We start from the raw sequence: 62,601 nt of genomic DNA on the forward strand, positions 1-62,601 counted from the left end.
AAACCAAAATGTTGGTATCGTGACAACACTACTCCTGACAGTTAAACCTGATATTTAGTAGGTCTGTTAAGTATTGAATGCTGACCATTCTGACGTAATTTGGCCGGTCAAAGTTGTTTGGGCTCGGATAAAATCGCTCCGTTACTTTCGTCCCGTGTTACTTTCGTCCCGGCTCTCCCTACGTGTGTATGTGTGGTGTCAGGTGTCATTATGAGAGGATGACAGCGCGTCTAATTTTGATGTGGCCCAAGAGCCAATCACAATAATACCTGGATGCAGAGAACCAATCCCCTTTGAGGGGGGGAAAACCTATCGTTGATTAAACACTATCCAGTGTTTCCCCTACCATTGTCTTGGAGGGGCGCCAACAGAGCCCCGCACCCCCCCTGAAATTCAAGGTGTTTAAAACATATATATAATTTTTTTTTTTTTAATATATATATATATATATATATATATATATATATAGCACCAAATTGCAAATAATCTATAACTACTGTCACTTTTCACATTGAACATGTGCTCTCTTATTAAATAAACTAAACGCTTTCATTTTAAGTTGTGAGTTTATTGTTTTTGACCCTAAGAAACACTGATGCATTAATCAATAACAATAATCCACAGCTCCTCTCTCTGCTCCAGAGGATTTAAAAAATATATATCCCAATGCCACAAAAATGCATCAGTGACGTGGTTGAAATCTTGTCTCCAGAAAACAAAAAACTGAAACAAGCGGTATCAGAAACTGTATGTTTGATGTGGCTCTTTGCAGTAACATAGAACAAATTTGGCTCTTAACCTCTGACTGGTTGGCCACCCCTGTGCTCGAGGATGCACTTCTCTTTCCACATGTTGAGATCGTTAAAAATCAACAATAAGTAACTTATTTCATCCAATAGTGCATGAGTGCTTATCTATCAGATGTGCCAGACATATTTACCGACCTGTGCAGAGCTCCACCACCAACCAGAGGTGGTTGCTTGTCTCATACCACTCATAGAAGCTAACTATGTTCGGATGATCCAGATCTTGGCTGAGACGTACCTAATGGAACAAAAAGAGGACATATTTATATTACTATAGTGCAATACTAAAATGTTAAATGATATCTAATTTTAAAAAATGTGATTGATAGATAGAAATGCAAAACCTTTTAAAAATGATAACAGTGCTCAACATTTTTAAATTGTAAGATAATTGTAAGATAGTAAGAAGAAATGTAAAAATTGCATTTATTGATGTCATGGCTCTTCCGGCTGGAAAAAAAAAAATACTATAAAACCTATGTACTAATTAAAAAACGAAATGAAATGTGACAGATGTCTACCACAATCCTACATGGTTAGTGATCACAGGTCTCTTGGATTTGTCGGCACAGATGATAGCGACATAGTTCAGGTTGCCCTTCCTTCTTCCTTTGTAGACAACAGAGCTACTTCCTGCCCCAAGCTCCTCATACAGGATGAAGTTCTCCATCCACTGTGGAAAATAATAGACATTTTTAGAAGTTAAGGTAAAAATAGAGAATGAGAATAGAGTTTTTAACCAATGGGGATTAGTACATATCAGATATAAAACCAAACCTACATCATTTTATGACATTAGCTCTATCATTAATGTAATTCATGTTATCCAATCTGTCAGAACGAAACGTGATATTTTAATTATTGTTAATAGTTACAGTCTCATGAATTATTCAAGTAGTATAACCCTTAACCTATTAAATGTGTCATGCATATGGTTTTTCACTATTTAAAGAGAAATAACAATGTCTGAGGACAAAATGGCACCTACAATATATTAATATTTATTATGGGTCAAATGAATATACTGTATGTAGGCAAGGCATGCATATATATATAAGGTAATATGTGGAATATCTTTGTTCTTGTTAACTTTACAAGATGAGGAATTTACATTTAGCATAGGCTTACAATTTTTCCACAACTAACGCCAGTTATTGTAAAATAAAATGGCTGACATACCTATAAAGAGTTACCAGCTGATTATAATTACGCATAATTAGTTACAGAACACATTACACCTGTTAGACTCCGAAGGTTTGATATGCACAGAAACAACTGTCGTAAAAGTTTTAGTTTCAGCCCTCTAGATCCTGAAGCAACTCAAATATATATATTAAATAGACATTATTTATTTCAGTATAATGTAACTTTAAGGAGGAGAATAGCTTATTTAACTGTCACGTTAGCGGCTAACGGTGGGACAGGTCCCACAACCGCTAACGTTGCCGTGTATTCGGAAGCACAGGCAGGTTTGTTCGCATAACAAGACAGCAGTCAAGAGTTAAAGTGACGTATTTACTTTAAAACTGCATGCAACTATACCTGGATATACAAAATACCTACATTCAAAATGTTTGCATTTGCTCAAACTAAATATAAAAGCTACCCTAAAACGTACCTCTTCATTCACCCGCTGTTGTTGGCGGAAGTGTAATGGGCCACGTAATTCCAGCTGGAAGAGGGAACTTTGGATTTCTTCAGATATAATTAAAGCTAAATCTACTCACTTAAGTCATTACATGAGTGTTAAGAATATTATTTATCTTTATTAAATATTTTTAGATACAGAAAATGTAAGGAAGATGTCAATTGCACAGTATATGTTTATTTTATGTTAACTTGATAGCCTTCAAATGGTATATTCCTGCGTCGCTAGGATACAGGAGTGCATACAACAGACATAGCGCATGGCCACAGCAATAATCACAATCAAAATGAATGTATGACATATTTAAAACCAGGGCCGGCCCTTCCTAACCATATTGAACATATGGATCTCAGTATGATTGAATTTACATTAAAGAGGCTTTTAGACTTTTCATATTTTCCAACATTTAACGGTATGCATATGAATAACTTATTCACTTAATGTTAGGTTACTACCTTTTGTAGTTAAAGCCTTCAAAAATGTTCAAATGTCCACTAAGTTTGATGGCTCCTTGTAAGTGTGGCCTGTGTGCAGCCTTCGTACTAAGATATATGTCCATACAGAATTATTTTGAGAAACATGCTTCAATCCTGCGTAGGGTCCCCAATGTTCCACTTATGGAAAACACTGTCCCAGATAATGTAGAAATACGTAGAATTGCATGTAAGCATAGAGCTTTGGGGGTTTCAGGATTAGTCACTGACCCCAATCCTCCTGTATCTGGTTCTCCATTGTCTTTAGATTAACAGCATCTTGGTCTGCTGTCCTGCAGTTTTCACCCTTGTTGGAAGTATAGTAACAGAAGCCACTTATGGAAAAAATGAAATATATATTTGTGTCATTTGCAGATAAACATATTGTATTGTGTTTTTAGTGTATTCATTTTCCTTTTACCCTTTTTAAAAAAAAAAATATTTGTTATAACAGTTAACGAATATTACATTACATTACATTACATTGCATTTAGCTGACACTTTTATCCAAAGCGACTTACAATAAGTGCATTCAACCAGGAAGATACAACCTTGAAGAAAACAGAATCATATAAGTACATCAGGTTTCATAGAGCCAAACATTTCAAGTGCTACTCAACTGGCTTTAGAAAACCAGCCCTTTATTAGTATATAAGTGCTTTGTTAGTAATTCTATCGCTCGAAGTGGAGTCGAAAGAGATGAGTTTTCAGTCTGCGCCGGAAGATGTGCAAGCTATCTGCTGTCATGATTTCAATGGGGAGCTCATTCCACCATTTTGGAGCCAGGATAGCAAACCCACAAGTTTTTGCTGATGGGAACTTGGGTCCCCCTCGCAGTGCGGGTGCAGCGAGCTGTTTGGCCGATGCAGAGCGGAGTGCACGTGCTGGTGTGTACGGTTTAACCATGTCCTGGATGTAGGAAGGGCCAGATCCATTCGCAGCATGGTACGCAAGTACCAGTGTCTTGAAGTGGATTCTAGCAGTTACCGGAAGCCAGTGAAGGGAGCGGAGGAGCGGCGTGGTGTGGGAGAATTTTGGAAGGTTGAAGACCAGACGAGCCGCTGCATTCTGGATGAGCTGCAGAGGTCGGATGGCACATGCAGGTAGACCAGCCAGGAGGGAGTTGCAGTAGTCTAGGCATGAGATGACGAGAGCCTGGACCAAAACCTGCGCTGATTTCTGGGTCAGCTGGGGACATATCCTCCTGATGTTGTAAAGCGTGTATCTGCAGCAGCGGGTTGTAGCAGCAATGTTTGCAGTGAAGGACAGTTTGTTATCTAGGGTCACACCCAGATTCCTTGCAGTCTGAGTCGGGGAAACAACAGAGGTGCCGATGTTGATTGTGAGGTCAAGAGTGGGACAATCTTTTCCCGGAAGGAAAAGCAGTTCAGTCTTGTCAAGGTTGAGCTTGAGGTGATGAGCAGACATCCACTGAGAGATGTCTGCTAGCTAGGCAAGCAGAGATGCGTGCAACGACCTGGGTCTCTGAGCGGGGAAAGGACAGAATTATTTGGGTGTCGTCAGCGTAGCAGTGGTATGAAAAACCATGCAGGCTAATGACAGACCCGAGCAAGTTTGTGTACAAGGAGAAGAGGAGGGGACCAAGAACAGAGCCCTGAGGGACCCCTGTAGTTAATTGACAAGGGTCGGACTCGGAACCTCTCCAAGTTACCCTGTAGGTGCGGTCTTTGAGGTATGAGGTGAGGAGGGAAAGTGCAGTGCCTGAAACTGCAAGTTCTTGGAGAGTGCGAAGGAGGATCTGATGGTTCACCGTGTCGAATGCAGCAGAGAGGTCCAGAAGGATGATGACAGAGGAGAGGGAGGCTGCTTTAGCAGTGTGCAGTTCCTCAGTGACAGCAAGGAGGTCAGTTTCTGTTGAGTGACCTGCCTTGAAACCAGACTGGTGCGGATCCAGAAGGTTGTTCTGATGGAGATAACAGGAGAGTTGTTTAAAGAGAGCGCGTTCAAGTGTTTTAGACAGGAACGGGAGGAGAGAGACAGGCCTGTAGTTTATAACATCAGACGGGTTGAGAGTGGGTTTCTTTAGGAGAGGGTTTACTCTTGCCTCCATGAGACTGTTTGGAAAGTGACCAGAAGTTAGAGGAGTGTTGATGAAATGGATGAGAAACGGTAGAATATCAGGAGCGATAGTCTGAAGGAGGTTTGAGGGGATAGGGTCCAGAGGACAGATGGTAGGACGGGCAGAGGTAACGAGGGTAAGAACCTCACTTGGAGAGAGAAGGGAGAAGGAGGTCAGTGTGTGAGTGAAGGGAGGGTCTGGTGACCCAGCGGTGAGTAAAGGTGAGTCAGAAAAAGAAGAGCGAATATCATCAACCTTCTTTTCAAAGAGGTTAACAAAGTCGCTTGACAGAAGGGAGGAGGGGCTTTGGGGGGGTCCAAGAGGGTGGAGAAGATAGAAAATAGTTTTTGGGGATTGGAATGGGAAGATTGGATCTTATCTTGAAAGTAAGCGCTTTTTGCCTGAGAGATCAAGCAGAGAAAGTGGAGAGGAGAGCTTGATAGGTTAGGACAGGGGTCTGCAACCTTTTTGACCAAAAGAGCCATTTTGCTCCTTTTTCCAAAAAAAAAAATTGTCTGGAGCCGCAAAACATATTTCATAGCTTGATAGCTAATAAAGTTGTATTTATTGTTATATCAGACAAAAACTACATTTTTTTTGCATTTATTAGGCTATTTATTACGTTATATAAAACTATTAAGTGTAAAACTGTTAACCTCTAATAAGAAACAAAGAACTCCTATAAGGAGAATTAAAAATAATACACAGGCCTACTTTAAAATAAATTAAACACAGCAGTTGGGGAGTCCTTTGCACATTTGAAGGAAACAAATATATAATTAAAATGTGCCCACTTTGAAATAAATAAAACGCTGCACCCTAAAAAGAGTTAACGGTGGGGTAGGTAAGAATGGAGAAACCACCGTGCGCTAGAATTTGAAAATACACAACCGGGAAAAATCTGCCTCTTCCTTCAGACTTCCTTACAGAGCCCCTCCTCCAACACACACGAACGCGCACATGGCCAATGAGGGCACGAGATAAGTTTGTGCACAGATGGAAGGCTGACAGGCAGGTAGGCCATCCAGTTATTCCGGGCCGGCTCCGATGATTGGTCGTGCTTTTTACAGCGCTACGGCTTCCAGAGATTAATTTGTGTATGTATTTATTGTCAAAGCATTTAATATATTCATTGCTATCGGGATGTTAAGAGCATTCCATGGAATATAACAAAAAGTGTTTTCTGAAATATATTACATACCCCATTGAATTATGACAGAAGATCGTCAGCTGTCTTCCTCTCCCGTGTTGTTCCTCGATACGCATAGCCGTGGGAACATGGTTCAAATGGGGGGTGCTGTGGGGATGACACCAGGGCCGGTTCTGACCAATTTGCTGCCCTAGGCAAGATTTTAGCTGGCGATGAAAAACCTCTACAAAAGACCAATACACTACAAACAGAGAAACTTATTGACATAGTGGACAGCTTATATAAAAAGGCTCCAAATGTATTTAGTATTGTATGAACATGTTTTAATTGGGGGGTAGTCGTCACATCCTCTAGGGAGGTCCCGGGTGTCCTCCCCGGAAAGATTTTTTTTTTAACATTTTAAAGTAAAATGCTTCAATCTGGTGCACTTTGAGCACCCAATTACTAGAGACTGATCTAGGGGTTACAACTCTAAACGCCCATATGAAAAAGATCGGTTTGCATTTTATTAATCAAATAAGTATGTGAACAGAACCAATAACCTACCATAGCCAATACAAAATAATTGTTAAAACTTATTTTATTTTTGGGGTTCATTCATATCTTATTTTACCTAGTTAACATTTATTTATTTATGCTTTTTTTTTTTCTCTCCAGTTTTAAACGATATTTTTGGTTTACTGTCCTATAGTATACATTGGAATGATTTCAAACCTGTTTTTATTTATCCTAATAATTATAAAGGTCTGCCTTGGAAATATTTGTTTACATAAATTGTGACCAAACCGTTTGAGACCCACTGAGACAACTTAGACTAAAGTGAACTATCTAAACCCTCAAGAGTCCTTTACCTCACTGAGCCTCTCAGTCTGACAGGACAGAACTCTCCCTCCACATTATTGTAGAAACAGCTTCTTATATCCGTTAGCGCAGCAGAAGCTAACAACAATCTCCGCCGGTACCGGTGCACCCCCTCTCTCTATCTCTCTCTCTCTCTGCCTCTCACTCTCACCGGGGTGAAAAGGGTGTTATCTTTACTTAATTATGAATGTTGTTACATCAAGGCTGAAAATTCGTTTTTTTTATATTATATTTGTATTTAATCTTGTGGAAGTGCAGATCCCCTGTCCTCCACCAGGGGGTGCTGCAGCACCCTCAGCGCCCCTACTTCCCACGGCCCTGTCGATACGTAAAGGCTGCAGCACCTTTGACAACGTCTCTCTACATATCAAACATACCGGTAAACCAGCATCGTTTGCTGTGAAAGCATATAACTCTGTCCAGGCAGAATTAAATCCTGTGTTCCTCCGGTACTTTTCTTTGATTTATCCATAGTTCGCTCATCGAGCCGGGGGTCAGGTTATTCACCCGCAGGAAAAGGCGCTGGCGCGGGACCGTAGCAGGATGTGACGCATATTTTAGTTGACCTAATTAAAACAGTTTTGATTCAAAATACAAGATACGAAACATTTTCAACCATGCAACAAAATATAAATAGTCCTACAAATACTTTTATTTTATTTCCTTCTTATTTTTGTCTAAGTTCAAGGGAGCCAGAGCAGAGGGCTTAAAGGGCCGCGGGTTGCCGACCCCTGGGTTAGGAGGTCGTCATGGTGTTTGGATTTCCACCATTTCCGCTCTGCTGCCCTAAGGATGGTTCTATTAGCACGCAGTGCGTCATTTAGCCAGGGAGCAGGAGGGGACTGACGAGCCTGCCGAGATGTGAGAGGACAGAGAGAGTCCAGAGAGGATGAGAGAGTAGAGAAGAGGGTTTCTGCAACAGAGCTTGGAGGCAGGTGTTGGAACGAATCAGAGGAAGGGAGGGCTGAGAGCACCGATGAGGCAATTGGTAGAGGGGGAGAGGGAACGAAGGTTGCGGCGGACAGGTGCAGAATTAGAAGAGATTAGGTTGTTATGTTTGGAAAGGGGTAGAGAGAATGAAATGAAGAAGTGATCTGATGTGTGGATGTGTATTAGCACTAGTTTGTTCTTTTTATTTTCTCTTACTGTGTTTATTCATCAAGACACCACTTCATTTGTACATTCACTTAATGTGTATTCATCTTAACACATTCCTAGTATTCTGATTCTGTTGGAACTTGAATCTGTCACAGGATCTGGTGTAAAAAGGCCTGATCTATATTTGATAACGTTATCCAGAGGACTCGGGCGGGCCTGTGTTGGAGAACATGTCCAGAAGCGTTTTAGCCAGTATAAATAGTGTGGATTCAGTTTTCAAGTAGTTTCATCTTAACCCAACACCACAGAGAGCAACGTAGTCTTACGTTTTTTGATCTATTTGAATATGTGTGTTGTCGTGACTTGTGAGTTTAACAGAACACTATTTATTTATTTTAAACTTCAATGCAATTTATTTTGAAATTACAAACACCGGATGTTGATATATATTTCGTCTGCCTTGATTCCTCTCTACTCAGCAGCGTTGTTTCTATCAAGTATATTCACCCCTGCAGAGGAAGCAAACAAACCAAATTAAGTTTAGAGAAAAGGCACGGGGCTGAGTGTGAATTCCTTTTTCTACACTTTTCTCCGTTCACTTAGTTTGTTGTTCTCCTGATAGGGATTTCACTTTCTGAGTCCGGTCTGTGTCGAAGTCTGTTTCCCGTGGGGTGGGGGTGCACTCCATGGTCTGAGTTGGGATTTAGTTAGGTTAGGCGTGTCAGCGATAACTGGGTAGAGGTTATGGTTAAAGTGGATGTCGGGTTAGACATTTCAAAAGACGACATGTTGTACTTGGGGGGACGGTTAGGTTCAGGTCAATGAAAGAGGAGCCTCATTTAATCTGGGAAACTGACTTCTACGCAACACCGGTCGCGTGGTAGCATTTTGGATGCATCACATTGTCACACGCGAGCAGAGCCTCGTTGAGTAGTCTGTCGCCAGACACGGAAAACGGGATTATTCTAACTCGGCAGGGAAGTCTGCGCGATGTACTATTGAGGTAAGAAACTTTATTTAAACCTCTTTGTTTCTCAGATTTATTTTTGTGTTACAATATGGGGGGGGTGGAGCAGGTGCAGCGCGCTACACGGTCTGTGACCTAATGTTACTTGTAACGGTTTCTCATGAACTTTGTAAAAGGCATGTTTTAACCAAACGTCCATAAAACTCATAACTGTCTTCATCGAATGTGTTTTACTCAGCGGTGTAGCCTAATAGATGACCAATGTTAGGCATTTGTTCCGTGACAACAATCAGTTTGTCTGATGTGACGGCCTTTCTCTGTTTTCTGCCCTCACTTTGACTCAGAAGTGAAAATGGCTCGGTGAGTTTGTCGCAGCTGCTTGTGGGCACGCTTAATGAAATCGATTTAAGAGTTCTTACTTAGCTAGGCCTAATCCTATCACAGTAAACCTGCCTCAACTCATTCAAAGTGACTCCATAAGCAGTCTGACAGATTATCACATCTACTTCTGTGTTGACAAGCTTTTGACACCATGCATTGTGATCTATTCTGGTTTTTATTATCTTCATTTACTGTATATCTGTTTCTTTTTTTCAAATGCAACTATATTGGGTCAAGTTTAACCAATTATCCAATATTGATTTCCTTCATTTAAACTCGAAATAGTTCTCAACATTTCCTTTCATCACAAATAAGGAAATTGAGATAATGCACCAGTTAAAGAAAGCTTTTGAAGTTTTACTAATATGTGGGATTTATTTGATTATATTGGGGCTGCACAATAATACTGTTAATTCAGGGCGACAGTATGCAGGGGCCAGTGATTTCCCCTTTACTTCAGCTATACTCTGCTGAGGAGGAGGGTTTCTCAGTCCAATCCAGAGAAAGCTAAATAAGGTCCCAGTTGGTTTTGCCAACTAACAGCACATGATCTGTGGAAGGCCTGCGTACCATCTCACTGCTCAGACACACAGCTGGCCTCGCTGGTCACACACACACACACACACACACACACACACACACACACACACACACACACACACACACACACACACACACACACTCTTTCCAGAACGATCACACCAGGAGCTGGACCTGGTAGCTCGAATGTCCCACAGATAAAGCAACTGACAGATGGGCTGTGGGGGGTGTTTGTTATGACCTCACTTTCTCTCTCTCTCTCACACACACACACACACACACACACACACACACACACACACACACACACACACACACACTCTTACTTATTCTGGTTAGAGATAAGTGTAACCTGAGCACCATGCATTCATATTTTGGTGTGAAGTTCAACTAAATGAATTAAAGTGATGACAACATGGTGTGTGCTGACTGTCAGGAAATACCCTATTTCAACAAAAAAGGTGTGTATGTGTTGTTTTTTTACCCTGGCAAACCTGCAAAAAAAATTTGAAACACACCTTCCCCACTGCCAATATTCTATTTTTTTTGTTTTGGTATTTCACAAAATGCACAAAAGCAGGGTTAGTAAACAGTTTAGAAAGTCGTTTGGTTGTTACTCTTTATTTATATCTGTAAACTATTCAGTCTCCTTTTTAAAAACTCGCCAAACTGAGTTATCTCAAAGACCAAGTACCTAGAAATGTGTCTGAGATGACGCACAAGTCAAAGGTTGCTTTTATGTGTGAATGAGGCCATTAATATTAACTTGAAAGCTGTTTTAGTGCTCTATCAATGTCGAGTAGCTTTGGTGATTTATAGCTTGCTGAGTTCCATGTTTTATAAAAAAAACACTTTTTAGATGGAAAGACAATATAGTGAAATAGAGTCAAATGCAAACATAAGGGCTAGAATGAGTTTGTGTTTGTAAGTTGAGGAGATTTTTTTCACTTGATACTAAAAGACAATAACACTGCAATTTATTCAGCTATTTCAACAAAGTTACTAATACAGTCTGCAGTGTGAGAAAAAGTTTTTAGAGAGTACTTGTCCATGGACAAGTGAGTTTGGCTATCTAATTGTCCAAATACATTTTTCACTTGCCCAGAATGGACACAAATTGGGGCCACTGGAATCTTCTTCTTCGCCATCGTATTTTACATTTTCCACCGCTAACGTAAGTGAGCGGTAAGATTTTACTGCATCAAACATAGGGTTGGGTATCGTTTGGATTTTAACGATTCCGGTTTTGCTTTTCGATTCCAGTTATTTTGGGTTCTCGATTCCGGTTCTTTGAGAGGGTAAAAATAAGTCCCATCACAAACTGGGAGAAAAATATATTTATGAAAACATTAAGTCAAATCTGTATTCCTATTTACAAAACATACTGTTTAATTTCTTATGGTTATTGAATACAATTATATAAAAATAGTCTCTGCATTGTTTAGTTAGTTCTAAGTGGTGCAGTTTGAGAATGTACAATTGGCCCAGTCTCCTCTGATGTTACACTGCAACCTGCCTGTGAGACAGAGTCCAACCACACAGTCTGTGTGTCCAACACATGTCCTGCAACACACATGCTGCAACCTGCCTGTGAGACAGATTCCAACCACACATGTCCAATAGGCCTAATAATAATAATAATAATAATAATAATACATTATATGTATAGCCTATAGGCCTAGCGCTTTTCTAAAACTCAAAGACGCTTACACATGTCCTACAATACACATGCTGCAGCTGCCCAGCTGCTCACTGTTTGTAAAAGTAAATAAATAGTATTTTCATTTCAATAATGTACTTTCTATACCCTGCTTCATAAACAATACTGACATCCCTGTGCTCCTCCGAGTCTGGGGGTCCAGACAGACAGACAGACAGACAGACCTCGCCTCCTGTCCTCACAACTCTTATCAATTTACGAATGAGTTCTGCCTTTTTGTAAACTGAATTTATCAATAAATCAGGGCGAAAAACATCACTTGTCCGCCGGACAAGTCAATTGAAAGATCTACTTGTCCGATATTGTAAATAACACGAGGCCGTAACGGAATCGCGGAAACGGACCCCTAAAACGATAACTGGTCCCAAGGTGGATAGATCTGCGGACTGAACGCTCTGGGGGGCAAACGGCTCCGTGTGTACGTCCTATACGATAGTTTTCCTGATAACGATCAAGCCATTGCCCCGCCTCTCCCCACTTCTGCTGCTCACTGCTGTAGCATGGTCAGTAGCTACTGACCATGCTACAGATGTTAGTGCAAAATCTACACCTCCTCTACCACAACCATCAGCAACAAGTGGACATGGAGAACTACATGTTGCTAAATCCACCATGGAGAATAAACAGAAAGGCAACCATGCTCAGAGGTCTTCTTCGCTGCTTTTGGTGTATTTTGTGGCGGAAGTACAGCGCCACTTACAGGCCCGGCATATGTACTACAGCGTCTCCAGCGGTTCGATCGGTCTCGTGTGAAGGGACACGTTTATTGAGCCGTAAACGTGTGAACAGAAGACTTTTTGGAAATCTAATTTTTTTCGTTTGCGTAAATGGGGCCTTAAAGTGAGACCATGCGTGTTTCTCAGAAATGGTATCATATCTCTTTTGCCTGACTAAAAACTTGCTAGATTTTTATTGTAGGATAAAGAACTTGTTGCCACGTGCCTTTGAGTGACATGGAGGAAGTATATCGGATGAAGGGAATGCTCATTTTTTTTTAAACAAGTCACATCACTGAGGCAAGTATGACAAAATGCTTTAGAGATTAAAGTAGGGAGATTTTGTTTCAGATACACCAGTGATTGTAGTTTACAGTGAATAGGTGGTGCCTGGCATTTATTTATCTTGACAGTGAAGAATAATGATCAGTAATTACTAGGGATGCACCGAATATTCGGCCGCCGAAAATTATCGGCCGAAAATGGTTAAAAAGGCCCTTTCGGCTTTCGGCGAATCACATCACCGAATGTCAGAGAACAGGGTTACGTTGGTAATCTAACGTGTTGTTGTGATGACGTAATCAAAACGTGGCGACAAGCACGGCGCGCGACCATGCTCGCGGCTGGCTCACAGCCAACATGTCTGGCGCTTGGAGATATTTAAAAATATCAGAGAAAGAGGCGCGGATTGCGATTTGTAAAACGTGTTCAGCTGACATTTCTCGAGGGGGTGTAACTGCAAAGACTTTCACCACTTCAGGATTAATCCACCACTTGAAATCAAAACACCCGGACAAATATGCGGAGTAAGATCAAATCACAAGCACTGACAGCGAGAGACTGTTCAGCGCTGCCTCTCATGTGCTTGATGAGAAGAGGAACAGACTTATGGCTGATAAAGCAGAGAAGCTACTGTTCATTAAAAGGAACCTCCCACTTTTCCTTAATAAGTAGACAAGGCTGGCTTATCATAAGCTTATCTAGTTCTACATGTCTACTCTATACCCACTTTCCTGAACAATTTTCATTGTGAGTTATAATTCACCATCTCAGGTTATCATTAGGGGGAAATGACAGCAGCACAGTGTTCAATATATTGTACTTTCGGTATCTAAATGATACAATGTTGTTTACATTGCTCATGAGGACAGACCACCTTATTTGCAGATTCTTGAAATTGTAATTTAATTTGTAATTGATTGTGGATTTTTTATCCAGTTTTCACTTTATGTATCTTTATACAATGTTTACTACTTTGCTTATGAGGACAGACAGCCTTATTTACAGATTCTTGAAATTCAATTGTAATTTCATTTGTAAATAGTTACATTCATGTGGATTTATCCAGTTTGCACATTTGTATGCATGCACTTATAGGTGCATTTGTTGTTGTTGAAGGCCTGGCTGTTACAGTCTTTATTTACACTATTTTGTAGTAGGCCTACTGGCCTAGATGTTTATGCAGTTTTAAAGCACCTTGGCTTTGTTCTGAATGCACTTTGTTGTAGTTATCCTACAGAGAAAAGAAAATGCACTTGACTTGGAATTAATGTAATGTATGCATTCAAAAGTGCTGAATAAATGTTTTATGGACCCATAATAGTGATTATTATTTAAGTTAAGTTTTGCCATAATCATGTCTTTTTCCATAATCAGGTGAACAACATTGGTAAAAAATGTATACATTATATATATATATATATTTCTATTAATCATTTTCGGCATTCGGTTTTCGGCCAACTGTTTCCTATTTTCGGTATCGGTTTCGGCCAAGAATTTCCCTTTCGGTGCACCCCTAGTAATTACGGCTCATTGCTGTGACAGTGACATGTAATCGTATTAATCCCTCATTAAAATATATAGTCAAAGACCCGGTAAACACACAGGTGTTTTTCATTTATCAGCTGATTGGATGACTGTTGTTTGCCAGGTGAGAGATATTTCATCAATCTCTGTCTTTACGGGAGGTCATCTAATCAGTGAAAGTGAAAACACCTTCAGGTGGGTGTTCTGAAGGTGTAAAGGACCTATTAATGTTTAGCTTTTTATAGAACACTTTTCTTTCACACTGTTATAACATAGACCGCTTTGAACCTATGCACCAATAATGACCATCAAATGAGACTAAAGGGCACTAAATAATCTAAAACTTTTATCAACCTTTGCAACTGACTTTACAATTTAAACCACATGTGGCAATGATGGGACATTGTATAAACCATAAATTATGGTCTACCAGAAAACAATACAACTTCTAATAACATCTATCAGTTTTGAAGATGACAATTTGGCCAATGTTTGTTTGCCAAAATACAGTATGTCTTATTCATCTATATAAATGTAGTTTAATAATGTCCAAACCTCACGGCATTTAAATGCAACCCAATAGGACACCCCTCGGAAGTCACAACATTATTATGTTATATTAAAATAATAAGCAAAAACCAAAATCGTCCCCTCTGCCCATCTTGTACAAGATAGCCTGACTTGAAACATAGAGAAAGAGACATTCATACATGTTGGCTTGTGTTTATAGCAGGGCCCCTCTTTTTCTTGGTGAGTATACCGTTAAAGACATTGTAAGCTGAATTTCAATGAGAGAGAGACACATTCTCATGAATGAATGGAACCAGGCAAAGTGATAGTGATGCATAACATTACCAAGCAACTACCGGTAAGTCTTTGCCACAGCAAGGTTTTTCTGTCACTTCCTAGCTCTGTATAACCAATTTATTTTTGGGACTTTGATCTCATATTAATCTAATCTTACTTTTACTCCCAAATATTGATTGTATTTCTGGTCAAAGAGAGGAGTATTGGAGTATTGATCAAATCCATTGATCATAAAGTGGCCGACAGGAAGGGTGGCAGCCTGGACTGACCTTCATTCAAAGACTCAGTCAATCATGCTGTTGGATTTCTACTCAGTTTTTGGGTGAAAATCATTCTTAAATACATAAAAAAGACGGTTGTGTGATCTTACCTAACCAGTTCTTAAAAGTGTTTTACTGCAAGTTAAAGTACTATGACATTTCCATATTCTAGATATTTATCTTTGGTAATATGTTAAATCTATAGTCGGGTGAGCTGACAGAAGGTGCTTGCAAGACTGAGGGGCTTTCCTACAGACTGATTGGAGACAAAAGACTGAGGGTAAAATAAAACCAAACCCTTTCGAGCTAGAGGGAATTAAAGAGAAATTCGAGCCCAGGGTGGACCCACCAGGTCAGGGCGCTGTAACTTAAGGCTGAGAATAATAACATTTACACTTTAACCCTTTAATCAAACAGTACCTTAACCTTTTTATACTGTATAATTACAGTGTTTCTGTTAACAGGACTATATTGACATTGCGGTTATCAGCAGCAAGCAATGTCTGCTCTCCTGGTCGCTGTGTCAATTTCTCATAAATGTTTGTTTTATGGCAGGAGAGGTTCATATGTTGGTCTTCTCACCATGGTGATTTTATAGGGGCTGTTTTTACATGTTTGCATTTTTAATGCCTGAGTGGGAATATGGAGCCTCGGTCACCCATCTGTCACCATTACACTTTTGACCTGTTCCTCGGGGCAGACAGGAACGTTTAAAGAAGTTCCAAGTCTTGAAAAGAAGTCGTTGGTGTTTCCTGCTCCAGCTTATAGCCAGTCAGTCACAGCATGGCTGGCAGACAGATGATCACTATAAACTGTTATCAGCATGTCCTTTTATCCCATTAACCAGGAGCACACATGCTTATTGAACAGTAGTACTCTAACTCGGAGTAATCTAAAGTATTAGCTATTGTAAGTACGGATACACCCTCTAGCAAGGACAGACATCAGCACTAAGCTGCTAAAAAGTGCTGCAGAGGCACAGTTTGTGAAGTTTGACTGCATTAGCACCCAGCAGCAGACAGGCTAATGTTTAAAACTTTTCGGCATCTGGCTACAAACAGTGTGCCCAGGCTAATTTATAAGATCTAATGCCACATTTGTGCTGTACTGCACTTCTACTTCAGGTTAAACTGCTACCAACTGTTAGATGTATGCAGGGTTCGTACGGGTGCTGGAAATCCTTGAAAATGCTTGAAATGTTATGAGGTGTTTTCAAGGTTTGAAAAGTGCTTGAATTTTGGGAATGGTGCTTGAATTTGGGATAAAGTGCTTGAGATTGTAAATGTTTACTTCACTTTTTAGATTAAAAAAAAAATAAAGAAGTTGGAGCGTGCTTAATTGCTTCGCTTTTACATAAAACAGCTCTGCTCCGGCCTTCCCGCGCTATGCGCGTGACCTGCTAGTGTTTGTTTTACGTGTGACCTGGGCATTCTGATGAGATTGATAGATGACAGTGTGCCAGGAGGTTGCCGTTTCAACGAGTGTTGGCTAGCAGAAGACAAATACAAGCCATGGCTAAGATGAGGGTCAAGCCCACGAGTAGCCTCCTGCAAAGTTTGCAACAAATAACGATGGGAGAGTCTGCGCTGACGAGCCACATGAAAGGCACGCCGTAGTAGAGCATTTTGGATTTTGCTAACGTTGCATGTTACGTTTGTTTAAGCTAAAGTTAGCAAGCGGAATAGCGAACTCGATGAGGGATAATAATAATTGCAGGGGACAATCATTTGCATTACAGTGCTCAGTCCTTCACTCAATTTCAATTCCAAGGCAATTTGAGTTGCTAGCAGTCCAAATAACTATAGCAAATGCTCCTCTCACTGTTATTGGCTGTTATAGGCCTCCATCGGCCATCATGGATGCAACTACTAGCCTTACTGAATTGTTGTCTATGTTTTCTTCTGAAATCATATTAATGGGTGATTTAAATTGGGACTGGTTGAGTGATAAATCTTCACAGTTTAAGCAGGTTTGTGATTCTTTGAACTTAACTCAGCTTATTGATAGTCCCACTAGAATAAACCCTGCCAAACCCAATAACGATACCCTTATAGATGTCATTCTAACAAATGCAGCTCATAAGTATGTGTCTGTTGGTGTTTTTCCTAATGATATCAGTGACCATTGCACTATTGCTTGCGTTAGGAGCACTAAGTTGCCCAAAGCCAAGGGCCTTATTGTCCTCAGGCGCTGCTTCAAACACTTCTCTGAGCAGGCTTTCCTACACGATCTGGCGGAGGTTAAATGGCACTTCATAGCGTTAATTCCATCTGTTGATGTTGCCGTCCAATTTTTTATTGATCACTTTTTATCGATTATTAATAGACATGCCCCCCTTAGAAAATGCAGAGTCAAGAATAGAAACACTCCATGGTTTACTAGAGAACTATCTGATCTAATTCCTGATCGAAATAAGCGATGGTCTTTAGCTAGAAAGTCTAACACTAGTGATAACTGGCTTCTTTTTCGTGTCCTCAGAAATAAATGTTCAGCCCTTATTAAAAAAGCTAAAACTGATTACTATCTGAGCTTAACCACTGATTGTTTTAATGACCATTCTAAGTTCTGGAAAACAATTAAATCACTTCAGAACAAGAAAGTTTCTAGTTTCCCACAAAAACTGAAGGTCAGTGATTATTTTATTTCAGATTCAGATGGTATGTCTAATGCTTTCAATGCTCACTTCAAAAAGGCTGGTCACATTTTTGATGAGCAAAGTCATGACTCTCTAAATGGTCGTACTCACAGCCCTAGTCAAGAGATGAGCTCCCCTGTTTTTGATTTTGCTTCTTTCTCGGTCTCTGAAGTCTTACAGGGTTTGCACTCAATTGATCCTAAAAAGTCTGCCGGGCCTGACGGCCTCGACCCATTCTTTTTAAAAATTGCAGCTCAGATTATAGCACAACCAGTAACTGATATTTTTAATCTCTCCCTGTCCACTCACACACTGCCAGCTCTGTGGAAGCAAGCTCTGGTATCGCCCCTCTTGAAAGCTGGTGATCCCACTGAGTTAAATAATTATCGTCCTATCTCAAATCTTTCTGTGTTATCAAAGATTCTTGAGTCCCTAGTTTCTACTCAGCTAAAACTTTTTTTAAATTCACACAACATCCTTAACCCTATGCAATCTGGATTCAGATCAAAGCACAGTACTGTGACTGCCAGTCTGAAAGTCTTAGATGATATCAAGGCTGCTTTGGATAACAAATCTGTTTGTGTTGCATTGTTTATTGACCTAGCCAAAGCATTTGATACTGTAGATCACCACATTATGTCTAATGTTATGTTGGTGTCTCGTTTCGGTCATAATGCCATTTGTTGGTTGCAGAGTTATCTAACCGACCGTACTCAATGCGTCAGGTTGGGTAGCACTGTCTCTGACCCTGTCACCTTGGAGAAGGGCGTTCCACAGGGCTCTATTTTGGGGCCTTTGCTCTTTTTATTATATGTAAACAATATTTGTAATCAGATGCAATTTTCTACCTATCATATGTATGCTGATGACACTATTGTATATTCATGTGCTCCTTCTCTGGACATGGCCGTTTCCAATTTAAAATCTGATTGTATCACGCTGCAGCATGCACTTCTTGATTCCAAACTGCTTTTGAACAGTAAGAAAACCAAAGCAATGCTTTTTGCTCCCAAGTCAGCGTCCTCTTGCCTCTCCATTGACACCCTTGATGGCGTCTCTGTTGAGTTTGTTGATATCTACAAATATCTTGGCTTTTGGTTGGACAGTAATCTGAACTTCAAACACCATATCGAAGTTCTAACAAAGAAATTGAAATTCAGTCTTGGCTTCCTTTACAGACTTAAATGTTGTTTTTCAACTTCATCCCGTAAAAGGTTGGTCTCTGGCTTATTCCTGTCCCAGCTGGACTACGGTGACACCATTTATAGATTTGCCTGTCCCACTGTCTTGGCCAAACTTGACCCACTCTACCATGCTGCACTGCGTTATATATCAAATGCACCCTATAGGACTCATCATTGCACACTGTATAGCCTAACTGGATGGTCCTCACTCACTATGCGTAGGATGCAGCATTGGTTTTTATTAATGTATAAAGCCATTTTAGGAAATCTTCCACTCTACATATGTGCCAGATTTGCTCCAGTTTGTGACTTTTACAACCTCAGATCCAGTGCCTTGATACGGTTCCAGGTTCCTGCTGTGCGGACTGAGGCTGGAAAAAGGAGTCTCTTTTATTATGGTCCTTGGTCTTGGAATGACCTTCAATCACGCCTCAAACTGACGGCACTTGTTTCTATAGCCTGTTTTAAATTGAAGTTGTCAGAAGTCCTTACCACCAGCTGCTCTTGCAGTAATAAGTAGTGCCTTTCTTACTGTCCTAATGTGCACAATGTAGTAACTGCTTTTTTTCGTCTTTTGTTTTCTTAGTTATGTTCTCTGTATTTTATATGTTTGTGTTATGTGTAACGTTGCTGCCTTCTTGGCCAGGTCAGCATTGTAAATGAGATTTTATCTCAATGCTTTTTATCTAATTAAATAAAGGTTAAATAAAAAATAAATAAAATAAAAATTTCAGAGGAGCGTACCTATGTTAATATGTGCGTTATAGTCGCCATCCTGTGGTGTTCAGAGTATGAAACACTCACAATTCAACCCAGTCTCACGGCATTTCGTGTTATAGTCACGAAATATAATCTATTGATTCGACACAGCAATTTTAAAAGCAATGTATTTCTACTGGTAGTATGTTTTTTTGCCTAAACCAAATGCGACTTGCTCTATTGAAATCACTCACATTGACCCGAAGACACATTTTCGTTTGTATTACTGGTCTGGGGGAAGCTCGCGAGTGTATTTGTGTGTTTTGTGTACCGAGGAAACACTCACAAGAAACACCGGCTGTTGTTATGCTTCTAGCAACACGTAGAAAACCTAAAGCTTTACGAGAGCAGAAGTCAGGGAAACTCAGATCATTGTGACAAAGATTGACATCAGGGCACAGGTCAGAACTAGGGCTACATACAATAGAAGGTCCAGGATGAACATGCACATTACCCGATATCATCAGTAGTAATACAATCAGAGCACGGCCAAGAGATAGCAGTGAGTCACAATCACTAGTTTGTTTTGTGCGCACATTGACAGTGGAATGTAAGGTAATCATCTTGTGTAGAGACCTCATAATCACACATGATAGTAGTGGCAGTTCGCATTTGTTATGCGCAGGAGGGGGTTGGGAGGCGGCGAATAACGCAAGGAAAAAGCATTACAGTTTGGGATTAGCCATTGTTAGTCCAGTGAAGGTAGGAACTGGGAAGCAGTACTCACCCAGAGGTCAACAGTCCTTGGTTGTTTATAGCATAACGAATATCTGATTTAATGTGAGGTATAGGGAAATAATCATTTGAGTATAAGTATGTGTATATAAATATGTAATTTACAACAGCTGTAAGATGCTTGAAAAGCTTGAAAATGCACCTTGAAAATGCTTGAAAAGTGCTTGAATTTGACTTTGGAAAAGGTGTAAGAACCAGTATGTCTTCTCTGTTAATAAACAATGCTTTAAGGTGTAAAGATTGCTTCCACACATATTGCTGTGTTGTGTTAACCAGTCTACTTTCTTGCAGAGGATTGCAGAAGGACATTTTGGCATTTGTGCACAATTTGTTGCATATATCAGCATGCATTTCACTTTCACTGCAGCACGGCTTCAGCGCCCTTCGTCACTTTTTCAACGCTATTGCGGTATATGGAAAATGAATATCATACGGTATAAAGCTCACAGTATTCGGTAGGAAATTGTATACCGCCCAGCACTAGTTGTTAGTGCTGTTTCTGACAGAAGTTTGGGTGGTGCAGCATTGGTTTTCTTTAAGAGTGTCACAAGGAGCTGGGAATGAATGTCTGTGGTCTGTGGTGTAATGGCCATATTTCTATGGTTAAAGAACATTCAGGAGTAACTGATTAACGCAATCATTGAGAAATCAGCTGTGTCTTCATGCCCTACACCAGTTCAGAAATGAGTTACAACAACCAAACACATTTAAAGGGCTTGCCAATTAAACATTTAAAAACATGAACTTGCTGTTACTGTTGTGGTTGAGCACCAGCTCCGTTAGTCCATTCAAATCTTCCACTTCCTCTAAACTCAACCCCCCCCTGTGACTGTGAGCCCTGCCGGAGGACAGTACAGGGAGGGGGGAATGCTGTGGCCATAACATTTTAGATACTCGTATAGTTGATCATGGCAATGCTGAACTTTAATTTGGAAATAATAAATAAATATTTGGTGAACATTGCTGCAGCTATAATGACATCATTCATTTAGGGCACTGGCTTAAAAGGAGTTCTGTTCAAAGAGCCTCTTTATTACTTTGGAAAAGCTTTATTTGCAGTCATATTAGGTTTTCAGATCTTGTTTCTGACCTGTTCTAGCCCCGTAACCATCAAGACTTTTGTTTCAGTCCATGAAGACTCCTGACATGTAAAGAATACATGTCATTGCAGCCTGTCATATGTTCTGCAGTTACTCTTTTGGCTTGTTGTCATTAGCAACAGTGTTTGGATGTCCTTCCCTCCTAAATAATGGAAACTGTATGACCTCAATTCTACTTCCCACAATGCACCAGGATCTGAGTCAATATGTCGAAGAAGAGGCTGGGTTGGAAAAAAAGACCTCTGTAGACAAAACAAAACAGGAGGTGTGTGTGTGTGTGTGTGTGTGTGTGTGTGTGTGTGTGTGTGTGTGTGTGTGTGTGTGTGTGTGTGTGTGTGTGTGTGTGTGTGTGTGTGTGTGTGTGTGTGTGTGTGTGTGTGTGTGTGTGTGTGTGTGTGTGTGTGTGTGTGTGTGTGTGTGTGTGTGTGTGTGTGTGTGTGTGTGTGTGTGTGTGTGTGTGTGTGTGTGTGTGTGTGTGTGTGTGTGTGTGTGTGTGTGTGTGTGTGTGTGTGTGTGTGTGTGTGTGTGTGTGTGTGTGTGTGTGTGTGTGATGCTGGCAGCTTGCTGAGTGATATGATTGTTTTCTTTTAGCTTGTTAGCCAAGTTTTTATTATTTTTCAAACTGTAGCTCATTAAGCGTCCAGGAACAAATTCAACAGGAGTTTATGGCAATTATTGGTATTAAGGAGGATCAAATGGTAAAATATCTGCACAGACTATAGTAAGCATTTAATGTGATGCTCATGTGCTTCGGGTTATTCACTTGCTTCTCATTGAATCCTCTAAGGTAATAATAAAAAGGAGTAGTTTATTAGGGGCAACCGACGTCTTAACAATAGAACTTTAAGCTTAAGTTGTCAAAGTATCTGAACGGTGTTGATTAGACTAAATGCTGTGGTCATTTGAGTCCGTATCATTGCTATTGTATGGTTTTGCAAGGTTTTTCGAATATTTTGTCCATCTCCTTTTTTGTGATAGTAGGGCTGAAATCATTTGTCAAATGAATTGATTCATATATTTGGAATACAAAAATAATTGGGACCTTTTTTGATGATTGAACCTGTTTCTGTTCTGTTATCCTATATCCATAGGATATGTGTTTAATTCATATATTCAACTTAGGAAAGACTGTCAAACCAAGCTTACGATTATGTTCTTCCTCCTTCTACTTTTATTTGGAATCTTTCTTTATTTTTGAGCCATGTTTTTGCTTATTTTAAACAGGTAATTTAGTCTTCTCTTATTGACTTTATCTCTCTTTTATTCTCTTTCAGGTATGCAGTGATTTACCTCCGTACATCCAAGTGTGTGGTTCTGCTTCTTTTCCCATTCCTGTCTTGGCTAGTCTTGTCCATGGCTGGTCGTGTTTTTAATCGGTAACCATCCAGCGGCAAGCTGGACTCGAAGACGTCACCTCCCCTCACCTGCTCCTTTGCCCCGCCCCCTCAAAAGTCTTCAGGTCAAACAGCGCGGCTCCACGACTCTGGGCTCCGATTGGCAAGTGAAGAGGAGGAGGAAGAGGAGGAGTATGTCATTGAATCAAGTCGACCCGGTACAAGACAGGAGTTCACAGCCACCTACAGAGATGCAGAAACCATTACTGGTAATGTTGCAAGAATACGTTATAACCTTTTGTAGACAAAACTTACTTGAATCCATTTGCACTAGATGCATTTATATTAGGGGTGGGCGATATTGAAAAATATGTTATCACGATATTTTTCAAGCAGTATCACGATAGACGATATATATCACGATATTTTTTCATGTCGGTTATTATGGTTATTTTTCACGTTACTTAACAGTACAACCACCTACAAGGAAACAGAAACTAAAACAAAAAGGAGTAACAGACCAAAATAGCATTTCAAGCTGGTTTTATTTCTGAAATGAATCCCTGAATGAACAATTCAACATTTTGATATGGCTTCTCAGTATAAAAATGAACTTTCTGAGGTAGCACTAGCAGTGAACATCAATAAACATGAAAAGGACGGTAAAACATAACGAAGTAAAACATAAAACATCAATGAGGAAAAGTCAGTGCCAAACAATTAAAATGTAAATTTAGACTTGAAGTGCAATAAAATACTTTAGCATAACTGAAGGGAAAAACTATATAAATACCTTATTGATAAAATAAAATATAAGCCAACAGAATCAAACAAGACAATAAATAAAGTGCAATACTGTCTGAATCCTGACTAGACAGCTTTAGAGCATGTCTTTCACATCAGTTTATTTTTTTTATAGTTTTAAAAAAAAATGTTTATCACCATAGATACGATATCTCTGAAAAAGCATATCGTGGAGACCTAATATCGTCACGACGATATATATCGTCATATCGCCCACCCCTAATTTATATATAATGCAGCTGTCAAATATGCCCTCCTAGTAAATATCCATCTTGTAGCATGGTCTGAGTCAATGCAATATGGTTGGGTATTAAATAAGTTTTACATGAAATTCAACCTAATTTAAAAACCTCTAAGAATTCAAGTTTACTATGAGTAATTGTCATGGTCAGTTTGTGGTCTATTTTGGATAAAGTGAGACTGAGGCATGTGGAGCTGTGAGAAAGGGTCACTCTCTGCCCCTTTTTCTAATGTCACATCCTGTCAGTGAAGCAGCTCCAGGGGACCTCAGCTCTGTTTACAAGCCAGCATGTGAGAGGAGCTCCCAGTGGAGGGTCTCCATTAGCTCTTTCACTCATCTCCCCTCCTCCGCTTATCTTTCTCTCCGAGCGAGCAGCGAGACACTCATGTTTTGTCCTCAGTGATCACAATTTAGCTCTGCCATGGCCCAACTAATTGTGACCAAGTTTCTGACGGACTCTTAACTATTAAAGTGTATTAAAGTCCCTTTTGTAATGCTGTCCTAATCATGCAACAGCCTATATTGTCCCAAACTCGATTTGAAACAAACCCTGATGACAGGAAAACATTAAAAAAAAAACGTTTGACAGACTACATTATAATGTAGTACTACAAACACACTAAGAGACAAGTTGTCTTGTGATGAGACTTTAAGGACAACTCCTACGTTTCAGCAGTGCTCAGACTCAATTTAGCAAGACGTTTCCTGGAGAAACTGTAAGAAATGGGGCCCGGGGGAAGGGAAAGGGAGCCTTAATACAACTTGGCCTAAAGCCACATCAACAAGGCCATGAGGGTTGCCATGCATTGTACAGCACCAGACTAATGGGTCGGTTGAACAGTGATTGAGACTCTTGCCGGTTCTTACAAACAACAGGAAAATAGTTTCCTTCTAAGGTTTCCTGTAGCACACACCCTCCTACCCCTTACAGTGACCTTAGTTCCTTGTATTATTTGAACACAAAGTGGAAAAATGGCATTTAAAATTCTAGAGCTTCTGTTGTTTCTCCCCTTAAACACTCAGAAATGTGTCTCTTCTGTCTGTACATCTATTTAGTATCACATTTATTTTCACAAGGTCCTACTGGACTACAGCCTACAGTGGTTAAGAGCCTGGAATCTCTCTGGAAAGGTCATCAGTCTATCACAGAGCTACATTCACTACAGGCAGTTCAAAGTTGTCAGGTCACCAATTGGAGGACACCAGAGCACCCAGATGTCCTGTCTTGTTTCCTTCTAGATGGAGACGCTGAAGTTTAGCACAGCAGTAGTTTTGCAAGAGCTTCTTCATGGGAAGCTAAATGTTGTGTGTAGATGTGTGGAGTCCATGCACTGGAAAGGGCGCTAACAGTTTTTATGGGCTCTGGATTAGTGCATTTATGGCTACTTCCTACTGCATGCTGTTCTCCCATGATTAGGTAAGCAGGTGGAGGACAAAGTATCAGGAACACTGTATTGTTGTGACAAGTACAGTAGCCTTGAAGCTTGTTTTGAAGCTTATTACTTCAAGTCTCAAGTGTAAGATACCTTTTGTAGGAAATGTTTGCGCCTGTGTTGCATTATATTGTTAGGCTGTAACTAACAATTATTTATACCATCAATTACCAGCCACATTTATCGTTAGGTCAATACCATGTCAGAAAATAGTGCAAAAAGTCAGTTTCTTAAAATCCAAGGTAATGTCTTTAATTATCTCTTGTTTTACTCCAAACAGAGTGTTTGGTTAAAAAAAACAGATGCAAAGAGAATTCCACATATTTGAGGCTTTTAACCTTATTTTCCCGGCATGACAATTTCCTTTAATGATTAATCAATTATCAAAATCATGATAATGTTTCTTACAATCTACAAATCCGTTATTAGCTGAACCTGGGAGAAAAATGTAATTGCATCACAGTCTCCGTTTCACTTTTGCCTGTCTTTGGTTCTGATACTGTCAAGATTTCCAGGTTAATGTTGTGTGTCTTTGTTTTAATGTAGTATTCTATGACAATACTCTGATCTCCTAAAGATTTGAATGTGGTAGTGTCATTTATTTTCCCGTGACTTGAACCTGGCATTATCAGTCAGACAGAGACCAGTGTTTCCCTTACCATTGTCTTGGAGGGGCGCTGCGCCCCGCCAACGGAGTCCCGCACCCTCCCTGAAATTCAAGGTGTTTAACAAAAAATAATAATAATTGTAATTCATTTTTTATATATATAGCACCAAATTGCAACTAATCTATATCTACTGTCACTTTTCACATTGAACATGTGCTTTTTTTATTAAATAAACTAAACGCTTTCATTTTAAGTTGTGAGTTTAGTGTTTTTGACCCTAAGAAATACTGATGCACTAATCGATAACAATAATCCACAGCTCCTCTCTCTGCTCCAGAGGATTTAAAAAAATATATCTCAACATACCCCTACCCCTCCAAGCAGTAAACCTAGGGGAAACACTGCAGACTGAACAGACACAGATTGGTACATGCTAGTGCAACAGCTAAACGGGTACATTTTTTAAATCAGATGGTGAAATACCATGCTGTTGTCATATCTTCTGTAGTCATTTGTCTTTAACACTATCATCATTTAAGGGCAGTACAGTGGAGCAGGATGGATGAGTGCTGCCATCTGCTGGTATGGAAGATTACAAAAAAATCAACATGTTTCATTATCACATGTTGTATTTCACGTTTTTACTTCTGTCCCATCATTCTTTGTCAGTCACGTCTGCTGCCTAACAAACTAGTTGAATACTTCCCTGCCAAGAAAGAAAGTTTGTGTGTATGTGTGCGTATCATTTCACTAAGCCTTGAGGATGAATGAACACAAAAAGCTGAATAGAGTAGCTCATTGCTATGGGGCAGTTCCTGGGCGTGGGGTTAATTCTCCATGGTTACCAGCCAGCATTGATGTAAGGAGTTGAGTAACTGTGGAAATTATTATGGGATGCTGGTTAGGAGAGAGAGAGAGAGGGATAGAGAGAAATCAGGAGCCTTCAGGCAGAGAACTGGAAAGAGACTCAAGCAAAGTTACGTAAGTGGTCAAACGGAGAAGAATCCAAATTGCTGGGTCTGTTTCCTGACTCATCAAACCACGGCAGGCGAAACAACTCCATTGTGCTGAGAGCACAGCTTCACACACACACGCACGCACGCACGCACGCACGCACACACGCACACGCACACACAGTAGAGACGGAGCCAGAAACATGTCTTAATGTTTGAAGTGTGTGGAGAAATTAGCGATTGTAGCTTGTTCGTTCATGCTGTTGAGTTTATGATGAGTGCAGTCCTTTTGTAGGATTTAGAATAATCTTTGTGTCTGTTATGACACACTGACAGTATTTCCATGGATACAGGAGTTTCTTTTGTACAAAAAAGGCTGAACCTTCCAATGAATAACTAAGAGCAAGGACAGTGGCTAGCTCCGCACTTCACTGAGCAGGCTGAATGGGGAAATGATTTAGTGTAATGATCGGATTATAACAAATCAAAATACTTTTCCAGGGGAGTTTGTGATAAAGTCATACAGGAAAACCCCGCCCTGACACCGATTTGACAAAGACGTCTAGGCTACAATGCCTGCTCAGTTTCTGTCTTTGTTACCTGGCTCATAAAGGTGGTGTTGTTAGCATGTGACGTTTCCTGTGTACATATCCGATACGACCACATGTCCTGTCATGTCCATGCCTCCTTTCGAGCTCTTGAATCAGTCTTATTTTACATAATATGAGCTTGTTACTGCAACAATTGTAAAAAAAAAAATCACTTACAAGTTGTCGACCAAAATAATTGTCAGCAAGTTTAAGCACATAATCATAAAGGATTTCTTAACTTCTGCATCAGGATTTGTGCAACTGAAGGATAATTAGTGGTAATTATTATTTTACAAGTGTAGACAAGAAGGACACTCTTACTGGACTCTAAGCTTTATTGGGTTAGTGACATTTAAACACCTTGGTACGGTCCCCCACACGTAGACCTTTTTAGCTGCCAGTGATATTTGACCACGTTGACGTACTCTCCTGTATTTCATTCACTTAACCTCTGTGACCAGCGGCAGCTTTCAACTGTCGCCCGGTCTAATTCTGGACGGGGTTGTGCTGCAGCTCTATAAGAACAGTACTGAGGTATTTGTTTGAATGGCTCCAATGGGGGATATTGGGGGACGTGTTAGTGAATTAAAGTTCATAGTCAGGCCATTATTTGTATTGACTTTTGTCATGATACGTACTAAGGTTGTGTGGAAAGCAGCATGCACGCTCATACAGTGCCGGATTCAAACAATCCAAAATATGTTTTTCATAGATTGAATCCTTTTAAAGAAGACCTTCTCTCAAGGAAACCTTTCAAAATATTTGAACAACAGAATTCTTCACATTAGTCAGAATAATTCTCTGGATTGTCGTTGTCGCTATGCTTTCTGTCCTTTTGGCTTCTACTAATTTTGCACCTGGTACCTTGTCTGTATCTATTGTCTGTGTTAATACCCTGCTCCAGCGGTGGTGGATGGATCCAAGCACAAGTTAATTAAAGAATAGGTAGTGGTACCCAACATTTCTAAAATACAACCTTTTAGTCATCTACCATTACTTTGCAATAATATGAAATGTATGAACTTGATATACCCAACCTATTTAAACAGGATGTTTTGTAACTAATAATGATAAACTGATTAGTGTAGTTTCCAAGCTTAAAAACAAACTCGCTTATCAGGTGCATTTGATTGCAAAACAAACTGGGATCTGTAGGATTACAAAGAGAAAACTGAGTGGGTTTTTGGCAGTTCTTCTGCTGCAGCTCTGCATGTGTTGTGGATGTGATTACGGCTTTAAATGGGCTGAATCCGTCACATGACCTGTTGATCCTGCAGTTATAAAGAGTTTTCATTCTCTACTTCATTAGTATCTCTCATCAGGTATGAGTCTCTACATATACCTTTTTTTTAAATAGACTGTGGGGCAGCTAGGAAGACAAACAGTTACAGGAGCCGCTTCAAGCCTGCTGCTTAAGTGTTTATACTGGAGCAGCAGACAGACAGAGTGTGTGTGTGCAGCCCAAAGGAAGAGTCCAGCTGGGTTGTCAGAGAGGAAGAAAGAGGGGGTGGGGGGCAAGCTGCAGGGCGGTCCATGTGGCGTCATTGGCATGTCAGGCATGACGAACCAGTTTGGCTCGGGTCTCTTCTCCTCTTCACTCCTCCCTCTTTTCCTGTCTTTCTGTCTCTTCAACCCAATGCCGTCCTCTAAAACTTTTAGCACCCTCTCTCTCTCTAGTTCTTCCGGCTTCTCACCCTCCCAACAATCTTTCTCTTTCTCTCCCTCCTCTCCGGGTTACTTCTTGCGACCTTGCCTTCTGTGTTCAGTGGAAAATGTGATTGGGGGGCAGCAACGTTGGTGGTTGTCGGGCTTCAGGCACCATGAGTGAGTACACTGTGCACAGCGTGGGTTTCTGACAGTTTTCAGCTAGTCACGAGTCTGGCTAAGACACGGTGACACAGAGCTTATCTCGCTGCCTCTGTGTTCCCTTTGTTTGTCTGTCTGGGAATCAGATGTTGTGAAGTTAACGGAGCTGCAGGGATTCGGTTAACATGTTAACTGTTGTACTGTCATGTTAAATAACTTTAAAGCTTATCAGAGAACATTCAACTTTAAACTCTACATGATCTGTTTAAGGAAATGTTTGTAAAGGTTTATGATAAGTGTATTGTAGAAAGGTCAACTTGGCTCTGTAACTATCTCTTGCCTAACCTACTGTACCTTTATAGTTGACAGGAGGCAGCCATGTTGGACACAAGAGGTATTGGACATTACATTTGTACTTCAGTTTAGCAACATTTTACCAACATGAATCAAGCCTGTGTGCTTCTACAGTATAACCCTTCTTGTCTTAATCAACCTAGTTTAGATTCTCACTCAGTCCAGTGATACTTTATGTGCAGTGTTGCTACAAGTGTGGGTTAACTGTTAGGAGGCAAGTAAGCAACTTCTGTTTTACCACAAGCACTATTTGTATGTTTTTATTCATATCTTTAAACCAATTTCTTTGTCTTTTTGGATTATGATAAGTACATTTCTAGTGCTTAGCCCACATAATGCCTTGATCTTTTGATTTTGACACTTGTCTCTTTCTCACTCTGTGTCCTCTGCTCAGGTTGACATGTGTGTTTCTGCTCATATTGACAGTAGTCTATTCTTGCACTTGAACTTTCTTTCTCTGGTGGCTGCTAGCTGCTGCTAATGTTGCCATGACCCTGCGTGTTGTTTTCTTTGTGCCAGCAGTCTATATTTACATTTGATTATCGGACTTGAACTTCTTTCGGTCTTATATTCGCTTTGTTTATTGATCCTCAATATAACTTGAAATGTTTCCAAGTGGCAAAACTCAAATAGTTTTCTACAAAATACTACTTTCATACATTTATTTGGCAAAAAACAAGTAAGTTCATAGTTGTACTACTCTCCTGCTAGATGTAAGGTAGTCCTTGCATTGCTATTGACTGGTGGTCTTTAAAAGGGTTGACTGTCTCAAAGTAGAACACAAGTCAACAACACAGCTGTCGGTTGACTCTGCCCTTTGGAGGGTCCTGGTTAACTTTTGTTGCAATCTTTGCAACTTATTTAGCCACATCGTTTCTATTTAAGAACAGAAATCTAATCTTTAAATGACTGAAAACTAGATTTGTGAAAAGTAGCTCAGAGAGGTTGCAGTTGGAAAACAATAATTGTTTTACCAAATACAGCAAACGACACACATTAGATACTTGTCAATATGAAAATACTTGCTTTTCCAAAAAGAAAAGTATACATTTGAATGCTGTATTTACCCAGTAAGTAGGCTCAAACTTGTGTTTATTTTTTGTCTAGTCACAGAAAACCATATGTAGAATTAGCCTAATACAATGATAAGGCTCTCTTCTGAGCATCGTCACGCTATAATCGTAACGGCCCACATTATTATAAAACTTAGATTAACAATAACATGTCTTTCCTAATGGCTGGCATTGGTTGCCTTTGCATTTCAGTACTTACTTGTCTGTTGAAAGCTCATTGGCTGTGCTTCCTGAATGATTCCCCAGCTGTTGTGTATGTGTGTGTGTGTGTGTCGATGTATGTCTGTTTCCCCTTTTCAGCACAGCCAGTCATTCAGTCTGGATTAGCAAACTGTGAGAGACAGCATTGTTAGAGAGACAGACAGCAGAGAGCTACAGAAATAGAGGGAGACATTATTTGTTACTGTATGTTAAATCTGATTCGATGCTACTTCTCTAAGCTTGTAAATTCAACATTTCTGTAGAAAAAGTAGCTGAAATTTCAATTCTGTGTGAGCAGAGTGCACGTTAACAGAGTCATACATGGATTCCCCTTTAATAGCACACTAGACTGATGTTTCAACAGAGAGGCACATAGCTGAAAGCTTAGGTAAGATGATTTGGTTTTCCACAGCGGTTTCAGTGGGAGGCTGCTGTTGACTTTGCTAAGAGAGTTTGTGGACCGGTTTAGCTGCCATGCCAAAGAGCACTTCCTGTGATGGCGGCAGAGCTTTTATTATTTAACCCCATAGGGAGTTAATAAAAGGAGCAGAAACAGTTTTTCTGATAACTAGACATTTTAAATTGTCTCTGTACTTTTTTAAGAATGCTTGAGGTCTAAATAATAATGGCTGAGGTGCATAATTGCAGCCAGAATGCAACACATAGCAGTCTATTTTAATTTGCAGCAATGTAACTAAAGGGGAAGGACTAATCCAAGCGAGTCAAATGAATCTGAACCTTGAGTTTTGATTTGTAAGTAATGAATAGTATAGGCCTCACTTTACCACTAGAGGGCAGCCTATACTTTCCGCTGTAATGTTCTGATGAAATGTCTTGTTGAGGGGTATTAAAAATGAGGAGAGTAATTGTCACATTTATATTACCGAGGGTATTTATAACAATAGCATTCTGCCTATGATAATTTTTCATTCCTGTATAAGACAATATTATCAATCATGAAAGGTTTTGTCTAAGTCGAGAGAAATACTGTAAATTGTCCGTGTTTCCCTCTTTGCAGATGTGTGTAACAGTACTGATTTGCCAGAGCTCGAGATTATCAGCCTATTGGAGGAACAGCTGCCAGTCTACAAGCTGAGGGCGGACACCGTCTTCGGCTACGAACAAGATGATTGGCTGCACACGCCACTGGTGGAATCAGACTCTGCCCTCGAGCTGACTACTGAACAGATAGAGGAGACCCTTAAATACTTTTGTAAGTTCATCACATACTGTCTGTTTTATTAGAAATGTTACTAACAATATCAGTCCAATCACAAAATCTGTCACATCAGAAAAAGACAACTTTTGTTCATATTTCCTGATATGTTGCTGAATTTGCCACGTTAATACTTAATGTCAGACACTGGTGAACAGATCAGTAGATTTCTAGGTTTAACCTCCTGGACACTGTTATTGGAGAGTGACACTGAGGATTTAACTTTGATAGGAGAGAGATTTGAGCTGTATTCTGACCTTGAGCAAGTAGAAATCAAAGAGCAAGAGATGGCCTGCTGCCCATCAGTGTTAGCGAGACAGCTGACCGGTTGCCACAACAAACACACTTGATGCTTCTCCCCCTCTCTCTGCTGGTTGATGTTTTGCTTTCACTTGCACCCAGCCCTGTGTTGTGTATCTGTGCATGTGTCTGCACTCATCTTATCAGACTAGAGCTACCCACACATGTACGACAAACCAAGGAGACGTAGAGTGTGTTTTCTTTTTTCAACATCAATTATTCACTATTTGACGTCTACTTAAGAAGTGACTCAGGGTAAAATACAGCTCTCATTTTATAACGGCTTTATGAATTAACAGGATCATGTGCACACTGTTACATCACAGAGGTGGTGATTGATTGATTTAAGCATGTAACCTGTGGCATGAGGAAGACAGAGGCAACTGTCTGATAGAGAGCATCTTCATGTTGTGATGACATCACAGTCACGTGTCTCACTGATCAGAAGAGACACGTTGTGTCATTGATAAATGTTACCAGAGCCACCACTGGTGTGGCTGGTGATCAGTACAAACAACAATAATACATCTGTATTCATTATGGAGATTATTTTGTTTGTATTATTGTTCTTCTCTTCTTTATTGTCATCCGGTAGTGACTATATGTATCCCCTTCAGGGTTATTATCATCAACTCATACTGATACTAAAAGGAAAAATAAGCTGCAAAAAAAAATACAAAAACAACCGAATCTTAACAATAAAAAAAAAAACTAAAATGAATACAAATCCTATACTAGTGTAACCTTGATAGCATACAGGATTAACACATGATGAACTGTAGTTGAATCTCTTATGTAACCTCACTGTATGTGGAGCAGTGAAAATGTCCTCTCTTGCTCAATAGCATTAAACAGTTTAATGAGCACGAGTTGCATTTTAATTTTTTCATCATAAAGGCATAGTGTTAAAGCTTACTTTCTCCCAGTAAGCATCCTGCCTTTAGCCTTGTAGCTTCTGGTTGTTATCTTTTGTAAGCTTCATCCTATAAGTGTTGCCGTGTGTTGAGCTTATTCCCTCACTCCCCAGCTAAAATGACAAACTCTTGAATGCCCATTGTGTTCATTCATTTTGGGTTTGCCACGTCACCTCTGCCAACACTGCACTGCTTTGCTGCTAACTGCTCTAGATGCTATGCTGCTCAGCGCCAGGCCTTGGCAGTGTGAGCCTGTTACTATAGCAACCTCACAGAAGGACAAAGTAGAGGAGAGGGGGCGATGCTTGCATTACAAATGTGGGGCGGGAGCAGGCTAGTGATACTGCTCCCTTTGATTGGCTGTGGGCATCCTCTAATCCCACCCACCCCACTGTGTCATGATTCTCATCATCTCTGCTGCAAAACCCGTGACTGCTGCTGCTGCTGCTCTCTCAATCCCTGTGTTTATTGAGTCATTGTTAGAGATGCGGAGTTGCATGTATAGATATAGTGCTGTCACTGAGCAAGGGACATTACAAAAGAGACGACAATTGTTGTAGTGACCTCCGATAGAGTGGGCCAGAGGACACACTGCCAGCAGTACAGGGGGATATATTAACAGGAAGCTATTAATGGATGGAGACGTGAGAGGATAGAGGCTGGCACATATGCTGAAGCTCTGGAGTGACTGAGAGAAACCAATGGACGGCATAAAGGACGGAAACCAGAGGACACAGACTGGTTCTAAATAAGCGACACATTTGCTGAGACGAACCATGGAAAAAAAGGATAATAAAGTGACTATGTGTTTTTTCTGCTGACAACTGATGACGCAAGTACTGGTTTTCTGGGATGACACGCAGAAATGGAACGGGAAATATGGAGCATAACACGCTGACACTTTGCTGTTAATGAGTGTCGGCCAGAAATGGAACATATGATGAGAATGGCCAGGCTCTCACTAATAATGACTGTGTGCCAGCTGGGAGCTGCTAAGCATGCTGGGGGAGCAGAACTGGACAGTTGACTGAGTAACAGACACTATCAGTAACTCGGAAGACCCCAGCCACCACTGGTTGTCTCAAAGCATGCTGGGACATTGGAAACAGTGAGGATGAACAGAGGAGGCCAGAGCAGAGGGCAGAGGTTTGTGAGGGGGGACTATTACGAGCTGGACTGGTACTATGACGAGTGTGCTGATGGTAAGACTCTTTATGCTCTGACGTGTAGTTGTAGAGGAGTTGACTAAGACTACTAACGTCACTGATGTTACTGGCTAGGTAGACATGGTAGGAGGTTGATTTTATACACACTATAGTGGCTTCTGTTAGGAATTGTATGAGATAAAGTGATGTGGAGTTTGATATACTGAGTATCCAGGCCAAATCAACCATATTATCCCGATCTGAATCCAAATATGCTTACTTTTCAAAATGACACTACAATACACTAGAATCACATCATGAATCAACTCATTGCAGTCTGCGATATCAAAACAAGACACAAGCTGTCGAGAAACTACCATGACACAAAAAGTGAGCTGCACAGTCAATAAGATGTAGACCTCAACGTACAGTAGCCTATGTGTAAAGTCTAATTACAGAAAATTAATCAGATCTAGTGTTAGAAAGTACTTCTTGGACTACATAATTTGGGAACTAAAGTTCATTGATATATTGAATGCTTAGATAATGCCATGTCTGTGTCGTAGAGTTGTTTGATAACCACTGGCCAGATTGTATAACATGTCCTCTGCTGACCCACAGTGACGTTAAAGCGAGGAGAGATCGTGACAGGATCAAGCTGGATTAGTTCATATTAAACCAGTTTTGTGATAGGTAGACATTTACCCCAACCACATAATAGAAACAGTGAATTATAAGGTACTTAAACCCGTAAAAGATACAATCCTTTAATTGTCCTCCAGTTAAACCTCTAGTGGAGTCATTAACCTGACTTCTTGCTACTCACCTTCATTTACATGTAAGAGAACACAGAGAATGTGACCTTGTGCACTAACATTCAGGACACAATAAAAGATCTAGGCAGATGTCAGCAGGCAGTGTCTGCTGGATACAGTGGGTGTTGAAACAGGTATTCTGTGGACGCTGAGTCAGTGATGCTTCTAAAATAGTCGCTCATATGACTAGCTGTAGGTGCAGGAAGTGTGGCTGGAGCAGGGCTCGAGTGGTGACTCGTCTGTGCAGGTAGTGAATCTGTATAGAGGCTTGTTGGTTGTGCTGATATCAGCTGCCTGCTTATCACAGCTGCTGATAAACAGACACCAGCTGACCTGAAGAGATGTATGGGAAGTGGTGGCAAACGCTGTTTATTTTTGAGAGGATAGGTAGGCAGTTGATAGATTGTCAAAGTAGCTATGAGAAAGGAAGTGATGCTTGTTGGGAGATATTGTGAAATAGCCTCCATATGACATGTAAATGCCATTTGATTAGGATTGATTAATGGCGAAGAAAAAACCTATTTTAACCATAATGTCTGTTTTCATCTCATGTTAATGTCTGTATATTTTGTTACACCATGTCTTTCCAATGTGGCATAAGGAAACCTACAAATGTAAGAAAACATAGTTAGTCATAAGCATAACAAATACAAGATTAATAAAAGAAAATTAATACAACTCAAACACTGTAAAAATGCATATTTATTGTAGATTTCTGTTAAGTGATATTCATTTATGTATTCTTCCCAATTTCTTACAAAAGCAGTATTTAGCCTTTTGTGGATAGTGACTAAAGATTGACGCACACACACAGTCAAGACCTGTGGAGGGCTGATGGCACCTGGTCATGTGACGTGTGACTAACAGGTTCAAGCAGTGGTCGGTTTATTACAGGCCTGATGGCGCTGCCTCTGGCTCTTCCTGTTGTCGATCTCTCCTCCCTTGTCTTCTAAGCTTTGTTATAGTCTATATCTTAATGTGCTATGTAATCCATTTGACTCAATTCAGATATGACCTGCTTTAATTGCTGTCAATTTGGCTAAGCAAAGGTGCAATTTTTGTATATATAGTTGTATATTTTGATATGTGCTTTAATTTGAAGGTTTGATGTAGTAATGGAGATTATGTTGTTATGTGCACTATGTTATGCATGTGTGTCAGGGATGCTCTGTCGAGATCCTTGCATAACAGTTCAAACGGCTCTGTCAGCACCCCCCACCCCGTGTGAGCTGTGCAGATGAAATGTCCGAAATGTTATTTAGCCATAGCTGCTAACACATGTTTGGTTTCCTGTCTTGTGTGAAATGTTTCCTGCTACACACTGACTATCCATTTTCCAATGAGATCTTTTTGCTGAAATGAGCGAGGGACATGCCGTTTGTTTGAGAAATCCACTCGTGTAGCGTAGAGGCAGAAATAGAAAGCAGCTGGTTCGGTGTTATTCTGAGATTTGCATGGGAGCAATACAGAAGTAGGTTAGCTTATATTTAGCTCAATGATTTGCATTCTGCTCTGAGCCACACTTGTCAATAGCATTCTGCCAAATATTCTTTGGCACTTTGGATGGAGGGCAACCAGGAGGACAGAGAGGGGCTGGGAGGGGGCAACATCTCTAGGGAGCGGGGTGACAGGGTTGAGGGATAATCACAGGAAACAGGAATGGAGCTGGGAAACAAAGCATGGATTTGTGTGCCAGTACCTAATTTGGTTTGAGAAACCACTGCAAATTGCTTGAATAGTGTGTATTCAAGCTTTAAATAAGTAATATATTTTAAATTGGAATTTTCTCCACTACATCACACAAGTTTGCATTTGCTTTTAGAGTCTAGATTCATCACTGGGAGAATGATTGGATTTTCTGTTGCTTTTTACTAGAAATGACCGGCTGTATTCTTTCTACAGTTTTTCTGCCAATAAGACCATTGAGCCATACAATCGTTGTTTTAGCTTGGTGGATTTTCTTGATTTCAACAGGTTTATACATGCAACCGTCTAAATGGTATTTGTGTAAATGTATTGTCCAATTAATGCTACCAAACTACTCTACAGAATAAGTTTGTCAACAGAGACTGAACATAGAAATGTGGTGAAAAGCGAGAGTGCATGAAAGGGAAAACCCAGTGGAGTGTAAATAGTGATTGTGACCAGAAAAGCAATGGGATAGTGTAAACAGTTCCTAGAAGCATTAAGCGCTGTTTGTCTTCGACTCCTTTGTCATTTCTCCATTGGACCATTGTGAGGAATTACTCAAGCCTGTAGGACAGTGAGCTGGCATCAGATTTCCAAACCAATTACAGTAACTATAACAATTGATCAGTGACTAATGAGCAGAAAAGTGGGCTGCTTTGATGCTGCTTATATTCATTTATTATCAGGTATTACTTACTCAAATGGACATGTCACATTTACATCCAGTTTAAATGTTCAGTTATTCTCCAATTGTCTTTTTGCATGTGACATTTAGGTCTTGAATGGTATAGTTTTATATTTTGCTAAAGTAGTTGGTAGTAGTAGTTGGTTGGTCCATGCTTTCAAAGTTTGCTAGATGGGAGACAGACTTGGAGAGACGGGTTTTGAAGTTTGCTATTGGATCCTTCCTTTTGCTTCCATTTGTATTAATCCCTATTGAAGCCATGGCATGTTCTGGTCAACGTGACCCAGTTCAATCTTTTCTTGCTTTTAAAGTTGTCTTTCTCTGACAGTTTTAGGGCTGTAGTCTTGAAATTGGATTTGTTTGATAACTTAAAAGTCCTTCCCAATATCGAATTTCCTGTACAATTCCAAATTAGGATGGAGTGGATAGGTGAAATCAGCTCTGCATCATAGCCAGTTTGTACAGTACACAGGTGTGCAGTCAATTTATATGGCAGTAGTTGCATAAAGATGTGAGAGTACTACTCACTATCTCTGAACTTTGCCTCTGTAACAGCATCAGCTGCTACTGATCCCCCTCCAATGTCTCTCCAGTCTTCAGCGCTCATGTTTAATAGCCTACAATTATACCGATTTTTTAAATGTTTGGAATTTCAAGAGAAAACACATGTACAGTTAAATACTCAAACACATCATATTGTCTTTAACCTAAGAGAAGAGCAAAAATAACATAACATTGGTAAATCCCAGAAAAGATTGGTACTAATACATTGAGATATCATTGATATTACCAACATAAACAGGACAGTTGTTCTTCTATCACTTCCTCCTTCACATGATATCCTTATAAATGAGTGTTATTTAGGGTGGATGGAAAATGCTTAAACTGTCCCTTCTAGATGTTTTTCCGATATCATTACTTCCCGGTACATATTAAAATTTGTTTAGGATTTCCCTTAATGAATTCGATCATTTAGAAAACTTCCAGCCCAATTGAAACTATTCAATGAATCTCCCCTGATGACACAGGTCGCAGGTAGATGTGTAAACACTTTCACCTATAAAGATTTCACTGTGACTGGCACGCCCTGGAAACAGGTGCACGTCTATTATTGTTCGCTCTGCCCAGTGCCCTATTGTCACCACAGAGGCTGAACAGGACTGTACCAAGTTAGTTTCACTTGAGGGGGGTTTGTTCCCTTAAAGATCCCATATCTTGGCCATTTCTACTGATCATAATTCCATTGTTGAGGTCTACTAAAATAGATTTAGATTGTTCAATGTTCCAAAATCACATTGGTTTCTCATACAGAATCTCTGTATAGTATGTGTATTCACTCTCTGCCCTACAAGCCTTGTTGGAGCTCCTGCCCCCCCCTCCCTATGAGCCCACTGTGCTCTGATTGGTCAGCTCGCCCACTCTGTTCTGATTAGTAAACCACCGTTACAGCTGAACATCAGTGTTTATGTTTTACAATGGCATTTGTTAGCAACCAGAAAAGAACACCAGTAATGAAAAACAGATGAGAATGCTGCGTGGGGTCTAGGTGCCGTGTTGGCGGGACGTTGCGGGGCTCGGTGGTCCGCCCTGTGGGGCTTAAGGAGCGGACAGTGTGAGGTGGATTACTGGTGTCGTTTCTGGTGGCACTGTGTGCCATGCCAGCGGACACCGTGGAGCTCAGCTGAGCTGCTCGGGAGTCCACCCTGGCAGAGGGTGTGCCTATTGTTCTATAGCTGTGTGGAAATTGGTCCATTTGGACTTAGTGATGTCAATAGGCCCCGGAGGAAAAAAATGGAAAAAGAAAAATCTCCAGCGAGGCGTTCTGGGGCAGCATAGACACGTCTTTTCTGTGTTAAGAGTTTTACTCGCCACAGAGTTTACTTTGAGGGTTTACAGGTTTACACTGTGGACCTCTGTGGACCTCTGTCACCTGTCAGCGCAACTTACATGATGCCGTTTAAAAAATATAATAATAAAGGGTGGTGCCGCCCGTCAACGAACCGAGCCGGCCTTTCTGCGCGACCGTCACTCAAATGCAGGACGCGGGACAAATAATAAAACTGCTGTGTGTGCAGTCCCGCACTAAGCGGGACACCTGGTCACCCTACAAACACACGGCGCTGCCCCTCACACACACACGCTTCAAATCAAGTTGCATAAATACTTGAGCTACGTTTTTTTTGTAATTACTGAGAAATGTATTATGTTTTCGTCCTTATTACAGCAAATATACACTTGCAACTGATAACACTGGCAATAATTTTATATCCATTGGACTATTACAAAAAAATCATGCTTCAAAAAAGTGGAGGCTCCAAATAAGTGGGGCTCGTTGCACTACACGTCTAACGACCATTACACCACTGCCTCCAACCAATGCTGTCTCGTATGGCAACCAAGTACCTTTGTGTTCAGGGAAGCAGCGTGCCAAGCGAGAGAGTGTTCAGTTCAGCAGGTGATATCCTACGCTGTGAAAGGGCCCGTTTGGATCCAGAGAGCAGATATGCTCATCTTCTTGAAGATGAATGCACAAAACTGAACTGTGATGGGATTTGTTTTCTTTCATCAGGCAAAAAATATTTTAATGATGCTATTTGTTTTATGCGCAATGCCGAGATCTCATGATCCTTTGTGTTCTCTGGTCAGTCGAATCTCAGGATGAATATTGATTATACTGATGCTATTTTCTTTTTCCATTGACAAGATCCCACCTGATGGTTGTTATAAAAGATATTGCAGAATCTGTTTTCTTCATAGATAACGTGTTTCATTGTTTACTCAGTACTAAAAGGTCCAAGTCCCACAATTGAATTTAATAATTTGACATGTTAACTACATCATAAAGCGCTTCATGGGAGTAATTGCGAGATGATTCAATTTTTCCCTTATGCAACATGAAAGTATCACGATATGTATCTGAGTATCGTTCAGTGGTATCGTTATTGTAAAATAGTCAACGATATGCAACCCAAGTTGACAGGTTGAGCATGGCAGAGATAAATAGTACAGATTACTGTCAAAGCTCTCATGTGTTGTGTTAATACATATTTTAACTACTTTTCTGATTGTCAATATCAGATTCCTATACAGTACATGTCTGTGTGTCCACCCCTCAGTCTGTGGTAAAATGGAATAGCCCATTCACTGACCAGTCACAGAGGAGAAGGGGAGGAGTCAGGTTATCTGGTTGTCTCACAGGGCTACCTCTGGGAACAAATGACACACACACTTTTAGAAAGTCATTCAGCAAACATGATTTGGTACTTGACAGACAGACTTTGGCAGTCAAGTACAGTGGATATGGTATCCACTATACACACCTACTGTCGTCTTTGGCACACACAGATTAGGTTTTTATTTGTGGACTAAAAACACCCTGAAGTGCACACGGAACAGGTAGGAGCCATGGCGACACACCTGCAGGCTTCGTGGTTTAGAGGATAGTCTCAGGGCCAGAGGGGAGGATGGACTACTCCCAGCAGTCAGAGGAGGACGAGGAATATGTTTGTCTACCTAGTCATGAAAGCACTGAGCTTGAGGATGAAGAAGAAGATGAAGAAGAAGAAGAAGAGGAGGAAGAGGAGGAGGAGTATGTGTGTCATCCCGGTGAGGAGAGCACAGAGCAGGTGGAAAAGGAGATGGATGAAGAGCAACAGGTTCTGTGTGAAGGTAGTCTTCTTTGAGTTGTGCTTGGCTCTTGCTATGAGGGTCATGAAATTGATTATTGTACTTGTGTAACCCTTCAGAGGGAGTTTTGTCTCCTATGGGTGCTTTCTTAATATTGTTAGTGCAGTCCTTAATGTTGGTGTTGGTCTGATTTGACATGTTCAAATATGGGTTGGGCTGTTTTCTTTCCAGCTGTCACTGCAGTGCCAGCTTGCTACATTATAAATCTATTTAATAATGCCAAAGCTTCTTACATTATATTAAAGTCTTTTTTCACTTGTGCGTAATCCCTTTGCAAATTTCACAGTAACAATCCAGACTTGTTACGGACGTTGTAAGAAAGAAAGCTGAGAGACAGGAGCAGATAAAGACACAACATAAATATTAATAATATAGAGATTTGTAAGACTTGTACTAAAGGTTAATGGAGCACTTCTTAGTAACCCGGTGAAATGAAAGTAAAATGACAAACATAAAGTATACATGAGATACAGAGGTTAATCAGGCATCAACATGTTATATATTGGCAATGAAGATGAAGTTCAACCCAGGTCCAATAAGGAACAGTACTCAGTGGTATATATTACATTACATTTTAACATGGGCTGTGTTTTGGTCATTGATTAGAATAACAGTGGCTTCTTTCCGTCTGTTGTCCTGGTGTTGTTTGTTGTCCTTGAACCTGTGTGTTGTCTGTTGCCCTGTAGCAGCATGGGGGCTGACGGAGCTAAACTGCAGACGTCTGGCTCCACCAGGAGTCTGCTCATTGCTCCCTATTGAGATTTAATTACATTTCAACTCAGAACCAAACTTATCTTATGGGGTTGCTTTTAACATTACACTTGTTGTGACATAAATGGTACAATTGACTGAAATTAAACATTTTCCCCTCTTTATTGTTCCTGAAAATAGAACAAAGAGAGGGATAGAAGTGAGTGGCTCTATCTTAAGTTACCTGCTGTGCGTATAAACACCAGGAAAGCATTCCGATCACGTTCCAATATTAAGTTGCATCTCCTTTAAAGTTACATTGGCCTCCTCTAACCTCTTGTCCTCTCTTTTTCCTTTCACCGCCCATTTATGACCACAGTGGAATAATAAAGTAAAATGTTATTAATTAAACCTCTCAGTATTGCAGGAATTTCACAAGTAGCAGTTTGCAGACATGACCTGTCCACCATCATTATAAAGGCTCTCTATATTGGCATACAATCTTAAGTATTTATTATTTTTAGTTGTACCCCCTTATTAATCTAACTTGGATGGCTTTATGATGGAAATAAAAAAATAAACTAGCAGGGTGATGTATAGAAGAGGACATGCGCTCACACATGCACACAGTATGACAGGTAAACAGGTGCAGCCTGCACCTTTTGCTATCAAGTGTATGATCTCATTATTGGCTAAAGAACAAACATATCTTGTATCAGTGCATTTCTTTGTCTACCTGTGTGTGTGCATGTTCTAATAAGAATGTTTCCTGGTTGTAGTTGCAGTTGCCAATGCCTGCTGGTTCCCTTGGTAACACCATGTGCCTCTAACAGATCACCCAGGAGAGAAGCTTATACATGTGGATGTTTTTATGCTTGTGTGTATGTATTTACTGTGCCTGTGTCTTGGATAAATACTCAAACGAAATATTTTTTGTACAATTTAGCATATGCAGACATGTTGATGGTGAACAACAGTATTATGCTTACTAAAAAGCAGCATTTTAGCATGCTAATCTTAGCATTAGCAGGTATAAATGCGTTTAGGTTCAGCCTCTCAGACTTAGCTTGACTGCAGACGATTAGTGTAGACTCTTGTTTAAGTAGTACTTCTTAGCACCCTTAAGTATGTTTGAAATGTTTTGAGTTTAGAGAGAAATGGTTCAAATCCTGTCCGTACTATGGGAACAAAAGTATGACGAAAACGCTTAGGTGCCCTTATTTAATAAAAATAAAAAATGCCTCTGAAGCTGCTAAGTTTCATGCATGCTCATTGGACCTCGTCTGTGTGGAATAGAGAGGCTAATGAAATAATGGATGATAATAATAGAAATATCTTTAACTAAAGCATAGCCGACTGAGGTGTGATGAATAAGGATATGAAAATATGTTGTTTGCATTACCTGATGCTGTTTTGCATTCTTGGAGGCCTATAAGTTAGCTCCACTGTGTAGCCTGACATGACATTGGTCCTTCTAAGCTGAAGTTAATTATTAAATCTGTGAAAACTGAGATAGTTAAAATGTGTGTATCATTATCTCGCTGTGCTTCCCGGTATGACACATCGTGTGATGTTGGACAATACACCTCCTCTCCAACTGACAGCGTTAAAAGTGACTAACAAGACAAAAATAAATATCCCAACCCAGTCATTTTATAAACACGGACGTGAGAATGTAACTTCAGAAGTTCAGAAGAACCCAATCCAGATGATCTAATAGACCTAAACTAGTGACTCTCCAGAAGAGGATATAGTTGTTCCTCAGAATGCCCCTTCATTGATATTTTGCCACAGAAAGAGAGACATACAGTTTAATGGGATGTATTCCATCAACAACAGCCTGTTTTAAAGTTTGCTTCTGAGGTAAATAATCTCCCCGTCTGGATTGTTAAATGATTAATTTAAAGCCCGAGCTTTGTATCAATGGGAGGAGTTGATAATGACTGTGTGTACCTGAAGTAGCAGAGCAGGGGTGTGGTTCGTCTTCACATTAGGTCACTTATCTTTCCGAATCACTGGGTATGAATAGTGGAGGAAAGGTTTATCATCGTGGGTGTATACTTCTTAGGAACAGCATGGCACAAGGGGAGGCTGTTTTGTTTATCAATCATTTAAACTACAGTATGTTATCTAACACGTAGCAGCATTGCCTGATAGCAGCACCCAGAATCCTATGTTATCTTGAGCTGGGTAATCTGATTCAATCCTCAATTGAGCCTTTGTATCAAACATGGAAGGGTAAATATTGGAAACACAACTGTAACGCATTACAACCATCTATCAACATCTCTAAAACAGTTCAAAGAAAAAACTAAAGTTAGGAATTTGATAAGGATATGATTTTTTGAAAGGCTGCTGTGTAAGACTGCATTCGCTTAGAGGTAGATGTAGCTTATATTCTACTAAACTGGTGTATATATGTGGAACGACGAGACGCCGTTACTAGAGTTATTTATTAAATGGCATTAATTGTATAAGTGTTCACCCCCATCTTGTTATTTCCGGTCGTTTCTGTGTTCCCTCCTGCTGATTACCCAATTGGGTTCACCTGGTGCCCTGTGTTTGCTCCTCCCCCCTCACCTGTGTCTTGTTAGTCTGTGTATTTAAGTGCTGTTTCTTGTTGGGCTGAGAGTGTGTGTGAGATCCTGGTGGCTGCAGGCTGGGCTCGCGTGAACAGCAGCAGGATTGAGGCTGTGTGAACTTTGTGCACATTGTTTTAATAAACGCCCACTTCGGGTTATATTTTTGGACGTTCTGCCTCTGCCTCCTTGCTTAGTCGGGCCGCTCAATGGTCAGTCTCACAATTGGTGTCAGAAGTGGGATTCGACTAAGTGAGGAGGTGACAATGACGAGAGGAAAAAAGAGGGACCAAGGAGAGGAACCGCGGCTGGGGGTGGCTATGCCTGGAACTGACCAGGGGGCCACGGCTGCTGAAGCAGCAGGAGAAGAGAGACAAGCAGGAGGAGAAGCTAACGGACGAGCTAACGGAGACAAGGAGGAAAAAATTAACGGACGAGCTAACGGAGACAAGGAGGAGAAGCTAACGGACGAGCTAACGGACCCCCGAGGAGTAGACAGAACCAAGGGAGGGATATATTAGGTCCATAGCCTCAAGGGAGGGATCGAGTGTGTCCATGGCCTCAAGGGAGGGATATATTAGGTCCATAGCCTCAAGGGAGGGATCGAGTGTGTCCATGGCCTCAAGGGAGGGATATATTAGGTCCATAGCCTCAAGGGAGGGATCGAGTGTGTCCATGGCCTCAAGGGAGGGATATATTAGGTCCATAGCCTCAAGGGAGGGATCTATTCTGTCCATAGCCTCAGGGGAGGGATCTATTATGTCCGTTCTAGAAAGCCAAGACTGTCTCGGGTACTGTGCGCTTTAGGAGAAAAGGGGGGGGGGGGAATGTAACGACGAGACGCCGTTACTAGAGTTATTTATTAAATAGCATTAATTGTATAAGTGTTCAGCCCCATCTTGTTATTTCCGGTGGTCTCTGTGTTCCCTTCTGCTGATTACCCAATTGTGTTCACCTGGTGCCCTGTGTTTGCTCCTCCCCCCTCACCTGTGTCTAATTGCTCCCCCTCAACTGTGTCTTGTTAGTCTGTGTATTTAAGTGCTGTTTCTTGTTGGGCTGAGAGTGTGTGTGAGATCCTGGTGGCTGCAGGCTGGGCTCGCGTGAACAGCAGCAGGATTGAGGCTGTGTGAACTTTGTGCACATTTGTTTTAATAAATGCCCACGTCGGGTTATATTTTTGGACGTTCTGCCTCCTTGCTTGGTCGGGCCGCTCAACGGTCAGTCTAACAATATGGAACTACTTTTAAGCCAGGTTAATATAAGTTTCATTATTTAAAAAGGATCCATAATTCTAAAGAATGAAGCAATAACACATCAGTTACTGTGTACCCTACATCCTATGCCACTACAGGTTTTCTTTCTGTCACCTACTTATAAAAACTCATAACATTTAGACTTTGTTCCAACATTGGGAGTGTAGTCTGAAATACTGTAAAGAAGAGCTAAATATGCTGTTGAGAAACCATGATATCTGGGATGAATGTGATGATTTCACACATTTTAATACATGGTAGTTTATTATTGAGTGCATCATCTATTCAGTCATCTTTGGGGAGTCTTGTATTGAGCCTTTGTATTTCCTTGTCTTTCTTTGTGTGCAGTACTGTGTGCTGACAGGGTGGGCCAGATGACGAAGACCTACAGTGACATTGATGCTGTCACTCGACTGCTGGAAGAGGTGAGATCAGTTCAAGCTGAAAAAAACAGGAGTACAGTGCATGCAGATTTAGAGGCCACATGTCATAACTACTGTACAGTATGTGGTCTGAACACAGGTTGCTTTATGGTATCATAAAATAGCTGCTGGCAGCGGCTGATATTCAAATCTAAGTAATCCACATCAGCTGCTGGTAAGGAGCTCAGGCGGCTTTCTCTGCATTAATAAAAATATGTGGAAACAGAATGGTGTCATTGTTAAATGATCCATGAAATTCAAAAGCCAGCGAGCTAGCCATTACCTAAACATGGGATTCAGAAATGTTGCATCATCAACAAACGGACCCTAAGAGAGAGATCATTGTACTGACCTGCACTGCTGTGAGAACTACTTTGGTTCACAAAGCAATAACATTCCCCATGCAGACTCTTGTTACCGTACACTAAGTTAATCCTTACATGTATGTTCTAAACAGTTGTGTACTTCTGTGTTGCTCAGTAGCAAGGGTCATTGTTATTGATCGCACCCAGACATTCCGAGAAACAGGAGTGCCTGGCAGTCCTTGTACACATTTATAATAAGCTTTAATTATACTGTAGCTCAGTGTGAAGGAATTTAACCCTTAAATGGGCAATCACATTTAAATATTGGAAAATAATATTATACTACTATTTTTATATTACACCAATTTAACACTGTCGCATTCTTACACTTCTTAGACACATTTTGCACCAATTGTACACCAATTTAAAAAAATGCTCAGATGTCAGATGACTGCATCCCTCAGGCTACAGAAACCATGTAAGGGTTAAAGACATCTTGATTAACCTTGTGTAACACCACGTTTCTAACCTCTGTTGTTTACTTCTTAATTTCACCATGTTGCAGTTTTATTGTTCTTACTTTGTTCCAATAGGACGAATGCACACTGCCATCATTCAATTGGAATAGTCATTTTTAAATAATGAATGTCTGTCTTGTTTTGACTTGAAAAGCTAAACTGAACTCTTTCCTTGGTGCAGAAAGAGCGCGACTTGGAGTTAGCGGCTCGCATCGGACAGTCGCTGCTGAAGAAAAACAAAACCCTCAGTGAGAGGAACGAGCTGCTGGAGGAGCAAGTGGAGCACATTCGAGAGGAGGTACACATTTTGTCACTATCATTTTTATACCACCTTACAGCTGTTGGAACATTGTTATGGTCTATGATTTTGGAGCAGTGCAACATTAGAGCTGTGGCCATCTCTATTTCCCTCTATCTGTACACATATAGGTGTCTCAGGTGCGTCACGACCTGGCCATGAAAGATGAGCTGTTACAGTTCTATACCAGCGCAGCCGAGGAAAGTGAGGGGGAGTCAACCACCTCCACACCGTGAGTCTCCTTCCATACACCTCTCCTCTAGAGCAGTATGCAGTGCAGTTGTATATGGGAAATCATTCTTTTGTAAAGAAAAACGTGAGAAATTATGTTTAAAATTGTAATATAAGGGACATTTCACATTTTCTGTAGTATTGATTGACCAGCTGCTTCACATGTTTCTCTCTCTCGCGTGTGTGTGTGTGTGTGTGTGTGTGTGTGTGTGTGTGTGTGTGTAGAAGAAACTTAAAGATCTGGAGGAGGAAAACAAATCATTGCGATCTGAGGTACGCACAACCACAAGCTCTGAAAGCTATTTCCCTCAACAAGTTAGTTACTGAGGTGATTATTCATGTCCAGTGTGTATTTTGATTGTTATTGTCCATTTTGTTGTTTCAGGCCATTCATTTGGAGACAGAAACTATCTCATATGAGGAGAAGGAGCTGCAACTTGTCAATGACTGTGTCAAAGAACTACGTGAGTATTGGATTGATTAAAGTCACATTATGTCCTTTTGGTATTTTTATATTAAATATATTATGGATCTGATGTTTCCAGGTGATGCAAACGTGCAGATTTCCACTCTGGCTGATGATCTGGCCAGAAAGAGTGAGGACGCCTCCAGACAGCAGGAGGAGATCACACACCTCCTCTCTCAGATAGTAGACCTCCAGAAGAAGGCCAAGATGGTAAGAGAAACTGATATCTTCCATACTAATAATGTTAAATATCTTCTGTTTGCTTAACTATGTTTTGTTGTATTTATACCTTTGCAATGTAATAAAGTAGAGACAGAATACTTTGCATGGATTTGTTATTAATATCCTATGTTTTCTCTGTGGTGTTTGTAGTATGCGGTGGAAAACGAGGAGCTGACTCAGCACTTAGGTGCAGCCAAAGACGCCCAGCGACAACTCACTGCTGAGGTAAGGATATCATCAACACGCCGACCACCTACGCTTTCACTAAAACCATGAATTAAAAAAAGGAGCACTACATAGGATACACCCGAGATGAAATAATGATATAATAAAGCACATTTCAGACTTCTATATAACAACAATCCAGGAATGAAATCTATATTGCAAAGTGCAATTTAATCCCGAACTAAATGAAGCCCAGTCAATTTGAATTGGAATTCTGTTCTTAATATCCTCCCCCTTCCTCCAGTTGCTAGAGTTACAAGATAAGTATGCAGAGTGCATGGAGATGCTTCACGAGGCTCAGGAGGAGCTGAAGAACCTGAGGAATAAAACTCTACCGCTCAGCACAACGAGGCGCTTCCATTCTCTGGGTGTGTTCCCCATGGTGAGCTTACACTCATGAACACGTCCATCAGTATCACAGCACCATGCTCTCAGTCGCTACAAAATCCTTTACCTTGTCTTCTGCAGGACTCTCTGGCAGCAGAAATAGAGGGCACCATGAGGAAGGAGCTCCAGAATGACGATCCGGATGTAGAAGAGCAGAGGTCTGTCATTTAGGAGCCTGGGACACCTTGAAAGGAAAAAGAAATGACTAGTAATATTTTCTAGGTTTATTTATTCAAGTATATTTAACCAAAGAAGGTGTATACATATCCTAAAGAACATTTATTCATTATAAAAATAGTAACTAAATAGATATAAAGCCTTACATTTTCATTCTTGTTCCTCAGGGTCGTACATCATTGTTTTAAATACATTTGGGAACTTTCCCTACATTCAGCCCTTTCTTTGATAGCAAAGGGTCATTTCTTTAAAGCATAACATTAACAACGCCACTGACTGATTATGCCTTTTAATTTTGGGGAAAACTGAACAAGAACACAGTTTGGATTATTTAGATCTCAGTGTATGAATATGTGATCATGTTCCTACAGAATGCAACCAAAGCGAGTGTTCCAGACGGTGAAGAACCTGAACCTGATGCGTCAGCAGCGTTCCTCCCTCGCCTCCTCCCTCAACATCCCCGGCTCCAATCAGACCTCATGCCTCACCTCAGAGCGCTCCAGCAGGGTGGGCACCCCGCCCTGCAACTCCTTATATGGCAACGACAGCGGGAGCGGGATCATCCTGGACAACAGGACAGGCAGTATCATGCAGGGTCCGGACGATGGGTACGGACAGATCCACTATGCTAAACACATTCGCTTTGTAATCCTCTTGTTTACTTTACCTGACGTACAGTTCTTTACCATTTGTTTCCCGGTTCTTCCTCATTGTGTTAGTAACAAAAGGGATTTCAGTCACCCTTACACAAAAGTGTTTCTATGGTTTATCTTAGAGTTTCCATATCTGTTTGGTGCATAAGTTTCAGTCCTCAACTTCTTCATTTGTATTCTCATCTAAAACAACAGGTGACTAACAAAACATAGAGAGAGACACACTGCTATAAGAAATCTCCACAATATCAACTATGTTGTCCTCCCCAGGTCAGAGGACTCTAACAAGCGGCCCCCTGGGACCCCAGGGACGCCGGGGGGCAGGGACCTGGAGGCAGCCCTGCGACGCCTCTCCCTGCGCCGTGACAACTACCTCTCAGAGAAGCGCTTCTTCGAGGATGAGAGGGAGAGAAAGCTGGCTTATCTGGCCAAAGACGAAGAAAAGGGGGGCGAGGGGAGCAGTGGGGGCCCGGGGACTCCCACAGAGAGCCTGCTGTCGATGTGCTCGCATCCCTCCTTCGGAAGCGTCTGGTCGGGGTACTCTTTCACAGCCAGGTCCTACCTGCCCGATAAGCTGCAGATTGTAAAGCCGCTAGAAGGTGATTATTCCTCTGAGAGGCACAAGTCCTCTGATCCTCCACATATTGAGAAAAAGAGTCTACATCAGACCCCCCCGCAAAAAGAAAAGGAACATGTTGATAGCCCTCAGCAGAGTCAGAAACTGGGCCTAGCACACAATTTAAACAGATTCCTACAAGCTAGTCAGAGCCTGTCCCCTCAGAACCAGCAGCAGGATCAATATCTCTGTTTTCAACACAACAGTCAGTCTCAAATCTTTGTGAGAGCCTCTGAGGACCCTAAGGGCCGGCAGAGGAGCTCCAGTTTGTCGGAGCTGAGCATCCTGCGGCCCCCCCTCGTAGCTTCACTAGCTTTAGTCACAGGCCTGCTGGAGGTGCTGGATCCACAGGAGGGCCCTTTAAATCTCCAGCACTCCTTTTATTTCAGACACACACAGCCACGCTGCTGGTTTGAAATGTAGATTACTACATCGTACTTTGTGAGGTATCGGCACCACCACCCCCTCCTCCTCCCCTTTAACCCTTCTCTACCACACCTTCACCTTCCTGCACCCCCTGTCAATAAGCCATTAACACTATATTTTACATAAAGATTTGTGCTGTTCATCTTTTTCAAAAGCAGGTTTTTAAGAGATATAAAAATGTAGACCATACCATGAAGAAGTATTTATTGTATTTGCAGTGAGTGAGTCAGTATGTTGTACTTTAAATGGCACCTTCTTTTTTCAACCCTACGATTATTTATTTTCATATTTTAATGGTTGTGGACAATAATGCAGTGATAGTATATGGGGGGAGAAATTGTATCTTAAGTACTCACTGTCTAATAGTATTTAGTTGGTTAAAAAAGCCTTAACCATACAAATAATTGCTTGCCTTAAAACGTTTATCACTTAACATTTTGTCCCCTAAAAGGAAAATAACTTTTTTAGAGGTCTTTCTATTTAGTGGCACCACCTAGTGTTCAAACTCTGTCACAACACTCATGGTGCATGGTAACACTGTAACAGGTACATGATGTGCAGGGCAGAAGAAGATTAAACTAAACGCAATGTTTAATTTCAAGTCTAATGAAGGTTGGTCAGTGTTCTGTAATTATAATTATGGCTGCTGTCAGATGAACAGAAAATAAACTAGAATGGAAACAGATATTTTAACAGCCATCCGACAATGTGATCCTTAAATTGACCCATTTTACAGATTTATTTTTGCTATATTTGTGCCATACTACTGTATGTACTTTTGATCCTTTTCACTCCTTTCTTTTCCCTTTCGGTTTTGTCTTGTTTTTGCACTTTACTTCATTTCTGTTCAACTTGTTTGTTTCCTTTTGATTTCTTGAATAAAATCTTACTAATTTTCTCACCTTCCCCTTTTTCCTCCTTCTTTTGGTGCTACTTTTATTTTGTTTGTTTGTGTACTGACATTTATCACACTACCTTCACCTTTCCTGAGATCAAACAAGCATTCATTGGACTTGAAATGAGACGAATGTAACAAAGTTCAGAGAGTTTAATAAATGCCTTGGCCTGTCTGAGTACATGTATGTAACACTGATTGTGCAACTGTCTCCCTTCCTGTGTGTGTGTGCATATGGGTAATATGCAGTATGTCTGCCAGGAAACAGCTGGAGAATCTGTGTACACATTTAAACATAGAAATTACATTTACTGAAGGAATGTGATACTCTTATACAATGTGAAGCTGAATTTGGATGGGATAGCCGTATTAAGCTCTAATAATACCAAAATACACATTTTTAGATATAATTTAACCTAAGATAAAAATGAAGTTTTTGTTAGGATTGAAACATGGAATAACATTTGAATCAGATCTTTTAGTTATCCCCAACACTGCCCCATATAAAGACAATTGATCTTTTTGATGAGATGTGGAGAGCATTATTTGATAAATGTAATTATATAACATCATTTGTTTTGCTCTGACCTTTAACCCCCAGGCTCTGCGACCCTCCATGCCTGGCAGCAGTTGGCTCAACCCCACATGGGCGCTTTGTTGGATCATCGGCCCGGTGTGGTCACAAAGGGCTTCTGCACTTTAGAGCAGGAGGAACAGGAAGAGAGCTGGCAGCTGGACCAACCGGAGGAGGACGAAGTGTCATGTGACTCCTTCTCTGTCTTGTCTGGCGAGAGTTCCGCTGACATGGACGTGCCTCACTCTTCTCCCCCTGTCTGCTGTAACAAAAAGGACATTGATGAGAATAGCCAATCAGAAACATTGCAAGGAGACATATGCAGGGCTCCAGAAGCCATTCATGTAAAAGATGGACATGTTGCAGACATGCCCCTTCCCTTCTCCTGCTCCTCTTCCTCCCCGCTCCCCTCTTCTTCAGAGATGAACGGACATGTGGACCTGAAGGAGCTCCAGGCCCTACAGGCCAGCCCAATGGACCGTCTGCCTGGTGAGGGAGCACTTAGCTGAGGTCACTGCACCCACCCTTGTAACCCTGGAGTATAGGGATAGAGGGGAGGGGAGGGGGGGAGGGATTGGGGATTCATTCACCGGACATCTCACAACCCAAATATGACGTCCCTTCCTGCACCCTCATGCTCACGAACCCCCACCCATCCCATCCACTGGCCGTCCTTGTGTGTGCAGTGATCGAACCCCATCAGACAGAGTACATGTTTTTTGTTTATTCATTTAAATCCTCATATTCTTCCTTCTCATTTCACACCACCTTTAGCTGCCACACTATACCTTTTCCAACCAATCACAATTATGTTGTGCTCTTTGTCCATAACTATCCTCTTCATCAACTTGATAACTTCCTAAAGTGTCTTACGCATTTTTACAATTACAATGTAATAGTGCATTTTTTGTTTTGGTGTAATTTATAGGAAATGTCTTTCCTAAATATTGTGCTTAACTACTGTCTTCTAGCAGTGGATACTAAAACAAAACACGCGCACCCACAAATACCATGGCTTGGCTCCAGTATGTCAGCACGTACATGTATATCAGGTGTTATTAGTGCAGCTGTCCAAGTCACATGATCACATGACACCCGTGGCTGGTTTATATTAGAGTTGACCTGGCTGTAGCTCCGGTGAATGGTAGGTCACCTTCAGATATGAATTTGTATGGGGTGCATACAATAACATGTTAGAGTGAGATTTATGATAAACCACAGAAATACAATTATTTCCCAAAATCTAAAATGACATCACTACAAACAAATAACACCCAAATCGAAACACCCATAAAAATGGGATATAATTACCCATACAGTGTAATATATGTCGCTTCATTTTCAGGGGGATAGTGATAACCCATTTACTTCTGCCTTAAAACTATACACAGATGTCCAAATGTACACAGAAAGTTTACAGCTTTTCTTGCTTTAATAATTTTCCCCGCAAATGTAATTCTATTGGACGCTGGTGCTTTTTCTTGGGGCTCTTACTATAATCATAATCTATATTTTCTCCACTCCTTGTACAGTGTATTTGCAGCGATGCTTGGTACCCTTTGTCTGAGTACTAAGGGCCTTTTCCTCTGTTCTCCTCTCTAGTAAATTTCCCAGGGAAGTGTATGTCCACTACTAGCTCTACATACACCTACACCACCTGCAGGATCCTCCACCCCTCGGATCAGCTGACCTCTGTATCCCAAAGGTAAATATCTTCAATTACAGACTGCTATTATTACTGCTTAGTTGGTTTTTTTGAAAGTAGTTTGCTGTTATAAACAAATTATATCAGATGTCTTAAAAAAAATTCTACTTGTAGTATTGCGTTGACCAAATAGCCCATGAAGAGAAGGAGCTGCTGCTACATTTGATGTAAAAAGGAAGCCTTCAGTAGAATATAATGACAACCAACTTTAGTAACAGTAATATGTCTGAAAGGGTTATCTACGGTAAAGAGGCCATAAGTGTGGAAACAATATCTGGTGATCCCTTTTCTAGGTCTGATATCAATGTTTTCTGTCATGAGTTAAGAACTGGTGTCCTTAGAAAAATAATATTTCATAGTTTCTTAATCTGTGAATCAGATGAAGAAAAAAAGCCAAGGGGAAAATCAAAGTCAAGTTACTCAATGCTTATCTCATTGATGTTTTTCCTAATGGTGATAAGAACCAATTCAATTAAAATGTCTTGCCAAAAAGACATGACATTAATGTAACATGTTTACAGCTAAACATTACTACTCACCTGGAAGAAAACATGAATTAATTGATTCCAATTTAGAATAAGTGGTGCACTTCTGCCTCTTGAGGCCAAAATGAGTATTACAATAACACACATTTTTCGATGGAATAATTATCCTGGCAATAGATGACAACCTCTGAAAGATTGTTTTGGTAAACCTTTAATCAGCTTTTCTCAAGTCATAAACACCTTAGAGAAAACACTTTAGATCAGACTCAGGAATGGATCACCAGAACTCATGTCGTCTCCTACCTACCTGACAGGGCTTCTTTAAAAAAGTCTCCACTTATACTGTAAATCAAACAGCCCCTCTCATCCAAGGAGGGAACCCCCTCTTGTTCCCCTCTGATAGATTTTGAGGCAGGGAAACTGATGCCTCAGCACCTGGCTGACTTCATACTTTGTGTCCCTGCTGTCTGATTGGCCTTGGCAGGTCATGTGATGAGGAAGATGAAGTGGAGTTGTGTGATATGGTTGTCATGCCCGGCGTAGAGCAGACCCATTGAGTGCACCCACTCAGGTGCACATGGGTGAGGCAATGCATGGGAGTGCATTCCTAAGAATGTGGGTGTGTGTGTTAACCACAATAACAGCAGCTTGCCCCTAACTTTACTCCTACATGTAGTTAGCCTCTAATGCTACCGGTCAACATTTTCCTAACTGACTTCAACTTATTAGAAATAATCAGTTGTTGCTCTGGTAATAACCTAACCACACCCTAACTTTTAGAGCTTTTAACCACATCCAGCCTCTTTATTCATGGCTCAGGTGTCTTCACGTCACTTTGTTGTGGTATTTTGGAGGGTGGATAACAAGCTGTCTTATAAGAGGGTGGGGGTGAATTAATTGCTGGCCTCAGGCATTGCCTGGGTCCTTGCTGCATTCCCCACATTCAGTCCAGAGACTTACCCTAACCTAGGGGATGCATATCGTTGACTTTTTTACGATACCGATGCCACTAAACGATACCTATACTCGACCGATACATATCGTGGTACTTTCATGTTGCATAAGGGAAAAATTGAATCATCCCGCAATTACTCCCATGAAGCGCTTTATGATATAGTTAACATGTCAACAATATTCAAATTAATTGTGGGACTTCGACCTTTTAGTACTGAACAAACAATGAAAAACACGTTTGACGACAAGGGCTTGAAGACTGTACATTCCTGTACTCTGATTTTATGTGACAGTAGCAAATGTTTTGAGAGGTTGGATGTGTTGCCGCCTTTCCCAGAAATAAACGTCTTGCAGTGGTTACAGACCCCACCATTCAGACTGGCAGTCATATGCAGCCACACTTTAGATTTTCGTGCCGACATCGAGCTTATGAAAAAAGAAAAGCTAACCGAAAGGCTCAGACGTTCGGGAGGAAGGTGAAGGGCGTTGCTTGGCAATCAAGCCAATCACCGAAGCCGTTGCAAGACGCGCGATCTGATTGGCTGGCGGATGTCGATTCCTTTGCGAAATTGACATCGTAATTTTGACGGTTTGGGCGCGAGTATACCGTATACCGTAGCCGCCAGTTACTGGGTACCGGTATGCACCCCTACCCTAACCGTTAAGCTGATGACAGCTAGGCCAAAAAGCGTTTCAACACACTGGCTGGGAGAAGATAATTTACATTAAACGTCAAAGGTCAGATCTGAATCAAGAGAGGGGTAATGATCCTCCTTGTAAATGGCCACTTTACCCATGTGACCCAGGGACCATATAAAGGTCATGATACGGCTCACGACTCAGATCTATTTGCAGGATTAAGTGGTTTCTTTCTGATCTTTGCCGTGTAAACACTTATAATTACCTTATTGTGCAGTGAAGAATCTCGTGTGTGTGTAAGCCTTAATGCTCCTGACTTTGGTTGTCATTTGAAAAAGACATGGGGGCCAACAAATACCTTGGCTTAGATGAGGCCTAAACTGAGCTACACATCTCAGTTGCCCATATAGTGTTAATTCCTGCATGACTATGTTCAGGGTTGTACTTTTTAATAAATAATGAGTCTTAATTGTTACTAAAAGCCAAGTATTAATACTTATTCATTCATGTCTGCTTATTTCTGTCCTATCACCCATTCTCTATGCACACCTGCCTGTTCCTCCCCCCCTTCTCTCCCCTCACTCTTCCATCTGCAGTTCAACTCTATCTTCTTGTCAGAGCAGTGCTTATATTGGCACCCCTACCACCACGACCACCACCTCCTCTACACCTTCCTACACCCCCTGCTGCACCCCACGCCGCCTCTCCCTGTCCCTCTCAATGGCCGAATCCTCCACCAACCTCCGAGACTCCACCAAGACCACCAGCACGTCCCTGGGCCTGGTGCACCTCCTGCTGGAACATGGGATTTCCGCCTCAGTGTATGACCCCTGCAGCTGGGACCGAGGTGTGGACACCAGCGGAGCTTCCACACCGGTGAGAGGAGCACAAGCACGGAGTATCACCGATTCCCCGGAGCCGGAACGCAGACGAGTGTTGAAACGCCCGGACTCCCTCCTCCTGCAGCCCTCCACCCCGCCCAACTCCCCTCGCTCAAAATCTGCCTCTTCCACCAACACCCGGCCAGTTTTCCAGTTCAGTCCTTCCACTGAGAACCCGCCATTTTTCGACACCTTCCTCGCCTCGAAGCCGGCTCGAACCATTCTGAGGGAGGTGCTGGGGGAGGCGGAGAGGGAGCGAGCGGGGGACACGGATGATGAGAGCCAATCAGAGAAGCTGAACCTGCGACTTGTAGACAAACTGAAACGTTTCCGCACTCTCCCCCATCACGCTGCTTCTGCTTCAACTGGGAGTGCTCTGTTAGCCCCCTTTGGTCCAACTGGACTGGCAAACAGTGCACTGGGTGGGGGGCTTCCAGGACTGAACGCAGGGCTGAGGAGGAATCGAAGCTATCCGGCCATGGTGGGGGCCAGTATGGCGATGAAAGACCCAGGAGGCCCCCCCAGCACAGAGATAGTCACACCACATACGATGCAAACCCCACACACAGTGTCCACACAGGAAAGAAATCACACCCAGGCCAAACACAAACCACAGACTCTACATGAAGTGGAAACAGTCACAATGCAGACTTTAAAGCAGAGACACGCCAGGCCCAACGACGGACTGTGGCAGTTGATAGGTAACGACCAACACAGTGACGATGAGAGTGGGACATAAAGGGAAAGGTTCAGTGTGTTAGCTCATATGCACTGAGACTAGATTTGTATGTGCACGCATACAAAATTGCAAAGCCAAATAACCTACATAACTATAGACATCCTGAAGGTAGTGTGATGAACAGTGCAGTCCTCAAACACTAAACTACACAATAAACCATCTCTACTCCTAACCAGTCCATACTCCAACTAATCATTTAAGGAATCATCAGTAGACGTGAAATGCTGGTGAATAAAGCAGTAGTGTCTGACACTGTAACACTGTGTTATACTCATAAACTGTCAGAGCAGACTACTGATGCTGGAGTGTGTTGCCTTCTTCTGTGTCCATTGTAATTGTATGTTGTACATGCAATATACTGTCATATAAGGTATAATATTAAAGACCCAATCTGGTGAAAGTACTGCGCAGCTTTTCAGTCTCATTTTCATATTCAACCTGATTTACAATACAATTTGAGAAAATGACATTAATTAAAAATGTATGTACTAATATAATATGATTTATGAGGGGAAATATATTTCAGGACTACACAGTCATGCATTTACTGAGCAGATGTTACTGTTACTGCACTTTAAAGAAGTCCTGTGTCATCATGTTGGGAGGCGGGCAAGTTTGTACCGTAACATTGGAAATCCAAAATTGAATGAAAGCATTGATGACCCTCATCTATTACAAGTCTGTAGTCTTTGACATATTCGAAATGTGCGTGCCCATTGATTATTTTTTAAATCAGGTCCTGCCAGTGTTCAGTCTACAGTTTGAGCTTGCAGCTAATACTAAAAAAACTAGGAGCAGAACAAGAACTCTCTTTCATTATGAGGATTCAGCCAAGATTAAGCTTTCTGCTAGTCCTGAATGAGTCAAGCTTTGCTGTACTGTATTTTTATATAAACATGGCTAATTTTCCTCCCTTGTTGCAAACCATTGTCACCTTATGTTTGGGCCAATGTGACATTTTGAAAACCTTAATTGCACTGGAATGAAATGGAAGTGATGTTGCCATATGGAGTGGCATTGGCACTAGAGATTGTTTTCTAGCAGCAACTCTTTTGCTCTCCCCCTTAACATGTGTATGTAAGAGAAATGTATTTTCTAAATCAATCCAGATTGGGGCTTTAATGTGTGATCTGTTCTTACGTGCCTAAAATCATACTGTATGTCATTCGATTATGGGTTTGTACAATTTAAGAACTTTATTATTTGAATGCAGTAGAGAAAGTTAATGAGGATGCCCAGACAGGCTCATTTGTGTATTTTTTGGCGTTTTGTTTTCATCTTCTAATGAGTTTGAGTTTATTTTCTCATCCACAAGGACATGTAGCACATAAACAGTAATGCAGAACAGCTACAGCTATACAGACACCTGGTTAGCACTGTGACGAACACATTTGCTTTGTCGGATTCACTTTCTTTTCCACCATATTTCCTTTGTAAAGTAAACCTGGATCACACGCATACATCTGACAGCTTATAACTTATTTTGCCAAAATCAAGTGCGTGGGTAAAAAAAAGAAGCAATATCAAACATGTCTGTTGCTGAATGTATGTAATTGTAAATGGAGTGACTTGAAATATCTGAATGTTGGTTCTGAAGAGCGTGATATTGCTTTTATCCGTTTGTTGCTGAAGGGACGTTTTTTTTAAATCACTGACCCAGTTCCAGTGTCCACCCTCGGGAATGCCCAGACATCTACTTACTGCAATTCTTATTGGACTATTTTATGAGTTTTATTAACCCATTATTGAAATACAATGGATATAATGCTGATCAGGTATCAGTTCAGTCTGAGGTGGCACATTGGGACTGGGCCACTGTCTGTCAGTGAATGAATATTTCAAACTGTGTTGCTCTGATGCTGGCAGTGATCTGCTGAAATCCTTAATAATTAAGGAGTTAAACTAGCAATGTTATTGAGTGAGAGATTATTAATCATTAAATATATTTATTGAACTTGGATTATTAGAAGCACGCATATTATTGAATGTCCATTGTACATGTTAAAAGGACTTGCAGATTGTATTTATATTTTTAACGGTAACATTTTTAAATGTTAAAAAATTCTCTGGCACTATTAAAAGGACTTAGTAGAAACATTTCTATGGCACATTGTTCGATGCTGCCCATAACTTCACAACAGTTGCCCATTTGGGGAAGTGTGTGTGTGTGTGTGTGTGTGTGTGTGTGTGTGTGTGTGTGTGTTCGTTCTGCTGAAGGGCCATACATTTGTGTACAGTACGTTGATTTCTCTTCAGTTTCTGGTCACCTCAGACAGAGGGCTATTATTACATTGTAAATATATGCAACACATGTATTCATGCTTACTATTGTTTAAAGAAATGCATAACAGTTAAACAAAAACACAGGGAATTAAGTTGCTCATTATTAGTGAAGCGGGAAAGAAACGTTTCTGTTCAGGGACTGATGTGTTCTATTCTACAGAGCAGACCGTGCCTGCTGCCAATAAAAATAAATACATGAAGACTGACTTGTCTACCTAATTCAGCAGCGAATAACGCAGTTCTGCACTGTGAGTCCAACTTTACTCATCTTTGATACAATTTAAAGTTTTACAGACTACTGGTTCAAGGATGTTGATCAGATTCCCTCTTCTATAGAGCTCTGGGAACACTGAATACAACAATAAGCAAAAGAAAAACTGCACCTTGGCCAAAAGAATACAATACATTCTCACTTATGTAAGCAGCCATTGTTGGCTTATTTGAAGGCAATGTAGTAGTATTTAGCATTAAAAGATTATAATCAAAGTTACTTGCAGAATTCAGTTTTTTAGTTTATTCATGGTTGAATGCACTTAATGTCAGTCGCTTCGGATAAAAAACTTCAGCTGAAACTAATATATCCTAAGGCTGTATTATAAGGCTGGGTGATAAGTAGGACAATAGAAACACATTAACCAGAACAATTATCCAATATACAGTATGCCAAAATATTGTAAATGCGTATAATGACAATACAACCCCACTACAATATGATAACTAATAATGTACTAATGCTTCTCATCTGGAGTACTACAGCTCCATTCGTCTGCCACCAGGCGTCCCTCATGTTTACTTCCACCATTCACAACACCGGAGAAAATGTGGACCTTGCATTAATTTGTGCTGTGATGTAAGGGAACCGGCTGCTTTTATACCTCGAACCTGTCAAACATGACAGCCATTCACTCTCTGGCTCTTCTACTTATTCTCCTTTATGGAGGAAGGTGTTCAAAACAATAATTGCCCATAACTCTCCCACTAGTCTGATATTGCTACAACTGAACACCATTTCAGAACCGAATGTATTGATTTTGAGTGATCTGTATTTCAGGCAAATCAAATAATTGCTTTAAACTGGAATATTCTAAAGTTGGTGCTTGGATCAACACCATTGTGCACTGAATGTCAAAGAGGAGAATGACATTACCATGACAAAACAAATGAGGTGATTATGATGGAATTTGCAAACAATTTAAAACGTTTTTTTTTTGTAATGGGGAGTTAGGAGAGTTTCTAAAGGAGGGGAAATGAAAATAGTGAAGAATCAACACTGTACGTTGATGGGGTAATTTGTCCCTGTGAATGTGAAGCACTGAAGACTACAGAGCAACTTTTGTAGCTCTGTGCCAGTTACAGCTTTACTCCACAGGGAGGCAGTGTGTCTCAGAGAACAGACCTGACAGCTGGTGTAAACACAAACCACGGCCAACTCTAAGCCGGCATCGGAAGATTAAGAAAGGCAAATGTTGGTCTAGTGAATCCATATGTGCCCTCCTGGATTTACAATGAAGCTCAGCAGAACTTTCTCTCAGCCTCGCCTAAATCAAATCAAGTTTTATTTATATAGCACATATAAAAACGATTTTAGGTCGAGCCAAAGTGCTGTACATGTAATACATCCTGTCAGGGTGTCTTTTTTAACTTTTCAAACTAATGAAATATGAAATAGGGTTTTCTCTTTGAAGGTAGATTCAAAATCAGTTTGAAGCTTAGAATTACTTATCAAAGTATAGCAAGAAACTGATTCCCAATCGATGAGTTGTAGAAGCAGAGAGACAGAGTAGGCGTAAGAGGGATTTAGAGGCGACTCAGACGACTGAGAGCCAAGCACTCTTAACCTGAAGGATGGAGGGAGAGATTGAGATTAACTTTTAGAGAGGGTACAGATGGATTTGGGGCAGCACTGGATGCTTCGTAAATGCTTTCTGATGCTGAGTGGAGGACTAGCAGGTGTGTTCGGTCCCACAGGGGAAATGAAACATTCTTCAGAGTCGAGTCAGGGAGGACAGAATGTGAAGACAAGCAGCAAAAATGGGCGATTTTTTCCTCTCCCTGGCATGTAATGGTCAGCATATCTCTGATGTTGTTTGTCATTGCAGATTAATACTTGGGAAGTGGGTTGTATCTTGGCATCTGTAGAGGAAGTTGGAGCAACAGCAACGCAGCAGACTTTAAAGATCTCCTATCATGCTATTTTTAGGCATATATTATGAGTCTCAGATATATAAAAATATATAAAAAAACATGTCTATGATGTGTTTAGTTCAAAATACCAAACAGATCATGCATTTTAGACATCCCTCATAACCCTCTATTTCAGCCCTGTTAGAGAAGGGCTGGCCCCGCCCCCTTTTGAGCAGCAGGCACACTGTGAGTTCTGTGACGAGCAGGCTGATTAAACGCC

At 40.9% G+C, this 62,601-nt stretch overlaps 2 protein-coding genes across 7 annotated transcripts in view; one reads left to right on the top strand and one right to left on the bottom strand.

Annotated features, from left to right (window-relative positions):
- ulk4 (unc-51 like kinase 4) overlaps window positions 1-2,554 on the bottom strand; it is an 81,459-nt gene extending 78,905 nt beyond the window's left edge. For 5 of the 6 annotated variants that reach the window (XR_013810248.1, XM_079693500.1, XM_079693499.1 and 2 more), the window contains exons 1-3: window positions 2,425-2,554; window positions 1,339-1,479; window positions 945-1,044 (exon numbers count right to left, since the gene is read on the bottom strand). Coding sequence is in view for 5 of the 6 variants with exons in the window: in XM_079693500.1 (XP_079549626.1) it covers window positions 945-1,044; window positions 1,339-1,476 (238 nt within the window). In the remaining variant the exon portion in view is untranslated. Of the gene's footprint in view, window positions 1-944; window positions 1,045-1,338; window positions 1,480-2,369; window positions 2,397-2,424 lie in introns of those variants that run through there. The other variant, XM_079693498.1, reaches the window with a different exon arrangement.
- Window positions 2,555-23,111: 20,557 nt separating this feature from the next.
- On the top strand, window positions 23,112-60,397 carry LOC307046845 (trafficking kinesin-binding protein 1-like). The gene is given in 17 exon segments (XM_079693502.1): window positions 23,112-23,329; window positions 32,142-32,336; window positions 46,445-46,521; window positions 47,523-47,639; window positions 47,771-47,870; window positions 47,873-47,913; window positions 48,096-48,143; window positions 48,256-48,334; window positions 48,416-48,546; window positions 48,709-48,783; window positions 49,028-49,165; window positions 49,252-49,328; window positions 49,719-49,955; window positions 50,271-50,599; window positions 52,539-53,000; window positions 54,114-54,216; window positions 56,891-60,397. Coding segments are annotated over 15 exon segments (3,012 nt in total). The 5' UTR covers window positions 23,112-23,329; window positions 32,142-32,336; window positions 46,445-46,470; the 3' UTR covers window positions 57,915-60,397.
- The last annotated feature ends 2,204 nt before the right edge of the window (window positions 60,398-62,601 follow it).

The sequence above is a fragment of the Notothenia rossii genome, assembly GCF_949606895.1.
Source record: "Notothenia rossii genome assembly, chromosome: 7".
NCBI classification, from domain to species: Eukaryota; Metazoa; Chordata; class Actinopteri; order Perciformes; family Nototheniidae; genus Notothenia; species Notothenia rossii.